Source organism: Silurus meridionalis, chromosome 1 (assembly GCF_014805685.1).
Source record: "Silurus meridionalis isolate SWU-2019-XX chromosome 1, ASM1480568v1, whole genome shotgun sequence".
NCBI classification, from domain to species: domain Eukaryota; kingdom Metazoa; phylum Chordata; class Actinopteri; order Siluriformes; family Siluridae; genus Silurus; species Silurus meridionalis.
This window is the reverse complement of record NC_060884.1, coordinates 10,464,881-10,525,828: the sequence shown is the minus strand read 5'-3', so window position 1 is coordinate 10,525,828 and position 60,948 is coordinate 10,464,881. Positions and strand designations below refer to the sequence as shown.

Genomic DNA, 60,948 nt, shown 5'->3' with positions numbered 1-60,948 from the left:
ATTTATCTGTGACAGAAGGCTCTATTTCATTTTTATACTGCAAAAATGTACTGCCATGAAATATGTACATTTCCAGCTTAAATACAAATGATTTAGCAATGAATTCTTTAAGAACCCTAACTTTCAACCCAGTGAACACATTTGAGATTATTTGGAAAATGCATAGCTGGCCATCTCACCTGACATCAGTGCCTGACCTCACTAATATACTTATTGATAAGTGGGCACAAATCGCCACCATGAGATCGCCACACTCTGAGATTTAATGGGAAGCCTCACCTTAAGAGAGAAGGCTTTTGTTGTAGCCTTCATTTAAATTGTGACTCTTAGGCGTTCAGATACTTTTGTCCACATATTTCATTAAAGGGTTTGGGCCCCCCTTTTCTAGCATTTATTTTTTGTTTTTCCATCAGCAAAATAATCTTTAGGTCTATAAGACTTTTGGACCCCACTGTGTGCATCAATAATAACTGTTTTTTAATTTTACAATTTAATATAAAGAAAAGAAATGTTTTAAATCTCATAAATATCCCTGTCTAGTTCTCCAGTATACTAATTTAAACAGCCATTTGTTATATATTTGTCTAAAGGAAATTAAGATAAAGCTTAGACAAACACATGCATTTGCAAATGCTAATAAATTGTTATTTAAAATTTTGAAGGTTTTTATTTATTTATTATTTTATATATATATATATATATATATATATATATATATATATATATATATATATATATATAAATATATACATGTTCCTGCTTGTATCTTATACCTGACTTGTTTTAAAGTGCATGTTTCCTAATTTTAACAGACCAGACAATTTATTTGGTTAACTCTGTATATATATATATATATATATATATATATATATATATATATATATATATATATATATATATATATATATATATAAATTTTTATTTTTACTAAAATTGTATAAGGAAAATTCTGTATGTTTTGGCAATTCGCTGGATTTGTGACTTTTTAATTTTTATTTATTTATTTATTTATTTATTTATTTATTTATTTATTTATTTATTTATTTATTTATTTAAATTTTTTTTTTTACTTCTGAGACATTTCCATTCTAACTGCAATTATTGACTGACCAACATACACCTACATACATACAAAGTTACATAGGGAGAATTATATATGTTCATATATGTTTAAAGGCATGAATGCAGAGTTATATACTATCATGCTGTTTGTACTATTGGACGTAATAGACCAGCAGTTTCAGAGATTATAAATTGCATTTCCTCTTGTTGTAAATGGATCATTCATTTCATACTGTGTAGAAGAGGCTGAAAGCAAATTATGTACATAACTGTAATTTACTACCCCTCTTACATTCACTCCATCTTTTTCCTCCTCCTTATCCTCATCCTCCAAACATTGGCTATCATCTTCAGATCCTTCTTCATTCTCTTGCCCTGGTCCCTTGTTGTTGTTGTTGTTTCTTACTGAAGCCTCCAGAGCCTTCTGTTTGCGGTAGAAATGGGAGAACTTGTTGAAGATAATTGTAATGGGTAACGCCACTACTAATGTGCCACCCAGGATACATCCAGAAGCTGCTAACTTTCCAGCAACTGTGACAGGTACAACATCTCCATAGCCAACAGTGGTCATGCTTACTGTACCCCACCACCAACAAGCAGGAATGGTGTCCAAACCGACATCCTCCTCATACTCTGCAGTGTAAGCTACACCAGAGAAGACGCATACACCTACAGCCAGGTAGAGTAGAAGGATGCCTACTTCTCTGTAACTATGCTAAAAAGAAAAATATCCATTAATAAAGAACAAAAGTTAGCTGCATAACATAGAACTGTTTTTGTTGTTAAATTAGAAACAACACATTAAATAGAACCTCACTAGCTAAGAGTTTGAAAAATTGACAAAAGAATTCACAAATACTTTCACTTGACATTTACTTGACATTTCTCTGTATGCATTAGCAAAAGAAATTGTCAGTTGCTCCTAGGAAAAGTGGCAGATTTTTATTAAACAGTATATATTTTTTCTCTTCGTAACTACAGTAACGTGTTGGTTATCAATATGGGAGTTCATTTATTTATGCATACATGAAAAAGCTAAAGAATATTTTTTAATTTTATATCCAGCTTGAAGAATTTCACATATCGAGGGAGTGAATTAATAAAGGATGGAAAGAAGGAAGACATTTGTTAAAGTATGCTGAAATAGAACAGTAGAACAGTTAAGTAGATCATATATTTATATCATTAAATATTAAATGTAAAACACACACATACACACACACACACACACACACACACACACTTGCACCTCTTATCTTATCTTATCTTATCTTATCTTATCTTATCTTATCTTATCTTATCTTATCTTATCTCTTATCTTATCTTTCATACCACAAACAGTAATGTAAGATTTGCAAGTGCATTTGGATTATGTCACAATTTATGTGTTCACATATAAAGAACGCAACTGCAAATACAATTTGCAAATTTATTTGAATATTGTCTGTGTATCCTTCTGATTTTAGTTATACACCTTAACCATAACTCAACAAAATTTGTTCAATAAAATAGCAACAATTTTACAGGTGACAGCGATATAGAGGTAGGTTTATGATTTGAAATTGTCTGCCACCATTTGCGAAGCAAGTGTACCCAATAATATAGTCACTTAGTATATAATATGACTGTATATACATTAGTAGTGGTTGGATATTAATGTCAAGCCTTTCCAACTTAGTTATTTAAAAAAGAAATGACTAATTTACAAGCAGAATTATCTTACCCGTAATGTAGCACCTAATGACCTTAGGCCTGTTGAGTGCCGAGCCAACTTCAGCACTCTGAAGATCCTCATGAGCCTAAGAACCTGAACAATTTTCCCAATGTTTTCCAGCTCTGATTCACTACCAGCAAACAGGTCAAAAATTAGGGTGATGTAGATAGGCAGCACTGAAACGATATCAATCACATTTAGAGGATGAAGGAAAAACTTTCTACGATTTGGTGCAAGGACCATGCGTGTTACCACTTCAAAAGTGAACCAGCAGATGCAAAGAATCTCCAAAGCTTGCATGGTTGGATCCTCGATTAACTGGCCACTATCATCATACACCTGATACTCTGGGATGCTGTTGATGCACATAGTGGCAATTGATATTAACACAACAATGATGGAAACCAAGCTGAAGAGCTTGCTTGGAATGGAATATCCTGGATTCTCCAAAGTCAACCATAGGCACTTACGTATATTTCCAAAACGCATGTCCTGGAAATGTTGGATGTCCTTGTTTAGGTCAGATATCTCATCCACAGAGGTGTCCACGCTGCTTACATCACTTTCTTCATCCCAGGACTTGTGATGGCTCTCTAACCTACGATCATGATAGAGATAACTACAGCAACTATCCAAGAAGAACTCATTTATTCCCCAGTACTCAATTTCCTGGCAGAAGGAGAAGATGCACAGCTCCTCCATGATGTGCAGTTTCCCAGTTTGGTAGAAATGGAAGACATAAGGAAAGAGATTCGGGTTTCGGTCAAAGTAAAATTCCTTCTCTTGAATGTCATAGTCATCGCAAACCTGTAAAATGGCTTCAACAGTGTCACAGGACAGAAGGCGACATAACCGGGTATCTGGAAACCTCTGTAGAGTACTAGAAGAGAAACTGTGCTTCAGACCACCCACATTGATGTTAATCAGATGGTCTTCAGGGCTCTGATCACATCCAGGAAGGTTCTTTTTTACCATCTTGTATTTTGTCTGTAAAGGGTTTAAAAAACATGTTTGAGACCATATTTAATAGTGATGCAAAGTAATGTTTTCTAAAAATCTGTTCCTTGATTTTAGTTCAAGTATCTATCTGTGAGTAGTATCTATCACAATATGAGTTTGGTAAATGTATTGTGTAGTGTACTTGGTCATTTACAGGAAAAGAAAAATACTTAGTGAAATGTAGAGACTAAAGATTAACATTGCAATCAACCTCTAGGACTCTGGGACAGTGGGAAAAGGTTGTCTGGACAGATGACTCATGCTAAACTGTCTAGCAACCAAATTAACATGTCTACATCTGCCCTATGAATAGAAAATACCTAATTCAAAGTATATTGACAACTTGAAGGTGCAGTAGAGATGGAATAATGGTGCATTATGTATATTGTGTGTGTGTATGTGTGTGTGTGTGTGTGTGTGTGTCGGTCTGTCTGTCTGTCTGTGTAGCTGCAGCCCATTGGCTGGGCTCCAAGTCCACTGTGACCTTGTGCATGATAAGCGCTTAGAATATGAATGAATTAATGAAAACTGTTGGTAGGATGAAGGAAAGTGAGAAAGGCATTCATCTATGTTCTCCATTCAAAGTCTGGTATATTTTCACTAATAGTCCTTTCAAATTAAAATATGAAATAACATCTGCTACTACTCCCAGAACATGACACAAAAAGTAAAATCAGCACAGTATTACGTATTTATATTCTTTATACCTTTCAAGCAAATTTAAATGACTGAACTCAGTTCCAGCTGTATTATTTTCAGTGTGCATTCTGCTGCCTATTTTACTAGGTGTAGTCCCATCTAAAAGTACTGGAACAGCAAGCCCAAATGTTTTGTTTTGGTTTTTCATGAAGCCTGCAACCCACTGTTGCATTATTCTTTGTGTTGCTTTTCTGGACAAAGCTTTGTTATGTTGTAGTGTGTTTTTGGTCACTGTCAAGTTGCATAATGAAATTCTTCGATTGGATGCATTGCTCTGTAAATTAGCAGATAGCATGTTTCTGTTGACTTCTGAATCTTTTCTGGTGCTATCATCATTAGAAAAAAAGATTTGTGAGGTTATTCTAGAAGCAGCTATGCAAGCTCCTGACTCAAGCCATGAACCATGAACAGATGCTTTTTTTCTCTTCATATTAGAGTTTTTGGTAGATGGTAATCCTAGTCCCCAAACGTTTATGGCTCTTTCTGGTATCGCATTGTATATAACAAACTGACTTTATGAGTGGTTTGCTACTCGTGCCATGGTTTCTACTTTTGAACGTTTCTTTAAACAGTGGATTATGATACCTTCACCCCTTGAATATAGAGGCAGTTGGTGATGCTGCTAACTAATGCTTTTGGGTTTATAATCAAATAGTTCTAACAAGGTTTCTGTTATCAACTGCTATTGTTTTTTCATTGTTTAATTCAGATGTCTGGTTGTTAGAACACCAGCGGGTTCTGTTTTGCCCACTACTTCTGCAATAGCTATGATCAATTTTCCATCTTTTTTTACTTATAAGAAGGCTTGCTAGGCTTGTTTTCTGGTCTTCATTTTGATTTATTCTTTTTATCAAACAAATGCTGTCAACAATCCAACAGTGCACACTTGGGCATTAACAAAACACCTGCCAATTTTCCAGTGTTTTGAATCACTTGAAAAATGAGAGGATTCAAACAAGTGGCATTTTTTAAGTGCTATTTTATAAGTTGCAATGTCTTAAGTAGATTTTTCAAAGGTTTCTATGGGAACTGTAGTTTGGAGTTAAAGAAGGTAATACATCGTCAATCACCATAACTGCCCTGTATAAAAAAGACGCATGTAAAACTATATACATATATACACTACATCTAGCCGGGAACATACTCTCCTTTAGTTTAGTGTGAAAAGAAATGCAGAAATGCAAAAGTGATTCGTCATATGAAGAAAAAAAAAAACATTTGTAAGCTGTAGTAAAACCAGACAATTTAATGGCATCTGTGCAGTATGCAAGGTTGAAATCATCATAAGACATTTTGCCTGCACCTTTTACATATATTGGTTTTTTTAACCTTAAAAAAGTGTTCAATGACTGGACAGTGGAAGTTACATTTTTTATTTGCAAATTATGCAGTGTTCCAAAAAAAGTGATTGTGACCAGTCCAGTGCCCTAGCATTATGAGTGTTTGTCTTTGATAATATCTTTGTTTAATGTTGATCATGATCATCAGAATGTGCTATTGTAATACATTTCTGTATATGTGTAACAAATGTTTGTCTGCTAACTATATTACAACTGCTATGTAGTCTACTGCATGTATTGGCAACACACTAACTGATAATAAACTAATTGTTTTAATTGCATTGAGTAAGCACACCATGTATTAGACCTGTACAGCCCAAAGTAGACCTGATAGATCTGTACATCTGAAATGTATACGGGCCATGCATTCTCCTCTTAAATGTTTGTAGAGACTTTCACAGAGTGCACTCTTCACTGGAGAACTGCTTCTGGCAGTTTATGCACTTAAGGCTGAAGTTAATCTATATTTAAAGAGAGGAGCCCTTGGCTGCCATGTTCTGGGAGAAAAGATTATAAGACGGATATGTATATGTCCTACATCGTATAACAGGCAACAGCTTCATCAATCACATACATATATATATATATATATATACATATATATATATATATATATATATATATATATATATATATATATATATATATATATATATATATATCACTCATTTATTAATTGTTTGTAATATTTGAATATGGACATGAAAGAGATGGCAGCAGTTATGATATGTATAACAGAAATTAATAATAGGTATGGGTTGAAAATATATTGCATAATATCGTTTCTACAATAAAGCTGACTACATAACAAAGCATCATATTCTAATATTAAAATCTTAGAAATGTGATAAATGTATGCACAAAGCAAACAAAGAGGAAAAACTGAAGCCCATGCCTATTATTATTATTATTATTATTATTATTATTATTATTATTATAATTATTATATTATTTAGAAAGTAACTCACCTCGAACAACTGAATGAGCTACCACTCTTGTACTCGCGTATTGCTGTATCTTTCATTTCATTTTTTTCCCCCTCACCACTGATGCTCCGAATCAAGTTCCACACTCGATCTGAGTTTCTTTGACATAGGTTTACCGCATCGTTTTTAAAGTGTTCACCTCTGACGGTAAGGAGACGGGATTTCTCGCCGCAAACGACGCCCTCGTGAAATCTGACTGTCTCACGCAAGGCACGTGTGAGAGCAGCACTGAATCCGGCACCTTTTTTTTTTTTTTTGTTTTTTTTACTCGTCGTGGTACTCCAGTGTAAGTCCACTATGGGTAAAACTGTACAATTTACAAGGATTATTTACAAGTACAAACTGTGTGCATGCAGAGAAGGTGAACACAAATCATACAAGCAACGTCTTATTATTTATTAGGATATACAGTATATAATGCATCTTATTGCTGTGGTAAGGACTACAGTTTGCTCCTTTTGTGGCTTGCTGCTATACCACATTGAAAATCCAGCTGTCCCTGAAGAAAAAAAAAAAAAAGGAAAAAATTCGCACACCCCCATTACATTTTCAGTTTTTCATTAAAAAATGTTTTAAATACCGACTTCCAATCTTGTTTTTATTTTTCTCTGAAAAAAGAAAGTGATTTAATTGCAGGTAAACAACAAAAATGACCTTGTTTTACATATTAAATCAATAAACATGTGCATTCCAAGTGAGGAAAAAGTTAGGACACCCTACCCCCTAATAGCTATACCCCCTTTAACTGAAATAACTTAATTGAGATGCTTCTTGTAGTCATCTACCAGTCTCTGACATTGGTCTGAGGAAAGTTTGCCTCACTCCTCAACGCAGAATTCTTTCAACTGTGAGATGTGTGAGGGGTTTCTTATGTATACAGCATGTTTCAAGTCACCCCACAGCATCTCAATGGGATTAAAATCTGGGCTTTGCCTCTGCCATTTCAGGATTTTCCATTTCTTAGTTTTCAGCCAGTGCTTACAGGATTTACTTCAGAAGTGAAGAATAGAGTGCAGGCAGGGTGGAGTGGGTAGAGAAGAGTGGCAGGAGTGATTTGTAATAATAAGAGTGAAAGGGAAAGTTTATAGGACTGTGGTGAGACCTGCTATGTTGTATGGTTTAGAGACAGTGGCACTGACTAAAAGACAGGAGGTGGAGCTGGAGGTAGCAGAGCTAAAAATGTGATTTTCATTGGAAGTGATGTGGATAGACGGGATTAGAAATTTGAATGTAGGACGTTTTGTAGACAAGGTGAGGAAGAATAGATTGAGATGGTTTGGACATGTGCAGAGGAGGGACATGGGGTATATCAGTAGAAGAATGCTGAGAATGGAGCCGCCAGGAAGGAGGAAAAGAGGAAGACCAAGGTTCACTCTCACTTAAAAAGTCAGGAGCACACCAAACTAAATGTCTGAGGTTTAAATAAGGCAAGCCACCTTAAACAAAAATCTGAGTAACAATGTTTTAATCATATGTACTTGATGCGATACACCTATGTGTGATTTTGTACATTTTAAGTGGGAATAAATGTGGGGATGTCCTAATTTATTCCTCAGGAGAATGTGTTTATTTTTTTTAAGTACATTTTACAGAAAGTTTATTTGCTTCAATTTTAATTGTTTGATTATATTACTTGAATCTCTCAGTATTGATAAAATGTATATTAAATATCCATATCTCCAAATATGTTGAAAACACACAGGCTTTCATAGGGTGTCCTAATTTATATATATATATATATATATATATATATATATATATATATATATATATATATATATATATAAACGTATTTTAAGAAGAAGGAGGATCATAGGGTGACCTATAAGAGTGGGGGAAGGTGCACACAGGTGGACTATGTTCTATGTAGAAGATGCAACCTGAAGGAGATTGGAGACTGTAAGATGTTGGCAGGGGACAATGTAGCTAGACAGCATCGGATGGTGGTCTGTAGGATGGTTTTGAAGGTGAAGAAGGAGAGGAGGAGACTGAGGACAGAGAGAAGAATAAGAAGGTGGAAAATGAAGGAGGAGGACTGTAGTGTGAGGTTCAGGGAAGAGGTCAGACAGGGACTCGGTGGTGGTGAAGAGGTGCTGGATGATTGGTTAAGCAGGAGTGATAAGGGAGGCAGCTAGAAAAGTACTTGGTGTGACATCTGGAAACAAAAAGGAAGACAAAGAGATGTGGTGGTGGAATGAGGAAGTGCAGGACAGCATAAGGGGAAAGAGGTTGGCAAAACAGAAGTGGGATCGACAGAGTGATGAGAAAAGTAGGCAGGGGTACAAGGAGATGCGGCAGCAGGTAAAGAGAGATGTGGTGAAAGCCAAGGAAAAGGCATATGAGGAGCTGTATGAGAGGTTGAACACTAAGGAAGGAAAAAGGATTTGTACCGATTGGCCAGGCAGAGGGACCGAGCTGGGAAGAATGTGCTGCAAGTTAGAGCAATAAAGAATGGTGATTGAAATGTGTTGACTAGTAAGGAGAGTGTATTGAGAAGGTGGAGGAAGTATTTTGAGCAGCTGATGAAAGAGGAAAATCAGAGAGAGAGAAGGTTGAAGGATGTGGAGTTGGTGAAGCAGGAAGTGGATATGATTAGTAAGGAGGAAGTGCGAGCAGCGATTAAGAGGATGAAGAGTGGAAAGTCGGTTGGACCAGATGACATACCTGTAGAAGCATGGAGATGTTTAGGAGAGATGGCAGTGGAGTTTTTAACCAGGTTGTTTAACAAGATTCTGGAAGGTGAGAGGATGCCTGAGGAATGGAGAAGGAGTGTGCTGGTACCAATCTTTAAGCATAAGGGAGATGTGGAGACCTGCAGTTACTACAGGGGAATTAAGCTGATCAGTCACACCATGAAGTTATGGGAAAGAGTAGTAAAAGCCAGGCTGAGACGAGAGGTGACCATCTGTGAGCAACAGTATGGTTTCATACCGAGGAAGAGCACCACAGATGCCTTATTTGCTTTGAAAATGTTGATGGAGAAGTATAGAGAAGGACAGAAGGAATTGCATTGTGTATTTGTGGATTTAAGAAAGCGTACGACAGAGTGCCAAGAGAGGAGTTGTGGTATTGTATGAGAAAGTCAGGTGTGTCAGAGAAGTATGTGAGGGTGGTGCAGGACATGTATGAGGACAGTGTGACAGCAGTGAAGTGTGCAGTAGGAACGACAGACTGGTTCAAGGTGAAGGTCGGACTGCATCAAGGATCAGCGCTGAGCCCTTTCCTGTTTGCAGTGGTGATGGACAGGTTGACGGACGAGTTCAAACAGGAGTCTCCCTGGACTATAATGTTTGAGGATGATTTTGTGATTTGTGGTGAGGGTAGTGAGCAGGTTGAGAAGAGCCTGGAGAGGTGGAGGTATGTGCTGGAGAGAAGGGAAATAAAAGTCAGTAGGAGTAAGACAGAGTACATGTGTGTGAATGAGAGGGAGGGCAATGGAGTGGTGCAGTTGCAGGGAGAAGAGGTGGAGAAGGTGGAGAAGTTCAGGTACCTGGGGTCAACAGTGCAAAGTAATTGAGAGTGTGTTAGAGAAGTGAAGAAAAGAGTGCAGGCAGGGTCGAGTGGGTGGAGAAGAGTGACAGGAGTGATTTGTGATAGTAGGGTATCTGCAAGAATGAAAGGGAAAGTTTATAGGACTGTGGTGAGACCTTGTGATTAGAGACAGTGGCATTGAGTAAAAGACAGGAGGCGGAGCTGGAGGTAGCAGAGCTGAAGATGTTGAGGTTTTCAATGGGGGTGATGAGGATGGACAGGATTAGCAATTAGTTTATTAGAGGGACAGTGCATGTTGGACGTTTTGGTGACAAGGTGAGGGAGGCGAGATTGAGATGGTTTGGACATGTGCAGAGGAGAGACATGAGTTATATCGGTAGGAGAATGCTGAGGATGGAGCCACCAGGAAAGAGGAAAAGAGGAAGACCAAGGAGGAGGTTCATGGATGTGGTGAGGGAAGACATGCAGGTAGTTAGTGTGCAAGAGGCAGATGTAGAGGACAGGGTGGTATGGAGACGGATGATCCGCTGTGGCGACCCCTAATGGGAGCAGCCGAAAGAAGAAGAATACATTATTATAAAAAATACACATGTTGGATTCTGGATGCTTAATGACAGCATAATTGTCCTTATACTGGTATTTCCAAAATATCAAAGTGTGAGCTACAAGTTGTCAACCGCATTCTTTTGGTCTTTAATGATATCCACTACACAATAAAGCCAATACAGTTCTTATAACAACTATTAAAAAAAAATTCTATAAAATACTGAGAGGTTCTATTTTTTTATTTTGTTTTATTTTGTTTTTCAGAAGGGATAACAATTAAAACTTGTAAAATATTAAATCATACTAACTTTGTTTGCATAAATATAACTATAATTTTATAGCCTACATTTTTTAATAAATGTATTTGATAGAGGGCTAGACTGTTCAATTCAATTAAATAGGTGTGGAGAGGATGAAAAAAAAAAAAAGTATTTCCTACTACAAATGGATATCACATAACTGCAGTGATTTTGTAATCTTACTCTTTGTACACCGGGAAAACTGATCCATCTCCAATATTTATTGATGGGTTTTGGCAATGTAATTGTGTGTACAGCAAGCATTATGTTTAGTCTCTATAGTCACACAATGTTCAAATAACCAGAGTTATGTCAAGATAACAATATTATTTTATATCTTAATAAAATATATTCCGCCCATATTTCCTGGACTTGTAATGTAAGGTTTATACATAAATACAGATTTTAATACATCTGTAAATGTAAACTTCTCTACATTATTATTATTATTATTATTATTATTATTATTATTATTATTATTATTATTATTTTAATACAATTTCACACAGTTAGATTATTTTAGGAGCTATACTTGGTAATTAAAATTCAATAACGAACAATACCATTGAAGAAAAAAGAAATAAACTAATCCCAAAATGCAAAAGAAGATATGAATGTATCATCATTATTTATGTAACAGATTTTCTTAATCATAGCTCCTTCTTTTTCTTTTTCTATTTTTCTTCTTCTTCTTTAGGCTTCTCCGCCACAGTGGTCACCACAGCAGGGTCAACCGTCTCCATAAATCCTCTACATCTGCCTCTTCAAACCAACTACCTGCAAGTCTTCCCTCACCACATCCATAAACCTTCTATTTGGCCTTCATTTTTTCCTCCTTCCTGGTGGCTCCATCCTCAGAATTCTTCTACCGATATACCCCATGACCCGCTTCTGAACATGTAAAAACCATGTCAAGCTTACCTCCCTCATCCTGTTTTCCAAAACAACCTACATACGAGGCCCTTATATACACCCGTTTCTAATCTTGTCCATCCTCGTCACTCCCAATGAAAATCTCAGCATCTTCAGCTCTGCTACCTCCAGCTCCGCCTCTTGTCTTTTAGTCAGTGCCACTGTCTCTAAACCATTCAACATAACAGGTTTTACCCCAGTCCTATAAACTTTCCCTTTCACTCTTGCATATATACGTCAATCACAAATCACTCCTGCCACTCCTCCCCACCCACTCCACCCTGCCTGCACTCTTTTCTTCATTTCTCTAACACACTCTTCATTACTTTGCACTGTTGACCCCAGGTACCTAAACACATTCCCTTTCTCCAACTCTTCTCCCTGCACTCCACTGCCCTCAAAATCATTTACACGTACATCTACTGACTTTCATTTTCCTTCTCTCCAGCAGGTACCTCCACCAATATATACCACTAACACCAACAATATAATCTGCAAACTTCATAGTCCACAGAGACTCCTGTCTGACCTCGTCCGTCAACCGTACCATCGCCACTGCAAACAGGAACGGGCTCAGAGCTGATCCAACCTCCACCTTGAATAAGTCTGTCATTCCTACTGCACACTTCACTGCTGCCACACTGTACTCATACATGTCCTGCACCACCCTCACATACTTCTCTGACCCTCTTTACTAATCTTATCCACTTTCTGCTTCACCATCTCCACATCATCCAACCTTCTCTCTCTCTCATTTTCCTCATTTCACCTTCTCAACACAATCTCCTTGCTATTCAACACATTTCCATCTCCATTCTTTATTGCTCTAACTTGTAGCACATCCTTCTCAGCTTGGTCCCTGTGCTTTTTCTCTTTTCTTAGTGTCTAACTTTTCATACAGCTTCCCATATGCCTGTTCATTTACTTTAGCCACATCCCTTTTCACCTGCTGCCACATCTTTTTGTACTCCTGCCTACTTTTTTTAATCTCTCTGCCGGTCCCAATCCTGTTTCTCCAACCTCTTTCTCCTTATGCTTTCCTGTACTACCTGTAGGAAAAACTCCCTTAGATGACATAAGTAAGAAACCTTGAAAAGAACCAGACTCCAAAGGGGAACCCATCCTCATTTGGGTGATATCAAGAGTGTGATTATAAATCTTTAAACAATACAGAACACTGGAGAGTGAGAACTAACATGAGCACTGGAATGTAAGATTAGGAATAATGTCCTTTCTACAGTCTTTTACAGTCATTTGTGATTATAGAACTAGGAGCTACTGAGCAACTTATTAAGTAGCTCAACATTTGTGATCATCATAGATCCAACACCAGCTTCTCCATGCCAGCACCTTTAAACACTCAAAGAGGTCCAGTGTCCAAACTCCATATCCATGGTTCGTGATGATTGCGGGGTCAGCATCTACATTTTTAAAGGTCCAAAATCTTCATGAGGTGGGATGTGACTGGGGCTGGCCCAACATCAGGATGCCTCAGGATGGTTAGAGAAAGAGAAGCAGTGGAGAGGAATTAGCGTAGCTGCTGTTCATGATATTAACAAGCACAAGTTGATAATGTGCATTTGATCAGATGTAATGGAGCACAAGGCTATGATCTGTGATGTGTGTTATGTGTAGGTTTTGCTAAAAAGATTATGCACTTAAACTGGGAGAGTGTGCCTGAGCCACAAACACTGAAGACTGAAGACAACATGAAGACCTCCACCATGCTCTACCACCTTTAGTGGACTTTGCTATTTTAGGAACTACTAGAAGTCCAGAGTTTTGAGATCTCAGGGAGCGTGACATAGTGTAACGTGTAAAAAGACTGGAAAGATACATGGGAGCTAAACCATTTAGGGCTTAGTAAGTAAGTAGCAGTAGTTTGTAGTCTATTCGAAATTTAACAGGTAGCCAGTGTAGGGATGATAAGATTGGGGTTATATGATCATATTTTCTTGACCTTGTGAGAACTCTGGCTGATGCATTCTGTACTAACTGTAGCTTGTTTATTAATTATGTAATGCATTACAATAGTCCAGTCTGGAGGTCATGAATGAGCTTCTCTGCATCAGATATAGACAATGTGTTTCTTAGCTTAGCAATATTTCTAAAGTGGAAGAAGGCTTTTTTTATGTAACATTCCACCACAATGTCTCTTTGTCTTCCTTACTATTTCCAGATGCCAATTATCTTTTAAGCTGTCCCCTTAAACACTGCTGCAGTAGTTGCCCAATCATCCAGCACCTCTTCACCACCACCAAGCCCCTGTCTGACTTCTTCCCTGAAGCTGTAAGATGGCCGCCGACCCAGAAGTGCGTGCTGTGTGCTTGGAAGATCCCGTCAGTACCCCCACACCCCTCCATGACCATCTCCAGATGCCCTTGTTTTGTTCAATGTCTCGGGAGTAAGAGGCGGCAGACTGAAGAGGCAAGGCCTTGCAACCCGCCCTGGGTGGGTGGAGGGGATCTGGTGAAGGGAAATACTAAAGAGGCATGATAATCCTGGGGCATGAGGAAAGTCAAGTGCCAGCGGAGGACACAGCGGGGGTTGAGGCACACTGCCACCGGGTAGAATGCCTTGGAGATCAGGAAATTCCGGATGAAGCATGGAGCGAGCCTCCAGGTGGCTGCTCCAAGCACTTTCTGGCCGATGTGTTCAGGCAGAGCAATGCCCTTTGCGAAGGTCTGAGGCAGAGCGACGCTCTCTGCGGAGGTCTGAGGCGGAACGACACCCTCTGTGGTGTTCTGAGGAAGAGCAACGCCCTCTGCGGAGGTCTGAGCTGGATCGACACCCTCTGCGGAGGTCTGAACTACGTTGTCAGCAAAACCCAGGGGCCAGGCGAATACCTTAGAAAAAAACGGGTTGCTGGTTTGATGTGGAGCAAGCCTAATGCTTTAAAACAGCTGCTGGGTCCATCATTTGGCTAGATTATTCTGTCAGAAATCTTGCGGGTGAGTGAGGACCCAAATGATGGATGTCACAGGGGTATGAAGAAAACAGGCTTTAATAAAAGGCAAACTAAGCAAAGAGGCAAAGGCAAAAACAATGTCCAAAAACAGTCCAGGGTCAAAACACAGGCAAACTATTCAAAAACCAACAAACAGAACTAGGAAGGGCAGAGCAGAAACAAAAACCTAAAAACAGTCCAGAGTTCAAACCAGAAACAGAGCAGAACAGGGGTCAAGAACAGGAACAGGACCAGGCTCAGCAGCAGGAGCAGAAACAGGAACAGAATCCAAAGCAGGCAGGGTGGTAAGAATTATCCCAGGGACTATAGGAAGCTGGTTAGATAATCTAGACCCGAGCTAAAGTCTCAGGTGTCCTTAAATACCAGGAGGCGCGGGAAAAACAACAAGATGGGCGCCGACCCCGAAGTGTGCCCCACAGAACTGGAAGTGCGCCCTGCAAAACCGGTAGTGTGCGCTGTGTGCCCGAAAGATCCTGACATTTCCTTCCTTTTAGCAAAATCTACCACCATCTGCCCTTCCACATTCTTCTCCTTAAGGCCAAACCTACCCATCACTCCTCATCACCTTTGTTCCTTTCACAAACATTATATTTAAAGTCTGCCCCCATCACTAATCTTTCTTGCTAGGTACACTCTCTACCACTTAGTGTAACTCACTCCAGAATTTTTCTTTCTCCTCCATTTCACAGCCCACTTGTGAAGCATAGGCATGATGACATTTATCATCACCCCTTCAAATTTCAGCTTCATGTTCATCAGAAAATCTTCACCTCAACCACACTCTTACTGTACTCTACCTTCAGGATCACCCCTACACCATTTCTCTTTAAATCCACAACATGGTAAAACAGTTTAAACCCCCCTCCAATTTTCCTGGCCTTACTCCCTTTTCACTTGGTCTCCTGAACACACAACATATCCACCTTTCTCTACTCCATCATATCAGCTACCTCTCTCCCTTTACCAGTCATAGTACCAACATTCAAAGTGCCCACCCTAACCTCCACTCTCCCACATTTCTTCTTTCACTGCTGTCTCTGTAGACGTTTTCCTCCTCTCCTTCTCCTTTTTTGGCCAACAGAAGCCCAATTTCCACCAGTACCCTGTTGGCTAACAATACCTGAGGCGGTTGTTGGTAACCTGGGCCTTGACTGATCCGTTATGAAATTCTGGTTTGTGATCCGCATATTTGATTTGTTTTACACTGGATGCCCTTTTGACTCACTGTGTCATCAATATGTACATTTATGTGATTAAACATAATAATACATTTAGATCTAAAATAAATGATCATGTTCAATTTGGATATAATAATGGATAACTTTGCAATTTCTCCAATATGTATATTTGTGTAAAAAATTTAACTACACACTCTTTGAATTCAAATTCAAATTCAAATTAGTACATAATAAAAAACACCTTGTATAAGTACATTGTAGAACCACCTTTAGCAGCAAGAGATTCTAATGTGTTTATTGAATTCTTGATCATAAATACAGCATTAGCTGCCTGGAGAACCTTGAACTACAGTAAGTAAAGATGAGAGTCATCCAAAAACTTTATATACAGTTCCTGTATAATAGTTGTTTTGAGATGTTGCTTATTGCACATGCGAGTCCATTTCACTGTGAAGAGCTAAGGGTGATGCAATGGTTTGCCTGTATGCAATATTTCACTCCAAGGCCGTTCCAGTCAGATTTAGTGCAGTGCTGTCTGAGATTGTTAAGCCCAACAGAAACAGAATGCAACTGTGAGTTCTTGTAGAGTAAGTGATATTCAAAAAGCATCATTATGTCATTCATGACATGGCAAATACTCTTAAGGAGCACTTAATTAGAAACACCTATTTACTTATTAATTCATGCACTTATCTAATCAGCCAATTTTGTGGCAGCTGTATGGCATGCAAAAGCATGACATTAGCAATCCAGCGATGTTCATATCATCAATTGGTATTGGGGGAAAATGGGATCTCAGTGTTTTTAATTGCATTGTTTACCTAAACATTATCTCAAAGCAGATTTACAGAAATAAATAGATTCAAAACAATAAACTGGAATTTAATACATTTATTATTATAAGTATATTCCTATAAGAAAGGCTAGAAAACTCCCTGAGATGATATGAGGAACAAACCTTGGGAGAATCTGATTGGCATTAAATGTATATTCATTATTATTACATCATTGTTGAGTTATTAAATTGTTTACTGATGGACAAATGAGTGCAAATGTGTTTATGGCAGCTGTTCCTTAAGCCACTGTAGCAAACTGTTTATATTAGTTAGTCAAAAATAATTTTTCATGGTTCTTCTGGTTAACCCTTTAAAGGAGACTTTATGTATCTTTAGGCTGTTCATGTTGTTAGTGCCATGTGTGAGGCATGGTTGTTAGTGCCAGACAACCATGTCAATTTTCACTTCTATCAGCCAAGAGCAGAATGCTGAGGATTCACAGGACCCTGGCCCACCAAAACTGTACAGTTAAATGCTGGAAAAATGCATCCTGATCTGATGAATCTCAATTTTTGCTAAGGCACACAGATGGTAGCGTCCAAAATGTACCTGCCGTGGGTCAACATTTCAGACTGGGGTAGGTGGTGTAATGGTGTGGAGAATTATTTATTTGCAAAACTTTGGGTCGATTAACATTATTAATTCATTGACTGGAATGCTACAGCCTATCTGAGTATTGTTTTTGACAATGTGTTTGCCATCATGTTCACAGTATACAGTACCAATCTGTTAAATGAAATGTTTCATGAACATGACGATTTCAATGTTCTTTAGTGGCCATCCAAATTACTAGATCCAAATCCAGTGAAACACCTTCATGACATGCCAGAACTTGTGCTTTTACAGGATCTTGTAAATCTACAAGAACTCATGTCAACATGGAGCAAATTCTTAAATGAATGTTTTTATTATCTGATGGAACCCATGACATAAATAATTGATTTGAGAGCAAAGGGATGCCCCATGGAGTATTTCTATAATGTCCCTAATACAATCTGAAAAGTGCTTAATGTATAAATCTTGCGTCAATTTAGAAAATTGGAGCTCTAAAAAAGACATTTGTGAGATTCTCTATAAAATCATTGGATGAATTGAACAATAATACATCTTGGCTTGTATTCATTCATTCATTCATTCATTCATTCATTCATTCATTCATTCATTCATTCATTTAGGGTAAGAATAGAATGAGTTTAAACTTACATTACCTATTGTTCTTGCTAAATTGTATTGTAATTTTTTTAAGTAAGAGATAAGAGATTATGTATAATCATTTAGATTGTAAATTGCAACAATACAACTTATGTATGCTTTTGCCTAAGTTTGGTAATGAAAAAAACTGTCAAAATTACATAGATTAAATCACTGATTAATTAATTATTTCTAAATAACTATATGAGTCCTTATTTAACTAACACAAGGTACTATTGGAATAGGTTGTTTTGACCTCTAGTGGTTTAAATCTACAATTACATAATGCTAGCTTTCAGGGGTGCTAGGGGCGTTTATGTTTTATATCTCATGTCTCTTCTAACAAAAAAATAATAATTTCAAGAGAATTATGAATGATCTGGCCCAATACTGCTCTGTTAAAATATATTTACATGAGTAAAAACTATTAAAATGTTTGCCCTGACAAGATAGGTGCCCAGTCTTATTCAGCTGGGGTGGCTGCATTTTTACATTACAGCCGAACAGGAAACTAAACCTGTTTCCACCAGTTTAATCAACTGATCTGGCTCTCCAGCAACTAGGTTAACATTTAAAACATTTAACAAACAGCAACAAAAAGATTGTTTGAAAATGAAATAAATGTCTTTATTTTAAATAGCAGTTATAAAATACTGCTAATTTAAACCTAAACCTGCTCATTTATGATGGAAAAATTTGGGTTGGATTCAGGTATTGCCTTAATAATATAATAATAATATAATAATAATAATAATAATAATAATTTTTTTTTTAATAAAATACCAAATGTTTAGATTTCTCTAAAGCTGCTTGTGACAATGTTCATTGTTAAAAGAGCTTTACAAATTAAAGCAAATTTGATTGATTTATTTTCCCAGCTTACCAAAAACAGAGAAGCATCCCTAAATCATGATGCTGTTACCACCGTGCTTCACCATGTGTATAGTGCTTACATTTTATGGGAAAAAAAATAAGCTATTTTTTATTTGGTGGCTGCACCACATCTAAAAAAGGTGGGAAAAAGCCATATTTTTACCACTGTGTTCTATTAAATTGATGAAAACTTTGGACTGCAGGTAGGTCAGTTCTGCAACCGAACCGAATCTACATAGCCATGTTGTAATTGACAGTATGCAACTTTCTGAAATATGCCAGGCCTTCCCTGAAAAAAACACTGGCTTTTTGGAAGAATATGTTGCTTTAAACCTGCATATTTGTTGGAGTATTAATGGTTTCTTTCCAGGTGCAAAAGCTGCCCATTCTATAGACATACATATTTCATCAGAGTTGCAGTAATAGTTTCCAAAATTAGTTTTCTAATTTTGATTCGTCTGACTACAGAAATGTTTTCCACTTTTTAAATTAGCTTTGGCCCAGTGAAAATGGCAGGGTTTCTGGATAATTTGTGTAGGACACAACAAACTGCGTTCAGAGACAATGATTTCTGGAGATGATTTCGATTTACAGGATCATGTCTGTAGTGCAGCACCACCTGAGATCACAAAAATAATAAAACCTTTATTGATTTATGCCCTTGTCCCTTGCGCAAAGAAAAAAAATCTTTTCTATATTATGTACTGTAAATAATGAATTTAAATTTTTGCAATTTTTTGCTGAGGAACATTATTCTTCGATTTTATACAAATTAATTTCGTACTGTTTGTAGAAAAAAATTCTGCATAAAAAAAAGCATAAAAATGCTCTTAACAGGGGCATATAGACCTTTTATATCCATTTTATAAAATAGTCCAATCAACCACTATGTGGCAGCAAAATCATGCAAATACAGGATTCAAGAGCTTCAATTAATGTCGACATCAAAACACCAGAATGGATGAAGACTATTTGGATGTCGAGAGAATAGCCACATAAGTTAAAATAAGTGAAAGACACAAAAATGAAGTGTCCACATTTTATGTCCACCCTTCCACACAGTTGATCACAAGCACACTAGCAAATAAACATGCCTGAATGCCTGAAACGGGAAATCTACTGTATACAGTATAAAAGTGTTGAAATTGCCAAATCGAAGCCCAGAGCTCAACCTCATTGAAATGAATGAAACTTAAAAGGGAAGGGGAGTTTACTTTAGCCCTAATTGATCAGTATACTGTATGTAGTCTAGTCCAAAAGCATTGGAATGGCAAGGCCATTTCTTATGTTTTGTTATACACTAAAACCATTAAAACATGAAAATATTAAGATCAACATGAGATTGATGAGATCAACACTTTCTGATTTGTATGTGTGTTAAAATATTTAGAATATGACACCATTTCTTTGAAATACAGACATGAGTACCAAATCTTCTGGAATTTCCCCATTAAATGATAAAAAGAAATGTTTGAAGAAAAAAGAATCTGCTCACAATCTGAAATATAAGATCATCGGTCAAGCTTATATCAACTATATCAAGCTGGTGCCCTACTGAAATCTGTTACATTCTCCTTTTGTAATGCAACAGATTTCAGTAGAACACCAGCTTGATATAGTTTTGTTTACATAAAATTTTCTTTAAGGATATCAGTTTCAAATACTTTTGCTCACCTAACTTGGTTGGTTTGCCCCAATGGTTCCTTGATTTAATTTAGGCAACAATAAAAATTCTCTTATCACTCACCATGTCATTAAAAATCTATTAGATTATTAACCACTCTCTGAAACTTTAAGTTGTTTAAAATCCTTATGACATCATCTTGTTTGTTATTTATCGTAGCCAGTATGTCATTTATTTACCTTATGAGGGTATTGTATTTTACCTGCAATTATAACACTCTGATGAAAAATAGTACAGGTGAATTTGCATCTATAATTTCGATATATTTCTATATTAATCCCAAAATACTTTTCCTGTGTTTTAATGTTTTTTTTTTGTTGCTGTTGCACAAACTTATTTATACAACATTTATTTGTCATGTAACCTCCTTGATGTTGTTTAAAATCTGTATAAATTGCCTTTATTCTGTATTACACCAATGGTTGTATCAAGCATGAGATCTCTAGCTTCAGTCACTATTCACAGTTAGTGTATAGAAAATAGATGCAGTGAAAGTAAATCATGACTGATTATCATTCTTCCTGATATCCCCTTTGTGTTCCACACACGTCATATAGCTTTTGAACAAAATAAAACTTGATAAATGATGCCTGAATCATCGTTTATGGCTAAACAAACCTTTTGTTTGTTGAGTTTTTTTCCTTTTGAGATTGAATGTCTGTGACGAGATGTCTGGCTCATTCTTCATAGCCTTGAAACAGATGGCTTGTTGGACCTAAATTCTCTTCATGCGCTTTGTGTATTCCTTGCACACCTACGGCATGACCTCCAGTATTTTTTATGAAGGATGGGACAATTACCCATTATAATCTGAAGGTAAACTTACTTATTTCCAGCTGTGTAACACATACAGAAGCAGAACTCTGGTGACACCAAGGAAGAGTTGCCTTTGCAGGTAAATTTTTTCACCTCTAAAGTATATTATTAAAGCACTTTCATTTAATCTGCAGAGGCATTTTAAATAATACACACATATAAACACACACACACACACACACACACACACACACACACACACACACACACACACACAAAGCTTTAGAGAACCACACTCCCGGTCAAGTGAGCTCTGACTCCACAAGCCACCTGCTGAGGTTCTGCTTATCGGTATATGTATACATGTATATCTTCTTACAGTATATGGCCTGTAGCAGACAAACAGCTGGTCCTACTTGCTCCACAGGGCAGTTTTTTGGGTGTATGTGCGGGTTCCTACTAGCGACTGCACAGCAAGCAGAGCATGATAAGCTGCAATAGCAGACACATGAACATGAAGGGTGGAAGGAGACAACCCTTTGGTGACCTGTTCCTGAAAGAATTAAAGCACTGGGCCAACTGTGCAGTTAACTGGATCTAACTGGTGGCCTTCGCACCATATAGTAAACAGGTGCCATTTCGTGGCATATAACCTCCTCGTGGAGGGAGCTCCAGACCGTAGAATGGCCTCTACTGCCTTGGCTGAGAGACTAGAGGCTAAGTCTCCACAGCTCTGGGAAAGGAGAAGCAAAGCACCCCCTTTCTGGAGGGTTCATACTTTGTTTCATGCCAGCGCAGTAAGAAAGAAGGCATGTAGGACAAGCTTTGAAACCTTATCACCAGCGTGGACTATATTAAGGACCATGTTCAGGCACAAGCCTTAACCCACTGAGCTACCACAGAAGTGCCTTTTTTTGGTGGAGTTATCTTTCATTAAAGACAAGGAAATCAATAAATTAATCCAACCCAGAAAGGTCAGAATTGAAATGTTTTCAGCGGGGACAAGGTAGAGAAGTTTTATTTATCAACACAGCAACCAGCTCGACCAGGAATCAAACTCTCAAACTCATCCTTGTGGGGATACTGACATTAACCCACTAGGCTATCACATCCATCCATCTATCCATCTATCCATCTATCTATCTATCTATCTATCTATCTATCTATCTATCTATCTATCTATCTATCTATCTATGATGTGAGGTCCAGTTAACAGGTAGCAGTAATAACTAATTTTTACTTAAGTACATGTCAGAGCCAAAACTTCTTTACTTTCACTTAAGTAAAAAAGTTTAATCAGTACTTCAACTTTTACCCGAGTATTTTAAAACATGCCACCTCTGCCCAGTGACGCTTTTTATCCTGTTGTGCTACTATGCTCAAAGGTGGCCTTTATTAACGCAGTCTCAGGGACATTCCCCCTAAAATGACATCTTACATAGTGCCAGGATTAGTACAAATCATAAATGGACACCATACTGGACACCATAGTGTCCAGACCAAGAGTAATTAGATGAGAGAGGGAAAATCAGAGGGGATTGTGTAAGGTCTCTTGAGTCGCAAAGAGGTCCACTTATGCTCTGTAAAACTTCCACCATATCTGCTCCACCACATCAGGGCGTCGGCGCCCTGGTTCGAACGCCCTGGGATGTATACTGCCCTCAGTGAAAGTAGCTTCCTTTGGGCCCACAGGAGGATCTGTCATGCTAGCTTTAAAGGAGGCGAGAGCGCAGACCAACCTATTGGTTGATGTACCAAGAGCCGCCCCTGGAGGAGGGGGTAATGTCATGCCTCCCTCCAATGCTCAACACTTCCGCTCAGCATCTCCCTTCTATTAATCACCTACACCTGTCTTCCATTTATCAATCCCCTTTCCCTTCACTCGCCGTCCGATCTACCGTTAAATAACCATAGATCATCCAGACTTCCTACCATTCCGACAACCTTCGGAGTTGTCCATGCACCTCACTAAGATTCTTGTGAAGCATGCTTTGTTTAAGTTAATTGTTTCCTGTACTCCTGTTACTTACTTTCTTGTGTTTGCCTATCTAAGATCAATAAACGACACTTTGTTTTACTCCTGGTCCCCGACGCCTGGTCTATCCGTGATACTGATTGCCTGACTTCTGCTTTTTTTTCTTGTTTATTATTTGGTTTTATGATTTTAATTAAATAAAATCCTCATTTCTATCCTTTCAGGTTTTAATAATTTGTTGAACAGTTCCTAACACAATTCCCATTATTACAGCAATCTCTTTTTTTAATTACCCTTTTTTTGTTTTCAGAAGAAATTTGTCTCTTTTGACTCACAGTAACATCGTTTCCATGACATGCCTTCCAATTTAGAAAGAAGCTACACACTGAATTAGTTAAAGGTAAAATAACAATTTCTATATTCTATAAAATAATATTTTCCTCGATAAAAAATACTATTTACAGTAATGCTTATCCCATCAATGTATTCAAAACCAAACAACAACTTCTTTTAGACCAAGCAGTGCATAATTTGTATAAACAATTAGATATAAGAAGCATTATGCTCACAAATATCTGTGAGCATTCTTTGCTTAAAATAATATATACAAAAAAATAATAGAGACTTCTGTGAGATGTTCCTAATTTCTCATGGTTATTTATTTATTATACGTTTCTTTCCTTTTATGTTATTTAAGTATGCAAACAAACAAGACTTATTATTTGGTTATGTTTTTGTCTGGATAAAACTTTACAATTAATACTTTACATGAGAAGTTTTTATTCAATTGTTTGACAAACACCTGATCTCGAATACCATAAATTAGAGGACTAAGAAGGCGTGGTACAAGGTTTGTTATCAAGTAAGCATAAAAACTGTACTTGGTCCATTGAGTAGGCATTATACGAGCAAAAACTAAGTCAAGTACTGGAGGAGTAAAGGACAACATACAGAGTAACTGCTGTACTCCATGCAACAAGATTGTGCTCTTGGCTTTTTTTGTAGATTCCTTGTCACTTGACATCTTTCTGGCTGTAACCAGCACCCTAAAATAAGTATAAAAAAGAACAATCCAGACAAAGGATGTATAAATTGCTTGTGTAGCTTGCTTTCTCTGATTATGGTAAACAGTGTTGTACAGAAATGATGAAGAGCAGACAGTAACAGTGTTAAAAATGAACAAAGGAAACAGAACAACAGAAATAACAAAGTCTGTCAGTGGAGGAATAAGTCCAACACCCCATATCAAAATGTTAAGAATGAAAGTCCTGTGTACTGTACAGATCTGAGAGTGATGCAAAGGTTTACAAATGGCAATGTAACGCTCTACTGCCATAGCAGATAAGATTAGGGGTGTGTTCTTCTGAGTGGCTGAAGCTATGATTAGTAATACACAACAAAATGAAATGCTAATATTCTTCAATAAATATGACATTACAAGGAGAATTACAGAGACACAAACCATTATCATATCATTAATAACTAAATGTATATATAAAATGTATCTTGGATTGTTATAGAAAACTGAGGTTTTGAAGAAGGTGAAAACAAATAATCCATTGATACCGATTATGATGAATCCAAGAAGAATGCTTACTATAATTTTGCTCATATATTCCTCGAAGCTATCAATACTGCTGACACTCACTGAGGAATTCATTATCTAAAAAACACTACAGAACCTGTGAGGTCTTCAAAAACAATGAAGTACAATGGGTATATTTGCAGATCAATAGACAGTTAACTTTGCAACACGTAATAAAAAGATAGCTGGTTATAAAGGGTCACTGAGAATCTAAGAGGTTTATATAGTTTGTGTGAGTGTCATGTAGTTACATAGGAGGCGTGGAGTGGAATTTCCCAAGTCAGTGTACTGAAAGAAAGCTGCCCCTATGGACAATTTGAGATTTCACACCTAGTTCATCTTAATATATTTTTAAGATACTTCAAAATAAACCTTAAAAGATGTTAAAAGCTTTTAAAATACAGGTGTACAAACGCTATATATATTAGGGTTGTGCATCTCCATAACTGAGGCCTATGTGATTTGCATCTCAATGAATAACCAACAAAACAGTATGTTATAATACTGAAGCGATGCAGTGTGATCCGATTTTGATTGATTAAACACGATGTGATTTAATGCAGTACGGATGCAATATAAAGAATAGGATGCTATGCAATTCATTAGAGTACAGATAGTTCACTTTTATTTATTCGGTTCAGACAAACAGGAAGTGAAATTCATACATTAACCAAAGCGGAATCAACTGTGACTCGCCTCTCTCTCTCTCTCTCTCTCTCTCTCTCTCTCCCTCTTGTTTTGTACACTCCACGCACTGTAGATACAAAGTGAAAAGTTAATATCATATGTACATTAGCATTTACTCAGTATTTAGTAGAAGCACAGTATTTTTTGAGTATGAAGCAACATGCTTTGCACACATGGTTTGGAGTATTTTCTGCTATTCTTAATGGCAAAGACTTTTAAGATGGGTCAGGTTAGATAAATGAATTACTAGATCATTTTCTACTTTTGACCACAAGATGCCAGTAGCGTGCATTGTTGACAAGCAAGCTCAAACCTTACCACCAAAGAGCCTTTTTCAAATACTGTAATTAATTCAAAAAAGGAATGAAAATATTTTATATAAACCGTCACTTCAATTAAAATGTAGTTTTGTTACATATATGTATGATTTGTACTAATCCTGGCACTATGTAAGATGTCATTTTAGGGGGAATGTCCCTGAGACTGCGTTAATAAAGGCCACCTTTGAGCATAGTAGCACAACAGGATAAAAAGCATCACTGGGCAGAGGTGGCAAAAGTACACACATCCTTTACTTAAGTAGAAGTACAGATACTCATGTTTTAAAATACTCGGTTAAAAGTTGAAGTACTGATTAAACATTTTTACTTAAGTGAAAGTAAAGAAGTTTTGGCTCTGACATGTACTTAAGTAAAAAGTAGTTATTATTTCTACCTGTTTTAGCTGTTAACTGGACCTCACATCATAGATAGATAGATAGATAGATAGATGTGATAGCCTAGTGGGTTAATATCAGTATCCCCACAAGGATGAGTTGGAGAGTTTGATTCCTGGTCGAGCTGGTTGCTGTGTTGGTAAATAAAACTTCTGGACCTTGTCCCCTCTGAAACATTTCAATTCTGTCCTTTCTGTGTTGGATTAATTTCTTGATTTCCTACCTGTCTTCCCTGATGGTCCAGTGGGTTAAATCAGGTTTTTTGCTTTTGGTGGGGTTCAGGGTTTGAATCCTGCTTTCTGTCTGCCAGTCACGATCAGGATTCACTTCCTACATCTTTCTTTAGCGATATATTTTTGTTGTTGATGGGTTGAAAAGAAAGATAGAGCTGCTCTAAATAAGCTTCCTAGCCTGTCCTCACCAGTGGTTTAATGGGTTAGGTTGGTAGCCCGCTTGTGGTGGGGATCATGGTTTGAATCCTGCTTTCTTCCTGTTATTTACAATGTGGGTTCAACTTGTGCTACTTACATCTGTATTCGCTTCCTACATCTTTCTTTACCGTTAAATACTTGTGTTGATGGTTTAAAAAGAATGATAGACCTGCTCTAATCAAGCTTCCCATCCCGTTTTTTTCTGATGGCTTAGTGGGTTAAGGCTGGTACTTTGCTAATGTTGGTGGTCAGGGTTCAAACCTGGCTTTCTGTCTGCTAGTCAGAACCTTTCACACTCTTAACTTTGAGCCCTGGCTGGGGTTTGAACCTCTCAACCCAGAGGTAAAGCTCTTCCAATTGAGCCACAGGATTTCCTGCAAGAACCTTTTAGAAATTTTTAGGACCTTTTTTGGTTCTTTTTAAAAACTTTTAAAACAATTTAAAGGAAAGCTAAGCGGTAGGAATCGAACTGGGTGAGTCAGATAGCAGCAACCACTTCACTGACCATTACACCAACACAGGAGAGGCAAACAAGCATTTGCTTATTGGACTCTTGGCTTTTCTATAGTTAGGAGACCAGCATTTTCTCTTAGATCATGATGGTAGAGGGTCAAAACTCCTTCCTGTACATTCTCTTAGTAACTCGAAGTCTATGAGAAGTGACTCAGGTACAAGAACCACATCTCCAACACCTGCACCACTGATATACCATAATTTGCCAGCAACCAATTTTAATGACCTTTCATTGTTCTGTTTTTAAAAATTTCTTATAATGTTCAATATGAAACTAGAGGTAAGAATCGAACCAGGGAAGTCTTTCATCATAGATCACTAATGGCATTATTTCAAAACTCAAAACTTTGTTAGACATGTAAATAAGCAGGAAAGACAGAGACAAAGACAAAGACAAAGAGACACAGACACAGCTTTAGAAAGAGTGAGAAACAAATAGAGAGACAGCAAGAGAGAGACATATACAGTGAGACAGAGACATTTACTAAAAGAGACACAGAGACAATTAGATAGAGAAAATAGAGAGACAAAGATAGCGAGATATAGCCACTTCCTGTTGGAAGTGTTTATCCCGAGCGACTCTTAATGATCTCATTTACTAAATGAGCAGTAGTGAGTTAAAGGCTTGCTCAGGTGCCCAAAACTGGCAGCTTGGAGGTGTTAAACATGTATCATATGTACAGCATGTGATATATATGTAAGCATATGTACAGTGATGAAATATAAAGGCTATATCAGTGCAGAGACATGTGGACATCATTTAGAGTCTTTGCTATGTTTCCACACGGACAGTTAATGAGGTGATACTGGAGAAAATGCACCTCTTCAAGTCAAGTCAGGAAGCTTTTATATATATAAAATTATAGACATTTTACATATTTAAATAATGTATTGTTTTTATCTGTACGATCAATAAAGACAGTAATTTAAGTTTGTGTCGCCATTATGAGGGAAAACCCCACAAAACGCCACCCAGAGGGTAAATTGTGATTTGAGACTCAGAAATAAAACAAAAGTTTACTGATTAAAAATATTTTTATCTGGAGTTAATTTATTTATTTCACATCTAAGTAATGAAAGGAAAACATTTTGTGCCGCTTAAAAGAATTTTAATTTTGACAGCCAAATATATATATATATATATATATATATATATATATATATATATATATATATATATATATATATATATATATATATATTTGAATTAATACAAAACGAAACCTAATGAATGTGTCCAGGCTGAAGATCCACATATAGAACACAAGCAGACAAAAAAGATGATGATGATCATGAATGTGTCTGTTCTCAGTCATGTTTACATCACTGCCTCCCTCTGTCTCATCCATGTTAACCCCAAACTTCTTACTGCCTTCTGTGGTGAGTGAGAGTCCGTACTTTATACACCAGTGGATTGAACGCGCAGTGACAGGAAATCGGTTGTTCGGCTGAAATCGGCACTCAGTGAAAAAAAAAAAAAATAATTTCACCAAATCAATGGATTAAAACTAAAGTAGCGAGTCTGTTTTGAAAATGTAAGAAGTAAAAAGTACAGATATTTGTGTAAAAATGTAATGAGTAAAAGTAAAAAGTTGTCTGAAAAATAAATAGTGGAGTAAAGTACTGATACCAGAAAAATCTACTTAAGTACAGTAACGAAGTATTTGTACTTCGTTACTTCCCACCTCTGTCACTGAGTTTAGAGAAACCGGAGATATAATAAACAATCTGATCCTAGAAAAAACACTTTTACAGTCTTATGTGTAAAAATAAAATCATAATAATTGTAAAATGTTAGATGTATAATCTAAACTAACAAATGTCTGAGTGTACAAAAATATATATTATATTTTGACCATGAATTGTAGTTACGCTTTCATTTTCTGTTGAAATTATAAAACAAAGAAAAGATAAAGGAAAATAATGTATATAATTACTTATATAGTATGCTCTCGGTTCGGTACACATGCGTCCCGAATGCAAACCTTTCTACGTGCGGAACATAGTAAAAATATGAGTTCCCTTTGGAATGTATTCAAAGGTGGGCTGAAAATTGGTTTGGTCTCTGCCTTGCACTGTGTTTTTTTTTTTATTATTATAAAACTTGAAAACATACACAACAATGCCAAAGGGTATATAGGGTTGCAATACGCTTTGTAGTGCATTGTGTAATACATATTTGTTTTGCATATATGCAAAATTGCGTTCACCTTCTGTTTTGTGGCAGTATTGTGATATGGATTCTTGAAGAATTTCTCTTAAAAAGGGAAAATCCTTACAATTCTGCATGTCGAGAAAGTAAATGAATGAAGGATGGAAGGAAGGAATCAATGACATTTGTTATAATTTGCTGAAATAAGTAGAACAGTTAAAGTATAAGTATATAAAACACATGCACGCACACTTATAAAGAACATCTTTATTACCCAAATGGAGTCTAACAAATGTAATCTATTTAATAATATTTTTTAATTAATTAAATTTAATTTAATTTATCAAGTGTATTGGATTAATTAGATTAATATTATATTATTTTTATTTTTACATACATTTACACTTTATTCAAAACTTTTAAAATTAAAACTCTTGAGTTTACAAATGTTAAAATGTTTCTACTACTTTTGTGCCCAAATTTAGAAACCACATAAAATTGTTTTTTACAAATATGTATGATTCTTTCTAATCCTGCCAGTATGGATATGATCCAGACATGTGATGAACCAGGCAACATTGTCTGTAGTTGCTTTAAAAAAATAGAAACAAGCTAACAGCTGTTAGTTCGTTTGTGGCATTATTAGTATTGTATCCTAAATGGGGAACAATAATGTGTCCGACATTATGTTAAATATTAAATGAGAAAGGTAAATCTGTTGTTGGAGACATTAGTGCTATATTTATCATATCACATATTTCACATATGTGATAATCTAACCTTTACAAGGACTATGTTGCAAGAAAAGTATCCTTTAATATCCCTCACAAATTTCTTATCTCGGATTCCATAAATTAGAGAACTCAAGAGTCTTGGTACAATGTTTGTAAGTAAATAGTTAAAGAAGGTGATCTTTGTTCGATGAGTTGAAAAAAATGGAATTAATAGCATGTCCAAGAGAGGTGATACATAAGACATCATACAGAGAAGTAACTGACAACCATGCAGCAGGATTGTATTTCGGGCCTTCTTAGCTAAATTTTGATGATGGCTAGATGAGACAGCTTTAGCTATAAAAAGAACTTTAAAATAGGTATAGATCAAAATTATCCAGACAACAGACATGTAAATAGTCTGTGTAGCAATGGTCTTTTTTGCATGATAGGCTGTGTTGTACACAGTAATAGGTTGGCAGAATGTGAGCGAATAAAAAAAAGTAATGGGTTGACTTGCACTGGTAATGATGATGTCGGTTATTGCAGGGATAGCACCAATTCCCCATAGCAAACAGATTAGCATATATGTCCTTTTCACCGTGCAGATCCGTGCATGATGCAGGGGGTTACAGATTGCAATGTAACGTTCTACAGCCATGCCAGCCAAATTTAAAGGAGTGTTCATAAAAGTAGTTGATGCTATTGCTAACAGTGTACAACAAACAAATACATTTATATTAGGCAATGCATATGTAAACACATACAAAGTCACTGATATGCAAATCATGAGGGTATCATTTATTACAAGGTTAATGTATAAAATGTACCTGGACTCACTATGAAAGACGGGATTGAAAAAGAAAGTGACCACTAACATTCCATTTATAAAAATAATGATTATAGCAAATAAAACAATAATAATATTTTTTGCAAAAGCTTCCTGATAACTGTCCGGGATTCTTAATTGGTCCGTTATGTTCATTGCCATGTTCTTAAGAAGACAATATTCCTGGAAAAAAAACTAAAAACATAAAGGATTTAAGGAATATTAAAATATAAATTTTGTATTTAATAGAATAATTGATTTCATATTTCCAGGATAGACATAATAATCACTGTACCTTTTAGAAACAAGCTTATATAGCATTAGTAGTTCCACTCCATCCTTTGCATTTCTCTTGCCAGTGGAAAACTTTCTGGTTGTTATAAGGACTGTTGGATTTCTTCAACTCACTGCTGTTTTATAATGCATAAGCATCAGGGGAATATGCATGTGTGCACATGTAAGCCAGTACTGTTACCTTCCAAGTGGGAAACATTCTTTTTGTGCAATCTGTTCATTTGACTTACCTTACAGGATTGTCACTTGTTTTAACAGAACATATTGCACATACTGAAGCTAGCAGTTTAACATATGTATGACGAACACTAAGAACAAATAAAACTCATGAAATTGTACACCATTAAACACCCTGAGACTGGGAATTAATATTTTTTAATTTAAAAATTATAGTGCCAAAAATACAAATTATGCTAATGTTAATGCACTGTTGGTAAAGTGACATTGGAGGTAACATTTACCATCCTTCTATCTCCATAAGATGGCAGGATTGTGTTGTACTAACAATGGAACTAGAATATAATGGGGCAGTTGACATTTACTTATTTCTGTGCCTGGTATGCACAGAAGAATAGGGCATTAGGAACCAGTTTTTCACACATTTTCTCAGCATTGTAGGAGGGTCATCTTTGTCATACTTAAATCTAAACCCGATGTGGGTATGAATTAAGCTGGAAGTGTTTTTTGCTTGTTTGTTGTGTTAGCAAATTTTTTAAAAACCTTGTTTGGAAAAACAGTAAAAATGGTAGTTTTCAAAAAGAAAAAAAATCCATAAGCATTTTATCTGTATGTATTAAGTTAGGACACATTTTGTGATCAATCTGAAAATGTATCCTTATTATAAATCAATTTATTAAATAATAAACATGTTTGATCAGATCAGTATTTAGTAGATTCACTATTCAGTATGTACCTCGGTTTTTAAGTCATGATTCAGTTCAATTTCGGTACGGTTAGAGGGAAAGAATAGCAAAACATAAAATTGCTTTTTTATTATTATTATTTTCTTATTTATTTTTGTTTTATTATTATTAATATTTGTGATCAACATTTGAACAGGTTACATTTTTAATACAATTTTAAATAAAATGCCTGCTTGGTTGAATAATATATAAAATAATATCATATTTTATCACATGATTTAAGTAGAATAAATCTAATTAATGCAATTCACTTTTTATTATATTGATTAAATTGGTACAAATTAAATTGATTAAATAAAGTTAAATAAACCCAGCCATTAGGGTTGCACAAGCCATTTTTGCTGGTCCTAGGCTCGGATAAATGGGAAAGGTTGCGTTAGGAACTGCATACAGCGTAAAAAATGTGCCAAATCAAATATGCGGATCAGGATTTAGAATTTCATACCGGATTGGTCAAAACCTGGGTTACCAATGACCGGCACAGGTATTGTTAGCCAACAGGGTACCAGTGGAAATTGGGCTACTGTTGGCTGAAGGAGAAGGAGAGGAGGAAGACGTCTACAGAGACAGCAGATAAAGGACCAGTGTAGGAGGGTGAAGGTTCGGGTTGGTACTTTAAATGTTGATACTATGACTGGTAAAGGGAGAGAGCTAGCTGATATGATGGAGAGGAGAAAGGTAGATGTTGTGTGTTCAGGAGATAAAGTGGAAGTGGAGTAAGGCCAGGAACATTTGAGGTGGGTTTAAACTGTTCTATCATGGTGTGGATGGAAAAAGAAATGATGTAGGGGTGATCCTGAAGGAACAGTTTAGTAAGAGTGTAGTGGAGGTGAAGAGAGTTTCTGATGAACGTGAAGCTTGAAGTTGAGGGGGTGATGATAAATGTCATCAGTGTTTATGATCCACAAGTGGGTTGTGAGATGGAGGAGAAGGAAAAAATCTGGAGTGAGTTAAATGGAGTGGTAGAAGATGTACCTAGGAATGAACGACTGGTGATTGGGGCAGACTTTAATGGGCATGTAGGTGAAGGGAACAGAGGTAATGAGGAGGTGATTGGTAGATATGGTTTTAAGGAGAGGAATGTGGAAGGGCAGATGGTGGTAGATTTTGCTAAACGAATGGAAATGTCATTGGTCAACACTTATTTTAAGAAGAAGGAGAAGCATAGAGAGGAAGTAGAGGAAGGTGCACACAGGTGGACTATGTTCTATGCAGGAGATGCAACCTGAAAGAGATTGGAGACTGTAAGGTGCTGGTAAAGCAGGATGTGGTGAAAGCCAAGGAAAAGACATATGAGGAGCTGTAAGGAAGGAGAAAAGGATTTATACCGATTGGCCAGGCAGAGGAACCGAGCTGGGAAGGATGTGCTGCAAGTGAGAGCAATAAAGGATGGAGATGGAAATGTGTTGACTAGTGAGGACAGTGTGTTGAGAAGATGAAGGGGAGTATTTTGAGCAGCTGATGAATGAGGAAAATGAAAGAGAGAGAAGGTTGGATGGTGTGGAGATTGTGAAGAAGGAAGTGGATAGGATTAGTAAGGGGGGTGTGAGAGCAGAGATTAAGAGGATGAACAGTGGAAAGTCTAGGAGAGGAGATGTTTAGGAGAGATGGCAGTGGCGTTTTTAATCAGATTGTTTAACAGGATTTTGATAGGTGAGAGGGTGCCTGAGGAATGGAGAAGGAGTGTGCTGGTACGGAGCTTTAAAAATAAGGAAAATGTGCAGACCTGCAGTAACTACAGGGGAATTAAGCTGATTAGTCACACCATGAAGTTATGGGAAAGAGTAGTGGAAGCCAGGCTGAGAGAAGAGGTGACGATTTGTGAGCAGCAGTATGGTTTCATGCCGAGGAAGAGCACCACAGACACATTATTTGGTTTGAGAATGTTGATAGACAAGTATAGAGAAGGTCAGAAGAAGTTGCACTGTGTGTTTGTGGATTTAAAGAAAGTGTACAACAGGGTGGAGAGAGAGAGAGAGGAGTTGTGGTATTGTATGAGGAAGTCAGGTGTGTCAGAGAAGTATGTGAGAGTGGTGCAGGACATGTATGAGGACAGTGTGACAACAGTGATTTGTGCAGTAGGAACAACAGACTGGTTTAAGGTGGAGGTTGGACTGCATCAAGGATCGGCTCTGAGCCCTTTCCCATTTGCAGTGGTGATAGACAGGTTGATGGACGAGGTCAGACAGGAGTCTGACCATGATATTTGCAGATTATATTGTTATTTGTGGTGAGAGTAGTGAGCAGGTTGAGAAGCACCTGAAGAGGTGGAGGTACGTTCTGGAGAGAAGGGAAATGAAAGTCAGTAGAAGTAAGACAGAGTACATGTGTGTGCATGAAAGGGAGGGCAGAGGAGTCATTCGGTTGCAGGGAGAAGAGGTGGTGAAGGTGGAGGATTTCAGGTACCTAGGTTCAACAGTGCAAAGTAATGGAGAGTGTGTTAGAGAAGTGAAGAAAAGAGTGCAGAAGAGGTGGAGAAGAGTGGCAGGAGTGATTTGTAATAATAGGGTATCTGCAAGAGTGAAAGGGAAAGTTTATAGGACTGTGGTACAACCTGCGATGTTGTATGGTTTAGAGACAGTGGCATTGAGTAAAAGACAGGAGGCGGAGCTGGAGGTAGCAGAGCTGAAGAGTTTGAGGTTTCCGTTGGGAGTGACGAGAATGGACAGGATTAGAAATTAGTTTATTAGAGGGACAGTGAGGGAGGCTCGATTGAGATGGTTTGGACATGTGCAGAGGAGGGACATGGCGTATATCGGTAGGAGAACGCTGAGGATGGAGCCACCAGGAGGGAGGTAAAGAGGAAGGCCAAAGAGGAGGTTTATGGATGTGGTGAGGGAAGACATGCAGATGGTTGGGGTAAGAGAGGCAGATGTAGAAGACAGGGGGTTATGGAGATGGATGATCCGCTGTGGCGACTCCTAATGGGAGAAGCCAAAAGAAGAAATAAAGTTAAATAAATGGAAAAATGAAATTAAAATTGATTTAATTAGTTAATTAGTATTCTTGAAGCTGGACATAAAATGCTAAAGAATCAATAGTGGCTAATAGCTAATGCTAGCTTGATGGATTTTTCCAAGTTTTTATTTCACTGCAATTTGTATAGTGCATATAACTATGTTTGTCACAAATAAAAAATCTTGAATCTTTAATCCATAGCGCTGTTTTCATGCATATGCAAAACAAATTGTATTACCGGTACTAAGTGAATAGTCACAGTTACACTGCGCTTACTCTAGGTTTTTTTTATATACCCCTGGCATTGGTGTATGTTTTCAAATAATATATATTATATTATTTATATAGGTTAGGTTACGACCGTAACCCTAGTTCCCCGAGGGAACGAGACGCTGCGTCGAAACGCTATGGGAACGCCCCTGCGTGACCGCGCTCTGAACCACGTGTGTAATCTGACCAATAGGCGTTTGGGACGTGACGTCATCAGCGGGCGATGTCGCGTAAACAGGAAGCTACAAATGGCTGCGAGATTGACCAGACGCTAGCTCCTGCGAGAGAAGGTAAGCGCCGCAGGGATGCAGGGAGTGTGGCACGGAGACGCAGCGTCTCGTTCCCTCGGGGAACTAGGGTTACGGTCGTAACCTAGAGACGTTCCCCTTCAGGAACTCGAGCTGCGTCGAAACGCTATGGGAACGAGAGTCCAATCACGCCACACTGACCAGACCCTGCCTAGAGAGTGAGGGCCTCGGCACCAGCACGCAAAACAGAGGAGCCCGGGGTGGCTCTGAGGTCAAGGTCATAGAACCTGATGAAGGTCAGCGGGGTGGACCAACCCGCCGCGTCACAGATGTCCTGGAGAGGGACTCCAGCGGACCAGGCCGTAGAGGCCGCCACACTCCGGGTGGAGTGAGCTCGAACCCCAAGTGGTGCGGGGAGGGCAGAGGACTCGTGAGCCGACACAATTGCATCCACAACCCATCTGCTCAATGTCTGCTTATTGGCCGGGAAACGGGGAACGTCCGGTCTTTCCAGACATCCAAGGCTCGAAGGGCACGCCGCGAGACCTTGATAGTGTGATGCGGGTTTCCCCTGAGGGAGAACCCCCTGCCCCGGAGCCACCACTGGAGGGGCCTCATGTGCAGGAGCCCGAGCGGAACTATGCTGGACGCCGCTGCCATGAGCCCTAGCAGCCTCTGGAACTGCCGTACAGTGAGTGGCTGGCCTTCCCGCACTCTCCTGACGGCCTGGCCGCGTCCCACACCACGCCCAAAAAGGTGTGTCTCTGTGCAGGAGAAAGCACGCTTTTGCTGGCGTTTAGCCGAAACCCAAGCACCTTCATGTAGGTGAGGACGACATCTCGATGCCGAATCGCCTAGTGCTCCGAGGGAGCCATGATCAACCAATCGTCGATGTAATTCAAAATGCGGATGCCCTGAAGCCGCAGCGGGGCCAGTGCAGCATCGACGCACATCGTGAAGGTGCGGGGTGAGAGTGCTAGACCGAACGGGAGGACCCGATATTGGTATGCTACGCCCCCGAAAGCAAACCTCAGGAACCTCCTGTGTGCAGGAAGGATGGAGATGTGAAAGTATGCGTCCTTCAGATCTATAGTGACGAACCAGTCCCCGGACCTGATCTGCGTCACGACCCCCTTGAGGGTGAGCATCCTGAACCTGAGTCTCCTGAGAGAGCGGTTCAAGGAGCGAAGATCCAGAATGGGACGCAACCCGGCATTCTTCTTCGGAACAACGAAGTACGGGCTGTAGAAGCCTGACTCTCGAACCGAGGGGGGAACCACCTCGATGGCCCCTTTCCCCAGGAGCGTGCGCACTTCCTGTTCCAGGACCAGAGCCTGCTCGGGACCCACCAGGGTGGGACACATCCCGTTGAAACGGGGAGGAGAGGATGCGAACTGCAGTGCGTAACCCCCTTCTATGGTCCGCAGGACCCACCGGGAGACCCCTGGCAACACCTCCCAACCTGCCAGAAAGTTCCTCAGGGGAACCAGCCCCTCGGGACTGGCCTCTGACCCACTCAGAGCAGCTGGGGCGGGGCCCTGCAGCTGAAGACACCTCGAAGAGGCGGCGGGCTCCCCATCCGCACGAGACTTTGGGCGGAAGTGGAGGGAGACACCCGCTGGAGGGCGGCCGTGCTCTGAAGCACATCCTGTGGCAGAGTCCACGGCCCGGCCTCCTGGTGGTGCGGGGGAGGGACGGGCACCGTAGCGTGAGGCGAACACCGCCCCCCCGACCGAAAATCGTCAGGATTTCCGCACCACGGCCCGTTTGCTGGAGTCGAGGGTGACCCTCAGGTCAGCCCGCTCCTTCTTGGGCCCAGAGCGACGCCTGGGACCTTTAGGAACTGCCCGCGGAGACCGGGCGGTGACGCTCTGTTTCTGGGCTTCGCGGTGCCCGGAAGGACCAGGCTGGGGCTGCCGCCGACCAGCCCCACGTGATCGGCGAGGGAGGTACTGCTGAAATGCAGCCGACTGCTTCTTAGACTCCTGAAACCTGTTTACGACCGCCGTCACGGCGTCACCAAACAGACCAGGAGGAGCCATCGGTGCGTTCAAGAGCACAGCTCGATCCTTGTCCGGGAGGTCGGACAAGGTGAGCCACAGATGCCGCTCGGTGGCTACCAGGGCCGCCATGGACCGACCAACGGCCCGCGCCGTGTGTTTCGTTCCCCGAAGGGTTAGGTCGGCAGCGCGACGTAACTCCTTAATGTCGGTGGCCCCGGAGCTAAGTCCCTCATCCAAGTCACGCAGCAGGTCAGCCTGGTATGCCTGCAACACACCCATGGTGTGGAGACATCCCGCAGCTTGACCTGCTGCCGCGTAAGCCTTCCCCACTAAAGCCGATGTAGCACGTAGCGGTTTAGTAGGGAACACCGGAGCCTTTAGCGACGATGCGACGCTAGGAGAGAGATAGCTAGCTAGCGTTTATATATATATATATATAAATAAAAGCTTCTTGACTTGAAGGGGTGCACTTTCTCCGGTATCACCTCATTAACTGTCCGTGTGGAAACATAGCAAAGGCTCTTAATCTCAATCAATCTATCTATCTATCTATCTATCTATCTATCTATCTATCTATCTATCTATCTATCTATCTATCTATCTATCTATCTATCTATCTATCTATCTATCTATCTATCTATCTAATATTAATATGATGTGAGGTCCAGTTAACAGCTAAAACAGGTAGAAATAATAACTACTTTTTATTTAAGTACATGTCAGAGCCAAGACTTCTTTACTTTCACTTAAGTAAAACGGTATATTCAGTACTTTAACTTTTACCCGAGTATTTTAAAACATGAGTATCTGTACTTCTACTTAAGTAATGGATGTGTGTACTTTTGCCACCTCTGACACATTGTCTCAAAGCAGCTTTACAGAAATCAACAGTCAAGGTGTGTATTTATCCCTGATGAGCAGCCGTGGCGACTGTGGCAAGGAAAAACTCCCTTAGATGTTATGAGGAAGAAACCTTAAGAGGAACCAGACTCAAAAGGGAAACCTATCCTCATTTGGGTGACATCAAGAGTGTAATCATAAATCTTTAAACAGTACAGAACACTGGAGAGTGAGAACTAACATAAGCACTGGAGTGTAAGATTATAAGTAATGTTCTTTCTACAGTCTTATACAGTCATTATGGTTATAAAACTAGGAGCTACTGAGCAACTCATAAAATAGCTCAACCATAACCATAACAACCATACCAGTGTATTGCCACTGAATTTACCCACCCCCCTGTCTGATGTTTGATTTCAACTGAAGCTTGTGACTCATAGTTTTAGTGTTTTTAGATATAATTAATCATGAATTGGTGTATAATTAGTGTAATTATATAAAATGGTCTAATTTTGTACATTGTGCCTTGCCACATAATTGTGGCTGGTAAATGTATATGCACAGTTATATAAATTATGTACAATTTGCAATTACAATATAAAACATAATTACATTAACCCTTAAGTAAATTCTTTAAAACTTTTCATGTAATTGAAATTTTTTTTAGCGCATACAGTATCTCACAAAAGAAAGTACACCTCTCACATTTCTACAATTTTAGTATATCTTCTCAAGGGACAATATAATAGAAAAAAAAAAACTTGGATATAGAGCAGTTACATTTTGGTGCTTTGAGTACAATTCTCTTATACCGACCACTAGATGTTCAACATGGCACCTCGGCAATTAATTCTCTGAGTATTTGAGAATTTGAATTGTTACTCTCCACAAAGATGGCATAGGCTATAAGAACATGAGTAACACCCTAAAACTAGTAACAGTACAGTGGCCAGGGTCATACAGAGGTTTTTTTTTTTGCTAAAAAGATTCCACGCAGAACAGAGGGAGGGTCGATCAAAGAAGTCCTCACGCTGTGTGTCAGGTGCAGAAAAATCTTCAAAAAACATGAGTGCTGCCAGCATTGCTTTAAAGGCTTCAGAAGTGAAACATCCATTTGTCACTGCTTTGACTATATGCATACACTGCCAGTTATTTTGACAATAATGGCTATATGTTTAATTATTTTTAGTGGACAGTAAATCTGTACTGCTATACATGTTGCACAATGACTACTCTAAAGTAAACAGTATCCAAGTTTCATTTCTATTGTATTTGGGGACATATTCTAAAATGGCTGCTGAAATTTGAGGTGTGTACTCACTTTTGTGAGATACTGTACATGTACAAATATTCAAACAAATGTGCATTTCAAATTAGGTAATACAGTTATACTTTTGTAATGTTATTTATGGGATAATAAATTAAATGGTCGGCTTATATAAGTTTTATGTGCTAAATAATGTAATTTAAAGGAGACAAATAGTATGTGTTTAATAAGAAATTAAAAAAACAATTATGTGTGCACTTTATAACATTTCTATTTTATCCCAATGCAACATATTGATAAAATATTTGCTAAAAGAAATCCTAAGTGTGATCAACAAATACTTGCTAGCCTTAAAGGTATTCAAAATTATGTAAATTTGATAAATGTATTGGTATATGTACAGAAGGCACACTTTATGTTATAAATACGATCATGTGCATTTATATATATATATATATATATATATATATATATATATATATATATATATATATATATATATACTGAAGAGTAGAAAATACCAATGAATACACTTACAGTGTTCATCCAAAAATGACGTAATTGTAATGTAAAACATTAAATAAATAAATGCATATATACAAAAGAAAGACAGTTGGGTTACATACTACTGATTGCATTGAACTAGATAGTAGTGAGAAAACCAATAACCATTTTTTTATTTTGATGAAGTCACTAGGATCTCTAGCACAAGGAACATATACTGAAGTTGATTGTATTTTATTTATTATTATAAATATTCTAACCTTAGTAACTAAACCCCACACTGTAAAACACTGTAAATGAGAAAAGGCAATAGCATTAATTAGTGTAATTCTGCACTAGATTGTGATATTAGAATGTTCATTTTAGCCTGTTTGTGCTTACCATTGTTAAAAGGGCTTTCTTCTTTTTTTTAACATATGTAAGATCTGTAGTGTTTTTTCACTGATTATATTTAAATTGTATGTAAATAATAATTATTGGTTGATAATCACAATGGTGCACCATTCAATGGTTGCACTGTTTTTTTTTTAATGAATAGATAATAAATCTATGAGCTAATATGTATTAGGCAAGAGGTTTTTTGCTTTTTTATTCTGGAGATATTTTTTAACTAAAATATCATAATCATATTGTCTTACTATTTTGCCTAATCATTAAACACGAACTGTACTTCTTCAGTTCTCTTTAAACAACGAAATTTGTTGATTTAACCTCATTTGTACATGATAATATTCAACACAATATTCATGAGGTATCAATGACCTATACACATTAAAATTCACCCTGGTTTTTGAGGCAAGTATTGAGTAGGTTTCACCCTGTTGACTCTATAGAGAAGGTATCTAATCCAATATTTTCTGAATTTTTCATCTCTGACCCCATAGATCATAGGGCTCAAGAAGCGTGGGATGATATATACCAGCAAAAAGTTAATGTAGCGTATTTCTAGGCCATACAGTGGAAACAACTGGATTAGAGGAGCTTGCATGGATGGCACAACAAAAGCCAGCAAGCAGAGCAGTAGCTGCACACCATGGAGCAGCACTGTGTTTCTGGCCTTTTTCACAGATACCAGGTCAGTGGAAGCTGCTCGTGCTGTCAGCATGATCTTGCAGTATGTATAGATCAAGGCCAAAAAGACAAAAGAAAAATAGACACTGTCAAAAGCACAATTCTTGTAGTAGATGTAGGGGTCACGGAAAAGTAGTGAGTGGTCACAGAAGATGAGGGTTTTAAAAAAGGATGCAGGCTCCTTGGCCAGAGTTATAAAGAGGTCTGTGAGAGGGGGTGCACTACATAATACAAGGATAACCCCGATGATCCAGATGGTGCGCTGCACTGTGCACATGTGGCCATAATGTAGGGGAAAGCAAATGGAGATGTAGCGTTCAATGGCCATCCCAGCAAGGATGAGGGGTGTAGAGCGTGTCGTTAGAACAGCTATCATGATGAATGGGCAACAAGCTGACACCAAGATCTTAGAGAAAGCATAACTTACCTGGAGAAAGGGTGGACAATTTGAAAATGAAGAACAATATAGACATTTATAATAATTTACAATATCTTATTACATAGCTCATTTAATAACAAATTAATTTTTTAGATACATAAAACTGAACAAAGTACAAATAAAAATAAATGTGGGCACTGTTTTGAAGTGAACACACTGAAAGACTGATGGATTTTTTTTTTATTAAATCTAAAAAAACAAATAAGACTGCATAAGACTACTTCTCTTCTCCTGTTCTCTTTAGCATTTTATGATTCAGTCTACACTTAAAGTTTTCTGAATAAAAATATTATACAATGTCTCATGTCTCATTACATCAATTATGAAATATTACTTATCTTGCTGTGACAACACTTATAATGCTATATATCATGAAATACTAACATTTCTTATAATTATTATATTTTTTTAATAATTTTATATAATTAATAATTATATTATAATTATATCATTATAATTTTGTTCATACATTTGGTCATTAAAATAGATTTTAGTTTTTAATTAATTTATTATGTATTATAGATTATTATTTACAAAAGCAGGCACATTAAAAAGAAAGCAGTTTGCAGTTTTTTCCTGGCTTAAATGAATTGAAGAAATTTAAGGAAACTCGGTTTGAACACTTACCACATACAGACCTGTTACAAGTGTCAGTTGGACTGCATCATTGATGACCATGTAAATAAACATTATGTAGCGTGGGTCCTCATAGAAAAAGTTATGTCTAAAGAAAGTGGATGTCATGGTGCTATTGAGGATACTAAGGGCAAGCCACACTATCATGGCTACTATGTTTTTGGTAAGTACATTGCTAAAGCTTTCCTTTGAAATAACATTCTGAGGCAGGCTGAGATTGAAGTTTCCATATGCAAAGTCAGCAGAAGAGTTCATGATCTATAAGTGTTATAACAAATAGAAAGACATAGGTATAAATGTTTAAGAAAGAAAGAAAGAAAGAAAGATGGTAAGTTATGGTATTATAAAAACATTATAAAAAATGCTGCAAGAATAGTTTTACACAAATAAGCTCATTAGACAAATACATTCAAATTAAATAACAATATAATAATATAATGCTAGATATATTTAAATAGCTAAAGAGCACACATTTTAATTCACTAAAGCAAATAAAATCACAAACAAAATATATATTTGAATTTCTCCTTAATTTTCCATATTGTGCAGCACAACATGCAACAAGGCTTACCTACATGTGTGATTGATCAGTCCTGGTTAAAGATGGCTTTTATATAGTGTGAATTCTTTAGGGACATTACCAAGCTCTACCTTAAGTCCCAAAAGAAAAAGTACGCTAGATAATTTCCATCAGTAGGTTACGAGAATAATGCTGGTGTTTTTTGGCTCATGGTAAAAAGTATGAGGCGGTACAGGGGCAATGGGTCAAATGCAAATACATATTCAGTATTTATTTAGATTAGCTCGCTAATAGTCAGATTATTTGCATCTCACAGTAAGTACTTCCTCCTATATGTGGAAAAGAAAATTTAACATTTTTTCATACAGTAGTAAATGTCAAAGACTATTTGAGAGCATCAGCTACAAGACTCAGCTAAGCATTTCCAGATATACCACATGTTTAATGTAAGATATAGTATTGCTGTTGGTTTTGTAAATATGTCAAAACAATGATTAGATTTTTTAGAAAAAAACAGATTACTTCACTGTAAGTGTAACTGTAGACTAGTGTATTATGAATAAGTTCTTGTTACTGTATGGACTCTAAGCCTTTGATGGACTCTATCTCCAACCTCACCTGCTCAGTCCAGCACTCGTTCACAGGTTTCGGAAGCACGCCTTTCAGCAGTTATTTTCCCCTGTGATGAAAGCATGCAGCTCTGCCTCTCTGATCTGTGACACTGAGGTCAAGGAGCCCATGTAGGTTGTGACTTGTGCCATTGCCAGTAAGCCGGACGAGTGCTTTCTGCATTGCAACCTCCATGTCAGGGTCTCCCGTTCTTTCCTGATCTGCACACTGAGGTGTCCAGGTCCTGGGCAAAGCCTTTCTCAGCCCGCTCCTTTAGCGCCAAAGCGGCATTATACTCTTAAGATATGGGGCTGATACACTCAAAAAAATGAATTCTGCCCCCTGTTAAATTTACTTAAATGTAACATACAATACAATATAATTTTATTTTTACTAAATTAACGTGAATAAATCATGTAGGATTTTCTATAAGGTCAACTATTTAGCTTTTAATAGATTCACTCATTTCAAACTAACATAACACAATCAAACTCTCACGCGTTTCCTGGGAAAATCACTGCCGATATCGCAAGATTTAAGCAAAGCCTGGCTTCAGGAATATCACCTGTTTTTTGCATGCTTATGAGAAGGTAAGAGCAAATCCTTTGTTATACACTTTTAAAATGAATTAAAATGTAAACGAAATCACTTTTAAATCAATGTCTTTAGTCTTTTTTGTTGATAGTTTACCGAATGTAACGTTTTGTGTTGTCAGTCGAGATGTGATGTTCATTCAGGTTAAGAGAAAGCTAACTAATCACTGTACAGTTCACCATTAGCGTGGTGGACTTTAATGTAGGTAATGACTTTAGCAGTTTAATTTCATAATATAATTTGTTTACTGGTTTAACAAATACACTAATTTAATTAACCAACCCTGTTCAATTTCCACATATAACTTCAAATGAAGCTCTCCATTGTGTTGCCAATAACAGGGCGGTAGTCCTGGGACACTGTACAAATTGTGAATAGAAACATAATGCAATGATGTGGAAGTTTTAAATTTCAATATTTTATTCAGAATACAACATAGATGACATATCAAATGTTTAAACTTTTGTTTAACACATGTTTAAACGTCCCACGACCTGTAAGGTTCTCTGTTTCAGGCCCCGGACCAGAAGAAGCTGAACCGCATTGTGCCCGGTATGAGCACTTAACACCTACGTCAACAGGACTGGCCCCTAGAGGAAGTCAGATCAGCTACTCATCTACTACGGCTGCTAACAAGCAGACTGTGAGCAAAAGGATCATTGATGCTGTTGCATCTTCTTATGAGTCTGCTGGTCTCCCCGCTCCACTCGGGGTCAGAGTGTCGGAACTCAGAACCCGTCTCTGAGCAGACACATCACGGGTGGATTCGTTTCAGTTAATTCCCAATGTAGCACTCTTAACTTAAAATAAAATAAAATAGACCTCAAAAGCCAATGAAAAATCTTTAGTCTTGGATGAGAAAGAGAAAAAACATCTTTATTCCAGACACGTTTTAATGAGCCAATAGAAGGTGGTCACTTCATCACATCTAAAATGATCAAGCGCACACACACTTTACACACACTCATTCTTATACCCTGGTGTTACATGACACCTTTACTTTTTTTTTCTATTTTCTTCACCCTAGCAAAGTCCCCTTCCTGTGATTACATATTTGGGTTTTCCTGTTCCCCCCATTACCCTTATTTATGGCCTTTTCTCTATGTCACTTAAGAAAAGAATGTGTATACAACTTTTACCCCCTCTGATACAGCCAGGCACCACTTCCTCCTGCTCAGGTTTTTATGTCTGGACAACCATTTTGCGGCCTACTTTATCTTCCCTACTGTGTAAGTGTTCTGTTTTTTTAATGCTATTTGCTATCCCATTTTTATTAAATCAAGCTATATTATTTTACTTAGATTGTCTATTTGTATATGTTTAACTACATTATTCTACTTGGTTATGTTAGTGTCTAGGTCATACTTCATTTATATTATCTGTACTGACTGTTGCATAGTGTGTTAAGCTTCACAACTATAACATTTGTAAGTTTGTTACTTTTGTTGTTACATGCACATATTAATTGTATGTTTTTAGTCATTGTGATCTCTGTTTGTTTCTTTTATTCAGCTCCGACTCACAGATGTCCTGAGACATCTCTTAAGAGCATTCCTCACTGACAGCATCGTCAATCTCACCTCTTCTCTGCCCAATAAACAAGTCTGCCTTGTATGTTGTTTTCTCTTGTCTCTCCAACACACTGATAACACCAGTCAGACCCTACTCTACTCTATTTATTAATATCTGATCGTTATTAGGTTAATTATACTTGGAGTACGTAGACTACATGAGTTTGATTAAAACACATAGGCTAAATAGGTTAAATCAAGCTGCTTCTATTGTATCTAATAGGTTCTGTACTAATTATTAAGTCAATTTGTTGGATGGATATTAGTTGGATTAAAACACACTCTAGGTAAGGTTAATTCGAATATTTTTCTCGACATCAAGAGCCCACTCCACCCAGAGTGTGGCAGCCTTGAAGGCTTGACCCAGAATGTCTACAACCGAACCCTTCCTGACTGTGCATCATTTTGGAAAGGAATTCAGTGATGGAACTGGTCAACCTGTTTCAGGCCTTCTGTCTTCTTTTTGGACTAATTTATTCCCTGCAATTTAACTTTAACAATTTAACTGGGCATAATGGGAGAGTCTTTACCAGGATGAGGGATTATGGTGTGACAGCTGGCTTGACATAAGATCCCCCATTCCAACGCCTCTGCAACAATGGGAAACCAAACATGGCAGGTGCCCATGGTGATCGGACAGGGGTGGTGCGGGAAGTGGTTCGGATTCAATGCCCAGTTGGCGAGCAAGTTCCTCATTGAGAAATTCGGCGTCTGCCCCAGAGTTGAAAAACATCGCTAATTCATGGCTATGGCCCTTGACATCGATCCAAACCTTGAGCAGTGCTTTGGAGGCGCTGGCCCCAGATTTAACACTGAGCCCTTTCTTTTGCTGGATAGGTGACTGCCATGTGCCCTGCCTTGCCACAAATACAGAGTCTATGAGAGTGACATCTTTTCTTCTCGCTTGTGGAGAGGGGGTGGTGGCCAATCATGTCTAAAGAGCTGTGGAATCCCACCCACACCCAGATAGTAAAGCGTTCCAGTAGTCTAATCTAGAAGTAACAAAAGCATGAACTAGTTTTTCTGCATCCTGTAACGACATCATATTTCTAATTTTAGCAATATTTCTAAGGTGAAAGAAGGCAATCCTGGTGATATTATTCACGTGAGCTTAAAAGGAAAGACTAGGGTCAATAATAACACCAAGGTCTTTGACAGCCGTACACGCTGAAACAGAAACACCATCCAGAGATGCTACGTAATCGGAAAGTTTGCTTCTAGCTGCATGTGGTCCTAGTAAAAGTACTTCCGTCTTATCTTAGTTGAGCAGAAGAAAGTTATCAAGCATCCACTGTCTAATGTCCTTTGCACACTTCTCAACGACCAGCGTTAGCTCGCCTTGTCCGCCACAAGGCAAGTTCACCATTACCAGACTGACTTACAGGTGAGGGTTCCCTTACCGAACCCAAATCTGAAGATACCACACCAGATGGTCCAGGAGCCACTGAGGTTGTAGGGCCAGTATTTTCGGTTAGGCGCCGAGGAACAAGGGCAGGTAAAGACACTGGGTCCCATAGTGTTAACCCACCAACACCCTGTGGAGTTTCAGGTACCAAGACCCACAGATCGACCTTCTCAGATGGAGAGTCCTCCGATGGTGGAACCTCCACTACTACAGAATCAGCTGCATGACTGACAGCAGGAGAATCTCTTTGTATGCGGGTCTTCAACAAAGAGCGGTGAACCCGTTTTACCTTACTCAAATCATCTACTGGCGCAATTGTGTATACTGACCCACCTACCGGAGGCGCTCTAACAACCTGATACACCACTGGGCTCCACAGGTCCTGGATCTTATGGGGCCCTCTCATGCCATAATCGCGAAGGAAAACCAGCTGACCCTTCCCCAATAGTGTATCACGAACTTGCAGGTCGTGCTGCTTATTGCGACGCTCTGCCGTCACTTTCAAATGTTCTCGGGCCCCCTCAAAGGCCACTTGTAAGCGGGTCTGGTGCTCAAACACACACTCATTCACCCCACCCGCCACCATCTCCTGGCTTCTGCCTAACAGAAAATCGATAGGGAGCCTTGGCTCTTGGCCAAACATCAAGAAGTGGGGTGACTCACCAGTCGCTTGATGAGGGGTAGTGTTATAGCAAAAGAGCACCTGAGGGAGAGCAGAGACCCAATCTGCCTTCCGAGAAGGAGGAAGAGTACACAGGAGATTATGCAGGGTCCTGTTAAAACGTTTGCACTGCCCCTTACCTGCCGGATGGTAATGGGTAGTGCGGGATTTCCCAATCTGATAGAGACTACAGAGCTGTTGTATCAAGGACACTGTTAGCATAAAGCAACACATCAGTGGTTCCCACATTTACCACAGGTAAATAAACAGAACCTCGTGTAACCTGCACTAGTACAGGAGAAGCCAACAGACCAGCTGGTAACCCAGCGTCCGGGGGTTCAAAAAGAACAGTACTTTTGGCATATTGCTCGGAACAAGTTACTGCCACAAACCTCATCATGCCACCTGGGATGTGACATGGTTTCCGCCCTCGTACTCTAACTCTTCCTGAACGTACCACAGGCGACTGATTATCAACTCGACGACAATGTTGCAGTGCCTGTAAAACAGAATTTGGAACATTTATGGTTGAGAGTGAATCAAACAAGGCCGGGCCATGTTGTCTGAAAAGCCCCTGGTAGCATCGACTAAGGACATTCATTCCCAGAACACCTGGGACCCGTGTACACAAGCCACCAGGAGGATCCCGCACAACAAGCATGCCACATTCTGTAATTACCTGATCGCACAGTTCGATATTCAACTTCATATACCCAATAAAGGGAATTGACCATTAGTGGCTCTAAGCTGCAACCACTGGCACGATTTAAGTCGATACTGGCCCCATGGTTCGAAATGTTCACGAAAACAACTCTCAGTAATCGTAGTTACCATGGAGCCAGTATCCACCAGACAGGGCACTCAAACCCCACCAATTGAAACAATTGAATTCAAACGTTTCATATTTGAAACGTTTGAGCCAGTTACCTCCCCACCCGTGCTATGGCCCTGAAGCACGGTGGGGGCTAGTTTTCCGACGTTGCTGATAGGCCAGGCTGTCTACCTCCAGCTCTTGACGGGATAGAGGGTGAGGAAAGCTGAGGGCGAGAAGGGACACATTCCTCGTCACAGTCTCTGTCAAAATGCCCAGGCTTTTGACACCTTCTACAGATAACTGGTCCCTGTCGGGAAGATTGACCCCAAAACGAGGGAGCCTGTAAACGGGGAAACTGTGTGTGAGTTTAGTCAACTGTGCTTGCTGGCATTTGAGCATATCCCTCAATTCAGCCATCTCCGAATTCCCAGATGACCTACTCACCCGAACAAATGGATCCCCTTGTACTCCATATTGAAGCCCATGAACTGATGGAACAGAATGACTTCTGGTCCTTGTACTTCCTGGCATGCCCTCCTGCTCCCATTTAATGGCTTCGCTATGCACCTCCAACAAAGTTAACGTAGGTTGACGATGTATCAACTGCTTTAATTCACGACGCAGGGCGCTATCAAAAACATGTTCAACGAATTGGTCCCGTAGTAAAACATGAATTTGGCATACCATGAGGTGATTGTTGTTTCACTTGCTCAAGGAGACCCATCAGGACGAGGGAGAACTCCAACAGGCTCTCACCCTCCTGTTGCTTTCTCGAAAAAAAAATGCCTCCTGCAAAGAAACATTTGACTGCGAGCAACCATACAGTTCTAAAATAATTTTGTCTGGGTCTTTACGCTCTACCTCTGGGCGGTACTTAATCTCTTCCCTTCCTTCCCCTTCTAAGTGGTCAAATAAATAGAACGCCTTGTCAGTATCAGAAAGGTGACGGGCACGCATACAAGCCTGGGCCTCCTCAACCCACTCCTCAATACTAAGGCCGACCCTGCCATAAAAGTTTGGACACTTTCTGTCTCGTGGTACAAAAACAAATCGTTCTGGTCTAGTGACATCTACATTACTGGGTTGTGATAAAACAGAAGACCCAGGGGCAGGAGCAGATAAGTCATTAGGACCTGGGGGCACAGAAGTACGCTCCTGACGCAACCTCTCATTGTCTGCTCTTAGCTGAGCAATCATCTCCCTTAACTCTTGTAACTCCTCTTCCATACTTGAACGATAGAGGCACTTACCAATGAAAGGTGAAAAGTACGCCCACAATAAGGGCTAGGTTTAATACAAGACGTGCACTGCTGTCCTGCTGCCACTCCACACCAAGGAAAAACAAATCCTGCAAAACTCAAAAACAAAAAAGAAAAAAACAAGGAAAAACAAAAACAACTGTATATACACCCACGTCTCTGTCAAATGTGGAATCCTGCCGACTGCGCCAAAGTGTGGTGGGGCGGTGATTGGTAAAAATTGACACTAGTATACAACTAGAACGAAAAGCAGACTACTCCACCCCATTTCTATGAACGGGGAAATTTAGACCCAAAATAGAGCACACAGGTTTGTTTCCACTAAACACAGGAGATGTGAATATAAATACAAAAATACTTTTATTTCACAATAAGGATAATTAGTTAAAATATAGAAGACTGTTGACCAGGCAGAAATGAAATAAAGGAAATAAAATACTTTCAGGCTGAGGCTTACCAGTAGGGTGGCTAGCTGCACAGAGAGTATCTTAAGACACACCACTCACCAAATGTATGCTCCGCACAAACACACACACACACACTCACCCCACATACACACACTAAGTGAGGGAGATGCAATGGTCACGGCAAAAACACTGTGAGAGAAACACCACCACCACAAAACAGCTAGTTTCCCTCACTGGAGGCCTTCAGCTCCTTCAAATCAAATCACAAAAAACAACAAATTAATCAAGGAGGAAACTGAAAGAGTTCTCAATAAATACTCAAATCAATACATTTAAACAGGGAACAAAAACTTAATCTTCCCAGGTACCAGATATTAAGTGTTCTTCCAGGCCGTCCATAGGACGAGCGCGGAGCAAGGGAAAATAAAGAAAAACAAACAAACGCTGCTGGTGGCAATTACCAGTGGGGCTGAACATGCGCCATTAAGGGCACATCTCCTGTTAAGTGACGGCTCGAACTAGCCTTCCTTTAAGCCACCAACATAAGCGTGAAGCAACAAAACAAAAACAGACAAATCCAATACAAATGGTCACAAAGTAATAAAAAAATAGCAGCAGAACAAACAGTGCAGTCTTAATGTTGTATAAGGAGTAACTTATTTGCCCTGCAGTCCACAGTGACGAAATGCTCGCGAGCAATTACCCCCACTAAAATAGACAAAAATAAAGACAAATCAGTCAGAGACCCCAATCCAAATAATGCTCGAGGGACTAGATATACATACCCAGAAGTAGATCGCAAAAAACAGGTTCAGTCATTCAGGCAACAGTCACGTTTACTAGGGCGGTACCTAGACTGCCCTACTACATCAACATTGTTAATCTGATCTCTCTCATCTGGCTTTGATGAAATATACAACTGTGTATCATCAGCATAGCAATTGAAGCGAATACCATTTTTATGTATAATTTCACCAAGATGCAGCATATATAATGGGAAAAGCAGCGGGCCTAGGATCAATCCTTGAGGAACACCAAACTGTGGAGAACTCACCATTTACATCAACAAACTGATAGCGATCAGTCAAATAAGACCTGAGCCAAGAGAGAGCTGTTCCCTTTATTCCAACAACATTCTCAAGTCTAGCAAGCAGTATAGTATGATAAATGGTGTCAAAAGCTGCACTAAGTTCAAGCAAAACAAGTAAAGAGACAAAACCCTGATCAGAGGCCAATAACAGGTAATTTACCACCTTAACTAGCGCCATCTCTGTGCTATGATGAGGCCGAAATCCTGACTGATAAAAAATTTTTTATTCTTAAGTAGATGTGAGCATAACTGCTGTGCTACAACCTTTTCTAAAATTTTGGATATAAAGGGGAGATTTTATATTGGCCTGTAGTTGGACAGCTGACATGGGTCAAGGTCAGGTTTCTAAATTAGGGGTGGATAACTGCCAGTTTGAAGAACTTAGGAACATAACCAGTGCTAGTGGAAGAGTTTATTATTTTTAAAAAAGGTTTAATTAACATTGGAATTATCTGTTTGAGAAAACTTGTAGGCAAAGGATCGAGAATGCAGGTTGATGATTTTGATGAGGGAATTAATGAAATTAGGTAATTCTCATGAATAGGAGTGAAGCTTTGTAATTGATTGTCTGTTATAATTACACTGCTGTCTACAGGGTTACTTGTAAAATAATTTGGATTTATATCTGGATTTCTTGCCTGATATTTTCAACTTTATTATTAAAAAAGTTCATTAAATCATTACTACCTAATGATGGTGTGCAGGTTAAGGGGAGCTACATCATCTAGAGTATAACATAACGTTGATTCTAGGTATTCAGTGGCCCAGTCAAACTCTGCGGGGTCAGACGGAGATCTATTTAATATCGTAATTTCTGGAAGATTATTGATAAAACGCACTGCTGTAGCTGACGTGAAAGTACGCTTAACACAGTAACATGGTGAGGTAGAAATGCAATGACTGAGGCAGATTTTAAAAAAGATAAGATAATGGTCTGAAATAGCTTCGGACTGTGGAATTATGACTAAGTTTTTATTTTTAATCCAAATGTTAACAACAAATCAAGAGTATGTCCACCACTATGAGTGGGTCCTATAACATTCTGATGAATTCCAACTGAATCTAGAATGGACACAACTGCTGCTCTTAAGGAGTCTTCCTGATTATCAAAATGAATATTAAAGTCACCAATAATTAATGCTTTGTCTAAAGAAGTAGCTAAATTTGTGATGAAATCTGCAAATTCTATGAGAAAATCAGAGTAGGGGGTCTATAAAAAATAATTAGTGGAATTGACTGACTGGACCTGCTTTTGGACACTGAATATTTTATGTTGGTGTAAAGAACTTCAAATGTTTTACATTTGTGTTTAGTCTTTTGTGTGACACTTAGATTATTATTATAAATAGCTGCAACTCCACGTGCTCTGCCATTTAGACGGGGTTGGTGTGTGTAACTATACCCAGAAGGACTCGCTTAATTTAATGCTACATATTCATTCGGTTTAATCCACGTTTCTGTCAAACACATTATTTTAAACTTCTGGTCGGTAATAATTTTGTTTATAGTAAGCGTTTTTGACGTGAGAGATCTAATATTCAGCAATCCTATCTTTAGATCAGAGGTGTTGGCTGTGCGTTCAGTCCTATTTAATTTAATGTTAATCAGGTTACTAAAACAGACTTTCTGAGAATTCCTATATTTTGGTTTCCCTCGGGGGACAGACACAGTCTCAATTTGGTGGATCCTGAGTGACAACTCAGTTTAGCCTGTCTGTCTGCTCCCTGGCCTTGGCTCTAGACAGTCACTTGTTAACTAGTGCTGTTCTGAGACTATGACCTATACTACAAGAAATGAGAGCACCACCTTCCCGAGTGGGATGGATACCGTCCCGTCCTAACAGGCCAGCCTTGCCCTCAAAAATGCTCCAATTATTAATGAAGCACCACTCGGACATCCAGCAGTTCAGCGACCATAAGCTGCTGTAGGCTACATTGCCACGTCGCATTGGGATGGGGCCAGAGCATGTTACTGCATCGGACATTGCCTTCGCTAATTTACACACCTCTATAATATTACCCTTGGTAACCTCTGACTGTCGAAGGTATATATCATTAGCTCCTGTGTGATTATTAGCTGTGCTTTCCTAAGAACCTAAGCTGACCTGCTATGTCCGGCGCCCTGGCTCCCGGTATACACATAACCTGTGCTGCTGGTGCCCCTAAAGGTCTAGCTAATTTCACGTGCCTCAGAATGGAGTCTGCTAAAACCAGCTCTCGCACTCACTACTTCTCTCTAGACTCTGGATGCGCTCCTCTAATGCTAAGATCTTCTCCGTCAAAGAGCAAACTAGCTTACACTTCTCAAAGATAAAATTATCACTAACAACAGAGAAAGACTGACTAAACATGGTGCACTTCACACACTGAATGAACTGGATGTTCGCCATAGCAGAGAAATTACGTACCTTAAAGTGGTTACTGTAATGTGTGTTCAAAGTTCTGGTGGGAATGTCCTCCACTCACTGCTTTTCGAACCCTCTAACAGGGAAAATAAGCGCTCTTCCGAAAGCAAAAATAGACGAAACGGAGCCAACAGGAAGTAAAGGATGCAGGATATCAAAACGATATTTTGATATTTTAAAGCAATGCGAGAGAGAAAAAACTAACTGCAAAACTTTTTTAGTGCCGATACAAACAAAATTCACAAACAATTCAACAACAGGAAACATGAACTAACGTCGAAGCCTACTAGATGTTGAAGATGTCAGTGAAGACATCTGCTAGCTGTTCTGCACATTCCCTGGGCACTCTGCCAGGAATGTTGTCTGGTCCAGCAGACTTCCATGGGTTAACTCTGCATAGAGTTTTCCTCACTTCAGCTGTGGTTAGACAGAGCACCTGGTCAGTGGGAGGAGGGGTGGTCTTCCTCGTCTTCACGTTGTTCTGTACCTCAAACCGGGTGGTGAAGTTGTTCAGTGCATCTGGGAGGGAGGCATCACGGTCGCAAGCAGGTGATGTTGTCTTGTAGTTAGTGATCGCCTGGATGCCCTGCCACATGCGCCGGGTGTCTTCCGCTGTCCTGGAAGTGGTCGTGGATTTTCTTTGCGTGTGCACGCTTCGCCTCTCTGATGGCATGGGACAGTTTGGCACTTGCTGTTTTTAAGGCCATCTTGTCCCCTGTTCTGAAGGCATAGTCTCTTTGTTTCAACAGCACACGCACATTTGCAGTCATCCACGGCTTCTGGTTGGAGCATGTGGTGATGGTCTTGGAGATGGTCACGGAGATGGTCACATCATTAACGCACTTGCTGATGTAGCTGGTCACTGTCGATGTGTACTTCTCCAAGTTGATGGAATCGCCGTTGGTTGCAGCCTCCCTAAACATGTCCCAGTCAGTGCACTCAAAACAGTCCTGAAGAGCAGAATTAGCTCCTTCTGGCCAGGTTTTCACCTGTTTCAGAACCGGTTTAGAGCATCTGATGAGCGGTCTGTATGCTGGAATGAACATAACAGAGCTGTGGTCTGAGTAGCCGAGATGGGGGCGGGGCTCCGCACGATACGTGCTGGGGATGTTTGTGTAAACAAGATCCAGCGTGTTCGCTCCTCTCATTGCAAAGTCCACATGATGATGTTTAGGGAGCACAGTCCTAAGATTCACATGGTTGAAATCTCCGGCGATAATAAACAATCCGTCGGGGTGAGCATTTTGCAAGTCGCTAATAGCATGCTCTTATGTCCTTTGGTCTCCCCACTTCACTTGGGGCTCACTTGACCCTAATTGTGGCAGCCTTTAAGGCTTGGTCCTTTGTAGTACCTCTCCAAGGGAACCCCCTGAGTCCCCTGAGGGAATGAGATGCTGTGTCTCTATGCCACAATGTCATGCGTTTTTATACTTCCTTGTCATGACATCACCCCGCCGGTGATGGTCTGCGTCCAATTTTGACTGATTACACACATTATTTCAGAGCGTGGACAACGTGATCGCGTTCCCAAAGCATTGCAATGCAGTGTCTCATTCCATCAGGGCACTAGGGTTACATACATAACATAGAGACGTTCTTTGAACAAAACATATTGAAAATGGGAAAATTTAAGATTAAAGTCCCCAAATTATAATGTGAGTTGACTGGGCCAAAGCATCTCCAAAATGACAGGCTTTGTGGGGTGTTCCTAGTATACAGGTGTCTGTATGAAAAGTGGTCCAAGAAACAGCAATCAATTAATTCCTCCTTGCTGTTATAATAACTTCAACATTTCTGGGAGGGCTTTCCACTAGACTTAAATTAATGTCTGATAGCCTTGCTCATTCAGCTGCAAAAGCTGTAGTGAGGTCAAGAACTGATATGGGGAAAATAGTAATGCAGCACAGTCTGCATTACCAGGTAAAAAAAAAAAATTTTTACAGAAACATTTAATCTGAATTAGAGATGGCCTGCAAAGACAGAAAATTAAGCACGATGGAGGGGCTCTCTAAAAGACTCCAAACTGGTCTAATACATTACAGGAGGAGACTGTGTTATTATAAAATTCCATTTAGTCTTGCCCTCTCACACCGCACCCCGCAATTATATTCAGTGTCTGAAAGCAGGTCAAGTCAGTTAATTCCACTAATTATTATTTATAGACCCCCAGGGCCCTACTCTGATTTTCTGATAGAATTTGCAGATTTCATTACAAATCTAGCTACTTCTTTAGACAAAGCATTAATGGTTGGAGACTTTAATATTCATTTTGATAATCAGGAAGACTCCTTAAGAGCAGCAGTTGTGTCCATTCTAGACTCAGTCGGAATTAATCAGAATGTTATAGGACCCACTCATAGTGGTGGACACACTCTCGACTTGTTGTTAACATTTGGATTAAAAATAAAAAACTTAGTCATAATTCCACAGTCTGAAGCTATTTCAGACCATTATCTAATCTCGTTTAAAATTTGCCTTAGTCATCGCATTTCTACCTCACCACGTTACCGTGTTAAGCGTACTTTCACGTCAGCTACAGCAGCGCGTTTTATTAATTATCTTCCCGATATTACGATATTAGATAGATCTCCGTCAGACCCGCAGAGCTCGACTGGGCCACTGAACATCTAGAAACAACGTTCGTTACACTCTAGATGATGTAGCTCCCTTAAGACCAAAATGATCAGGAGAAAAATTAGCACAGTGGTATAATGATCATACGCGCACCTTAAAACAGAACACTCGAAAACTAGAGCGTAAATGGCGTCAAACAAAATTAACAGTATTTCAAATAGCATGGAAGGAGAGCCTCCTAAATTATAGAAAATCTCTTAGTGCTGCCAGATCAGCATATTTCTCCACCCTCATAGAAAATAACAAGCATAATCCTAGATTTTTATTCAGCACGGTAGCAAAATTAACAGGGAATAAAAGCACTGCGCTAACATGCACACCATCAATAGGTAGTAATGATTTCATGAACTTTTTTAATAATAAAATTGAAAACATCAGGCAAGAAATCCAGGCGGTTAATATAAATCCAAATTATTTTACAAGTAACCCTGTAGACAGCAGTGTCATTATAGCAGACAATCAATTACAAAGCTTCACTACTATTCATGAGAGTGACTTAATTTCATTAATCTCCTCATCAAAATCATCAACCTGTATTCTCGATCCCTTGCCTACTAGTTTCTTTAAACAGATAGCTCCAGAGGTAATCAAACCTGTTTTAAAAATAATTAACTCTTCCATTAGCACTGGTTATGTACCGAAATCCTTCAAACTGGCAGTTATCCACCCCCTTATTAAGAAACCTGACCTTGACCCATGTCAGTTGTCCAACTACAGACCGATATCAAATCTCCCCTTTATATCCAAAATTTTAGAAAAGGTTGTAGCACAGCAGTTATGCTCACATCTGCTTATGAATAACATTTTGAAATGTATCAGTCAGGATTTCGGCCTCATCATAGCACAGAGACGGCACTAGTTAAGGTGGTAAATGACCTGTTATTGGCCTCTGATCAGGGTTTTGTCTCCTTACTTGTTTTGCTCGACCTTAGTGCAGCTTTTGACACCATTGATCACACTATACTGCTTGCTAGACTTGAGAATGTTGTAGGAATAAAGGAACAGCTCTCTCTTGGCTCAGGTCTTATTTGACTGATCGCTATCAGTTTGTGGATGTAAATGGTGAGTTCTCCACGCTCTATGAGGTAAAGTTTGGTGTTCCTCAAGGATCTGTCTTAGGCCCACTGCTTTTCTCTTTATATATGCTGCCTCTTGGTGAAATTATTCATAAACATGGGATTCGCTTCCATTGCTATGCTGATGACACACAGCTGTATATTTCAGCAAAGCCAGATGAGAGAGATCAGCTTAACAATGTTGAGAAGTGTGTAAAGGACATTAGACAGTGGATGCTTAATAACTTTCTTCTGCTCAACTCAGATAAGACGGAAGTACTTTTACTAGGACCACATGCAGCTAGAAGTAAACTTTCCGATTACGTAGCATCTCTGGATGGTGTTTCTGTTTCAGCATGTACGGCTGTCAAAGACCTTGGTGTGATTATTGACCCGAGTCTTTCCTTTGAGTCTCACGTGAATAATATCACCAGAATCGCCTTCTTTCACCTTAGAAATATTGCTAAGATTAGAAATATGATGTCGTTACAGGATGCAGAAAAACTGGTTCATGCTTTTGTTACTTCTAGATTAGACTACTGTAACGCTTTACTGTCTGGGTGTGCGAGTAAGTGCATCAATAAGCTTCAGTTAGTCCAGAATGCAGCAGCAAGGGTCCTCACTAGATCTAGGAAATATGACCACATCACCCCTGTTTTAATCAGTCTACACTGGCTCCCAATCAAATCTCGCATTGATTATAAAATATTACTACTGACGATAAAGCACTCAATGGTCTCGCACCGCAGTATCTGAGTGAACTTCTGTACCAGTATGATCCTCCACGCCTACTTAGATCAAAAGGTGCTGGCTATCTGTTGGTTCCTCAAATAATGAAGACTACAGCAGGGGGCAGATCTTTCTCTTATAAAGCCCCACAGTTATGGAACAGCCTTCCAATCAGTGTTCGGGACTCAGACACAGTCTCAGTGTTCAAGTCGAGGTTGAAAACGTATTTATTTAGTCAAGCCTTTTATCAGTAGATTTCTTAGGTAAAGGCACAGATCTGGAGGAACATGGATATAGAGTGTTTGGTGAACTGGTATATTTGTATGCTGTCGCCCCTCACATTCACACGTTCACTCAGGTTTGTTGACGGTGGTGTGGTGGGTCGTCTCTTATCCCAGAGATCCCTCATGTCTGTGTTACCTTCTGGTTCTCCCTTTTAGTTATGCTGCCATAGCGAGTCTTGCCGAGTCCAAACTGCACAGTGACATTAACTTTCGTACACCAATAGTTACACTTAATAATCCATATCCTTCTCTTCCGTCACCCTCTCTCTCTCTCTCTCTCTCTCTCTCTCTCTCTCTCGGTCGAGTTAAACATGCTCCTGAGGCTCCAGTGACCAGTGTTCCTGCCCCTCTCCCTCCTTGGATCTTCACACTTCTGTGCAGCTCGGGACGGTCTCTTAATTCCGGAGTAGAACGGGTGCTTTGAGGACGGATTGGACTGTAGTTGGTGTCAGCGGTCTGCTGCACTGACTCGGGAGTGCAGTTTGCTTCTGATCATCATCACTGTACCCCACAACATTGTATATCTGCTTCAAATGGACATTTGGTGCAACCCAGATGAGGATGGGTTCCCTCTTGAGTCTGGTTCCTCTCAAGGTTTCTTCCTTATGCCATCTCAGGGAGTTTTTCCTTGCCACAGTTGCTCATCAGGGACAAACATACTTACAAAGAACATATTTATGTTTAATCACCACATTATCTGTGTAAAGCTGCTTTGAGACAATGTTCATTGTTAAAAGCGCTATACAAATAAAAATGAATTGAATTGAATTGAATTATTAAACTAGTGTTTTTCAGAATATTTCACAAATTATACATGTATATGTTTCAGTCAACCACTCATAGCATGCATTTTTCTTTTTAGATGTTTTTCTTTTTGCAGTTGTGATATAATCTTTCAATGATACTGCTTATTTTCTGTGATTTTCTGGTTGCAAATAATTCTGAATTGCACTTAAACTTATACATGCATTCATAAAATTATCCATTTATTTTAATGGCATATTATCTAATTATCTTCTTCTAAATGTGACAGAAATTAATTGAGATCTATCAGTCTGGGAAAGGTTACCACAGTGGGAGCCATTATTGCCATTATTATTTATGGCAAAAACATGGTACAGTGTTGAAATGTATTCTTTAGTAGCCTTGGCGAACCTTCCTATCTTGACCTTCTTGGAGACAGGATCCTCCTGTCTTTGCTGACCTGTACATTTTGTGCTATCGTGTGACTGGATGTTAAAAGACCAAGGGCATTCAGTTAGAAGATAGCTATAAGCACATCCTGTTCCCTTTTCTTACGCACATATGTTTCTGACCCCTATCTCTGTCAACACACGATAACTCTGTCCGTGTCCCAATGACCTCCCCTCCTTTCCTACGCACTATGGCTTGAACTGATGTGTATATCTACCCGGCTTTGCAGCCCAGTTCTTTGAGCAGTGGTATTGAATAAACCAGACTTGATTTTAATCGTGTGGGTTGTTCTTTCATTGTTCCGGAGCTCCTAAGGCCTTGCAGAGAAGAGACACAGACGAGAGGGCAGGGGATCTTTCTTACAATTTGGTGACGCCGACGTGATACTCTCGACCAGGTAAGACATGTTTGATTGACTACCTGGTTGGCAGTATTTGAACTAGGATATCTCCTTTCAGGGGAAGGTAGACCTCAGTATTGGTATTACTGAGCAGGTATAGGATTAGGGTATTCCTGTATAGCCCCTGAAAGGAAGGAGGACCTCAGTATTATAGTTACTGGGCAGAGCGCGCTGTAAAACAAAAAGGAGAATATTCTCTTTGTGTCTCTTGCCTGTATTGCTGATAAGTATTGGTGTTGGTATTTTAAAATGGGAAACTCATACCCTAAACCTGAGCCTGGAGAGACGCCTTCTGTTTGGATGCAACGTTGTGGTCTAACATACTTCGTTACCCCTTATCTTGACAATTTAGCTGGTTGGACTGAGGCAACCCCTCAGATTCCACCTTACCCCAGAGAGGGTACATTCGACCCAGGATATTTAGCCTCCGCGTATCGCATGATTTATGAAGGCCTCGGAGATCCACAATGGAATCTCGGTTATATGCGGGAATGTTATGGGCGATGGTATGAGATGAAGAAAATCTGGGACGAACGCAAAAACATCTACACTCCAAAAAGAGTATTGAAGGGTATTCCAAAACCTAGGAACCGAACAGATCCTGGTCTTTTAACTCCCATACCACTCTCCATTTCTCTCGCTAAACCGCCGCCTTATTCGGGGGGAAAAAAAAGAGGTATTGCCCAATGCGCCTGACCGCGACCCCGAACCACCTCCAGTGGCTAATATG

The 60,948-nt window shown here is 39.1% G+C and overlaps 4 protein-coding genes across 4 annotated transcripts; all 4 read right to left on the bottom strand.

The window, feature by feature from the left end:
• Nucleotides 1-1,175: 1,175 nt before the first annotated feature.
• On the bottom strand, nt 1,176-7,042 carry si:dkey-43k4.5 (potassium voltage-gated channel subfamily S member 2). The gene is made up of 3 exons (XM_046854477.1): nt 6,783-7,042; nt 2,786-3,763; nt 1,176-1,777 (listed from the first exon to the last, which is right to left on the bottom strand). The coding sequence occupies exons 2-3, from the start codon at nt 3,749-3,751 to the stop codon at nt 1,241-1,243; spliced, it is 1,503 nt and encodes a 500-aa protein (XP_046710433.1). The 5' UTR covers nt 3,752-3,763; nt 6,783-7,042; the 3' UTR covers nt 1,176-1,240.
• A 17,186-nt stretch (nt 7,043-24,228) lies between these two features.
• On the bottom strand, nt 24,229-25,170 carry LOC124393575 (odorant receptor 131-2-like). Its single transcript, XM_046861495.1, has one exon. It carries the CDS (start codon nt 25,168-25,170, stop codon nt 24,229-24,231), a length of 942 nt encoding a protein of 313 aa, XP_046717451.1.
• Nucleotides 25,171-30,352: 5,182 nt separating this feature from the next.
• Nucleotides 30,353-31,291, bottom strand: LOC124391545 (odorant receptor 131-2-like). Its single transcript, XM_046858201.1, has one exon. It carries the CDS (start codon nt 31,289-31,291, stop codon nt 30,353-30,355), a length of 939 nt encoding a protein of 312 aa, XP_046714157.1.
• Nucleotides 31,292-41,220: 9,929 nt separating this feature from the next.
• LOC124393535 (odorant receptor 131-2-like) lies at nt 41,221-42,792 on the bottom strand. The gene is made up of 2 exons (XM_046861439.1): nt 42,580-42,792; nt 41,221-41,940 (listed from the first exon to the last, which is right to left on the bottom strand). The coding sequence occupies exons 1-2, from the start codon at nt 42,733-42,735 to the stop codon at nt 41,221-41,223; spliced, it is 876 nt and encodes a 291-aa protein (XP_046717395.1). The 5' UTR covers nt 42,736-42,792.
• Between the last annotated feature and the right edge of the window lie 18,156 nt (nt 42,793-60,948).

Coding starts and splice junctions, on each gene's coding strand:
- LOC124391545 (XM_046858201.1), bottom strand. CDS start 31,291: ATGAACATAACGGACCAATTAAGAATCCCGGACAGTTATCAGGAAGCT.
- LOC124393575 (XM_046861495.1), bottom strand. CDS start 25,170: ATGAATTCCTCAGTGAGTGTCAGCAGTATTGATAGCTTCGAGGAATAT.
- LOC124393535 (XM_046861439.1), bottom strand. CDS start 42,735: ATGATAGTGTGGCTTGCCCTTAGTATCCTCAATAGCACCATGACATCC. Junction 41,941..42,579: donor TTGTAACAGGTCTGTATGTG/GTAAGTGTTCAA, acceptor CCCTTTCTCCAG/GTAAGTTATGCTTTCTCTAA.
- si:dkey-43k4.5 (XM_046854477.1), bottom strand. CDS start 3,751: ATGGTAAAAAAGAACCTTCCTGGATGTGATCAGAGCCCTGAAGACCAT. Junction 1,778..2,785: donor CATTAGGTGCTACATTACGG/GTAAGATAATTC, acceptor TTTTCTTTTTAG/CATAGTTACAGAGAAGTAGG.